A 70,867-nucleotide genomic window follows, 5' to 3' on the forward strand; every position below is an offset into this window, starting at 1 on the left:
ATGTTAAAGAAAAGAAGAAAAAAACAAAACAAAAACAAAACAAAAAAAAAAAAGGTTAAAAAAAATTATAAAATATATATATATGAAGTTTTTTTTTTTTTTTGCAAAGTAATAGGTTATAAAAGTGAAAATTAAAGGAACAATAGAGGACTTAAAAATTTTTTTAAAAAAAAAAGAAAGAATGATCGTAAAAATAATAAAAATATATCTAGGACTTTTTGTTTTTTTTGTGTGGGTGTTGTGGGTTCAGTTCATTTTGGCTAGTTCCTTGGTCAGATTTATATTTCTCAAGATCTATAGGCCCCTTCCTATGTAGTCCGTAGTAACCACAGGGTTTTGATCTATTGCCTGTAGCTTCCAAGGCTTTTCCCTCTGTTATATCTTCTTCTGTTTGCTAGTCTCTTCAGTATCTGGTTTCTGCCCTGACACAAAGGGGCACGGTGGAGGACTTTTTTTTTTTTTTTTTTTAAGGCTTACTTGTTCAGTCACGCTGTGGGGAGGGAGGGAGGGATGCTGCAAACAAATAACACTGGCGTGGGCTTGCAGTGCCTCAGCCACCCTGGGTCTCCCCCCGCTCACGGCGCGTGTAGCCTCCCTGTCCACACTGCTCAGACTCTAGGTTGTTCCGCCGTGAACAATCCGAGGCTGGCCCTGGGCTGCATGCACCTCCCAGGTCCAAGCCGCTCAGGTTCAGGCACTCGGGTAGTCCTCAGAGGCGCAGACTCAGTTGGGCCTGCGTTTTGTGCTCTTCCCAGGTCCGAGCAGCTCAGGTGATGAGGTGTTTGGCGAGTGCCAATGCTGCGACTTATCGCCTCCCCGCCACTCGGTTATCTGGGTGTAAAACCAGCGCACCTTCTCAGGCAGATGTTGACTGTCCAGACCCCCAAGAAGTTTTAGTTAGCAAAGAAGCCTGCTTACAGTTTTATAGATAATGTCTCTCTGGGGCTGCGATTGCCCCCTTCCGGCTCTGGCTGCCTGTCACCAGAGGGGGAAGATCTGCAGCTGGCTATCTCTGTTCAGTCCTTTGTTCCGTGCGCGGGCCTGGCGGTCTTAGGTTAGGGCTGGCTTTTCGTGTGGTAGATATCCCACAGTCTGGTTTGCTAGCCCAAATTATTTCGCTCAGATAGCGCTCAGGGTATTCAGGCCAGATTCTTACTGTCAGCGATGCAGCCCATGCCTCGCCTCCCTTCCCAGCCCCGGCTTGCTAATGGCGGATGCAGGCATCTGCGCTGCTTCTCCGCTGGGGGAGTTACCGTAGGGCTCGCAATCTGCGAGTTTTCATTGTTTATTTATTTTTTTCTCCCTGTTATGTTGCCCTCTGTGCTTCCAAAGCTCGGCACAGATTCGGCAGTGAGAAGGTTTCCTGGTGTTTGGAAACTTCTCTCTTTTTAAGATTCCCTTCCCAGGACGGAACTCCGTCCCTCCCTCTTTTGTCTCTTTTTTTTTGTTTTTAATATTTTTTCCTACCTCCTTTCGGAAGAGTTGGGTTGCTTTTCTGGGTGCCTGATGTCCTCTGCCGGCATTCAGAAGTTGTTTTGTGGAATTTACTCGACGTTTAAATGCTCTTTTGATGAATTTGTGGGGGAGAAAGTGTTCTCCCCGTCCTACTCCTCTGCCATCTTGGCTCCTCCCTCCAAGAGGGTGCTTGTTAACTGGCAGTGCAGAAAAGGTCTCCTCTCTTTCATTGTCTGTATAAAGTTACTTCTTTTCTGGGCAGTGGTTAATTTGTTGAAAATCTGAGGAAGAGTCTTCACAGTTGGGGTGGGGAAAAGTGCTAAATGGACCTTATGAACTCTTCTAAGGTTCATTCAAAGACACTTCTAACCTCTGCTGCTGCTGCTGCTGCTGCTAAGTCGCTTCAGTCATGTCCGACTCTGCTCCACCCCACAGACAGCAGCCCACCAGGCTCCCCCGTCCCTGGGATTCTCCAGGCAAGAACACTGGAGTGGGTTGCCATTTCCTTCTCCAATGCATGAAAGTGAAAAGTGAAAGTGAAGTCGCTCAGTTGTGTCTGACTCTTAGCGACCCCATGGACTGCAGCCCACTAAGCTCCTCTGTCCATGGGATTTTCCAGGCAAGAGTACTGGAGTGGGGTGCCATTGCCTTCTCCCTTCTACCCTCTAGTTTCATAGAAACCTCAGGCTCCTCTGTTGCTTTATTAGCACAGGTTTTATCCAGAAGGTGGCATCACAGAACCTGAATTTCATTCACCAAAGGTTAAAAGAAAATCCACATTTCTTTGTGATTGAAAACTAAAGTGTGTAGTCTTTAGAGGGCATGTTGACATTTTAAAGATGTTTTGTTTACCCTTGTAATTGGTGAAATTACTTTAAAGCTGTGAAAGATGGGGGTAATGATAGTTTCCTACTCAGTGAAAACATGAATGCTGAGATACTTAGAAAAACTTGTCCTAATTCCATGTTCCTTCACTAAGTGACATGATGATGATGATGAAAACTGGCTTATTTCCTAGTCAGAACAATTGTGTAACTTAAGAATAAACATGATGTCTTCTTCCCCTTCCATACCCACTTGCTTCCACTGCCCATCAAAGTCATCTTGGCTGACTTCATTGGAGGCAGGGGTCAAGATAACCTAAATGGATGGTTTAATAGATAAATCTACTGTGTATTGGCACTTAAAAATAAGTCACAAGGTTGAGGATTCCAAAAAGGTGACTCTCCAACTGGTGACAGTCTCACAAATCCGGGCTCTCATGGAAAGAGAAGGTAATCCTCCTCTGAATTTGAGATGGACTCTGGCTTGCTGGTTCTTTCCCAGGAATTCATTCTTAGGTGAGCCATGTCAATTAGGCTCGTGAGACAGTACCTCAGTGAATGTCTACTCACTCATGGGAATGTTAATGTTCTATAAATTCTCGGTGTGAGGTATTCCTTTGGATACATACCACAAATGGGATTGCTGGACTAGATGGTGGTTCTGTTTTTAATTTTGAGGGACTTTCATACTGTTTTCCATAGTAGCTCTACCAATTTAATCTTGAACTAAATGAGTTTCATGAGTGGTTCTCAGGCGACTTTTGATTGCCAGTTCTTTTCAGAAGAAATACAGTAGAGGTTAGAGGCCCAAAGTGGGAAGGATTTCCCTGATCAGGAAAGATGGAATGACTAACTGCGTACAGACCTTCACTGGGGTGCCTAAAGCCTAGAGGTGGGGAAGGGGCTGGGAAGAGCAGCTGGGAAGCTGCTGTCAGAGCACAGGAGAAAACTGGACAGGAGGACATAGGCCATCAATGTGAAAGGTGAATTGGACTTTCTGTGCTCAAAAGTGTCTCCTACCTATTTCTCAATCCCTGGTACTGCCTGTAATCACTGTAGCAAGGGGACTTAAAGGAATAGTGCACATTGCTGAGTGTGACATGAGAGTGGGTTACATTCTGGCAAAGGTAAGGATTTACCCTATGTTACAGCATTCCTCAGAATTTTCATCATGAAGGATTTACCCTATGTTACAGCATTCCTCAGAATTTTGGACTTGACTGTTGGGGATGTTCTTGTGTTCCTGCTTCAGTCTGTGCACTGCCTTAGGCTGTGAAAAGTGGCTCAGGAAAGTAGCCTTCCCCCTCCTATATTGTGCCCTAGAGTAATAATCTGAGGAAGTCTCCTGGGAGGCGCCCACTGATGTTGACTATGTTTGGTTGAGTAGACCACTCAACTCTTCCATGAAGACTACCTGTGGCCATAAAGAGGCACATGAAAGTGAGCTGTTGTTGCTGGTGTGTTCTACTGATATACCAGGCAGACACTTCATCCTTCAATACACAGACACCTCAGGTGCCTTGCTAAAGTCCTAAAGAAGGTGCATATTGGCAGTGGCAGCATGTGGGGCATGGGAAATGTTGAGTCTGGGGCAGCAGTTTGTGGTAGCCGGATGTCAGAATTCTGTGCCATTGTGCAGAGTGAGGGCATATTGGGAAACCTGAGGAGTCCCAACTCTGTTCGTAGGAATGTGGTTGGAACTTTTCACGTCCACTTTCTGCACTCTTCCACTGAGCACACTCTGCACATTGTTTGGAAGAAAGAGGTCCGATGGGTCTTGTCAATGGACTGTCCATGAATCTGGGGCCATTTGCTTCCTTCAGGGCATATGCCAATGACCCTGGGTGTACAGGAAACTCCAGAATCAGGTGCCCCAGCTGGAGGATGAAACCCTTGGTTTCCTCTTGCTGGAGAGGGATACATGCAAGGCTGTAGCTGTCTCTCGTCTCTGTGTATCTGCTAGAAAGCCTTTCTTCTTGGTGGTGGCTCCTCTTCCATTTGGTTTTTTCTGTTGGTGGGGGTGACATTACCTCAAGGGGACCTTCTCTGCACTCTCAAGGAAGAAGGTGTTGTTGGTACAAGAGTGGAAGGACAGTTATGAATTGTTTGTGGTGTTGTGTAATGAGTGGGGGAGAGGAAAGGGGAGCTCAATCTGGGGGTAGGGGGTAGGTCAAATGGTTGCCCCATTTCAGGCTTTTGCTTTCTTTTGATTAGGGAAATTTGGGCCCAGCAGGGCTTTGAGGAGGAGGCTCTGAGAGTATAAGGAAAGACTGACAGTGGGGAGGACAAGAGTCTTTGTTGTGATGATCGTGGTGGACATTGTGGGTTCAGCACTCTTTCTCCTGTCTCCTTTCTCCATTCTTGTGCCCTTCTTTTGGGTTAGCATAGCTGAGGGACAGAAGATAACAATGGACCCTGATGGATATCCTGTAAGAAAATATGGCTTTTTTTTTTTTTATAAACTAGGACATTTATTATGGGAACAGATTTATTTTCAATTTTCCCAAGTGAATTGTGATTTTGTCTGCAAGTGAAGGCTTTGCTGTGTCTTCCTTGTTCTGTTGTCTAGACCTGTGAAACATGGCTGTTGTGGAAAGGGAGCTCTTTGCCTTGCTATACTGTTGCACAGTGTATAATCTAAGGGAATTCTGAGAAGGGACTGCTGTTGCTTACACTATTTTTTTTCTCCAGAGATATTTTCCACCTTTTTCATATAGCTTTATGGGCCCTTTATCACTGCTTTTGCTGCCAGGCCCCTGAAGTAACACTCTTGGTTTGTCAAAATAAAAAGAGGCTTATTTAACTTACAGAAAAGATTTGCCTACATTGCAGAGAGTCAGAAATGGAAACCCACTCCTGTACTCTTGCCTGGAGAATCCCAGGGAAAGAGGAGCCTGATGGGCTTCCATCTATGGGGTCACACAGAGTCGGATATGACTGAAGTGACTGAACAGCAGCAGAGTCAGACAAATAACTGACACATATTCCAAAGTTTTTTGGGATAAGTTGAGAAAAAAGGTCTTTTCCCTTTTCAACATGAGCAATTTAATTTTCCGTATTTTAGTTTCCCTTACAATAGGCTCCCGTGAGATACCAGGTCCCCTGGGTATCTGCACCCTCCCTCCAAGTGCTGATTCTAAAGTAGTCCTGGCCATAGTCAGACCTGTGTAGAGAACTTCCTCATGAGGAACTTGTGGAAATAGCACCTGAAGGGAAAGTGAAAAATGTGAGTGACTTCTTATCCTCTATAGCTGCTTTTTAACCCATACATATGTCCTCAGTGGGGATTCTCTGTGATCAATAGGATCCCTTGAGATGAGGATTAAAACTACAAATCTTGTTTAGAGATGGTTTGAATTGCTCTGCTGATGTCAGCAATCTGTTGGCAAGAGGAGCTGAACTTCATCTCTCACCATCCCTTTCTCAAGTGCTCGGAAGGAGCAGAGATTTGATCTCCAGTTGGCAGAGGTACAATTTCTGTGTCTTGTGGTGCACAAGACCTGCTAGAATACTTGGTAGGTGGCAAGGACTCAGATCCTGCAGTTTTAGTTATGGAATTTTAGTGTGCAGCTCTGTCAAAAGAGTGGGCAAAATGAGCACAATATGTGCATTCCCATAAGATTTGAATGGTCTCTTCATCCCTCTGGATTTGAATTTGCCCTCCCAGTCCACTATGCTGACTCCAGCATGCACACAAAATGGGTTACTGAGCATCGCCAGCCAGGCCACCTCACAGTTTAGATTTGGCTTGGCTTTCTGAGCTTCCTTCGCCTCTCCTTATTCATGTGCAAGCCTACTGTACTACTTCTCATCAGCTTTGGAAAAAAAAAAAGCAGTGAACTCACTTCAGTGAATCCTAAGAATATTCACTGGTGTACTCAGCCTGTCCCCATCAGTCAGACAAAGAACCTTCCAGAATGCTGAAAGGCCTGTTGTAGATTTTCCTCTAGTAAGTTGTCAGAGTACTGAGCTACAGGATATAGGATATAGTTAAAGCCAGGAACCAAGCACCTCTGCATCTCCTCCAGATCCCAGAACTGAAAATGCTAAGAGGGTAGATCTTATTCTGTCATGTTTTACTACCAAATAATAATAATAATAAATTATGAAGGTGAAATGAAACTTCAGAATGGATGAATGTGTTTGTGGTATAGATTATGGAGATGCTTTATGGATGTATACTTATCTCCAGACTCATTAGATTGCATACATTAAATGTGCACATTTTTTTTATATGTGAGTCAGTCCTCATACCTCAATAAAGGGGTTTAAAAAAATAAAGAAGACCCTTCCATGATCACAAATGAATGCACACCCTCAAGTGTTTTTAGATTTTAGAACTGAGAGGGAAGACTGTTTCTCCTCGAGGAAATGGGTAATTCCATTTACAGCTTCTGTATTATGGTTTTGCCTTGGTTTTTCTATGTATAGGTAGTATTTTCATTGGTGGTGTATAAGGTTAACCTTTCTTCCATAGGATTTTGAATTTCATAGAATCACAGCAATTCTACAGAAGTCATCAAGTTCATGCAGAGGACTTCAGCTCAAGGAGTGACCCTGGGACATCAAGGAGTTGTCATTTGACCAGAAATTGACTTTGTGGTATTGTGCCTTTGGGGAGGGCTTGGATTTGGGGTTGTTTTCATGTTTTATAATATGTGCTTTTTTGCTTACTCAAGAAATCTTTAAAAATTTTGTACCCATGGGGACATGTCAAATTGTGTGTGTACTGTATTTATATTTCACAGGGTGAAAGGCACTGTCTCAGGCTCATTGGTCTCTCTAGCAGGCCTATTTTCTCTGAGACCTTCTCACAGCCTTCTATTTGCTGTGTCACTGAGTTTCCTGGCCATAGTTACTTGGTTTAGTATACTTTTCATCTTTTCCTAGTTGAGCCAGTAATACTTTTGTTATAGTTTGGGACTAGACCTGCCAGAATGAGTGAGAGCCTGTAAAGGTTCACTAGTAACCTTTTACTGCAGAGAATATAAAAAGACATACTATTGGGACTTCCCTGGGAGTCCAGTGGTTAAGGCTCCGTGCTTCTGATATAGGGGGGAGGGAGTTCAATCCCTGTTGGGGGAACTAAGATACCACACGCTTCATGGCATGGCCAAAAAAAAAAAAAGAAAAAAAAAGACATTGCTGAGTTTCCCTGAGTTAGCCTCATTTCTGTGTTTGTAAAATCTATTTGTTGCTTAAATTTCTTGTATTTTGTTAAATACTTACGTTCTTCCAATAAAATTCATTTGCTTCAGAAGATTTCACTCGTATGTTTTTTCTTATTCACAATGAACACCAGCATGATCAAAAACTGAGACTCTGTCATGTGCATTGTCACCTGAACCGGGGCGGAGCTGTAAGCTCTGAAGGCTGATGCATTAAGAACAGGAGCTGGTGGCAAGGGGATGGGGTCTCCAGGCCATGCTAAAAGTTCCCCTCTTTGTTAAAAAGTTCCCCTCTTTGTTAAGCCTGCTCGTTTGTTTAGGGAAGTATTCCCCTTAATGTTACTCAGTCGTGTCTGATTCTGTCCTACCCCATGGACTGTAACCTGCCAGGATCCTGTGTCCATGTTATTCTCCAGGCAAGAATACTGGAGTGGGTTGCAATTCCCTTCTCCAGGGTATCTTCCCAACCCAGGGATCAAACCCTGGTCTCTTGCATTGTAAGCAGATTCTTTACCATCTGAGCCACTTGGGAAGCCCAATCCCCTAAAGGTAGCAGGTAATTTAATAACCTCCCTATGAGAAGTGATACTTTTAGCCACTTCATGAAGGCCATGAATGCATATTTGGGGATCATGGAGAAATGTGATACTCCCAACGGCAAGGAGAGGTAGAGTGACCAGCATGGTTTTATAGAAGATTAGTTCAGAAGTCAGTAGGACCAAACTAGAAGCAGCAAACACACAATTAATTCCTGCTGAAGCCTGCATTAGATTCTTAGTCCCTTGTGCCTGAGACATCTTTTATTACACCACACCACTAAATCTTATAAAGACTTTGTAATAGCAGAATTAAATTAGCTAAGTGGGTACAATTTTTTGGCATTGTTTATTCTTTAAGAATATCAATACACTTTCCAGTTCTAACTGGAATTAGACATGCAATTAACTAAAATTGCATGTCTTACGTATAGTATACCATGGTTTAAACATTTCAGCATGGACTTACCCGGTGGTCCAGTGGCTGAGACTCCGTGCTTCCAATGCAGGGGGCCAAAGTTCGATCCCTGGTTGGGAAACTGCCGGGAGGCAGCACAGGTGTTCCCACTCATGACAAGGTCATGAGGGAGAGCCCTGATGGGCAAGGTGAATCAGGGCTTGAGGGCCCCCCACCCTGGATCTGCCTGAGCGTCTACCCCAAAACCAGAATCTGTCTACTATTTCACGACTTTCACCAACTCTTCTGACATTAATGGGGGGCTATCCCTGACCACCTTTCTCTGAAGAAAATGAACTTAAAACTCTAGTTAATAAGTCTCCTGGGCATAATAGGAGTGTTTCAATTCAAACCCCTCTGATGACTTTCTAGCTTGCCTGACAGGTTTGTTCGGACTCCTGCAGCTACACATGTGATTGTTCATAGCCTCCCAACCACGAGAGGCAAGGGAAGCTTAAGATATTCTAACAATGAAGGGCTTCTCAGAGAGTTAAAATTGTTAGAATAGAACTAGTAGAGGATTTCTTTGTTGAGCTAATGCTTGCTTCCAAGTTTCCATATCCCTTACCTACTGTGTCCCTGGGAGTGTATTGATTAATATAGTTGGTATATAGAAATGTAAGTAGTAGCTTTAATGTTTGTAACCTTGGACCCTTGAGTTAATTCTTTTCTTGTTATAGCCCACCACACTTTTTCCCTATAGGAAAGCAACTTTATCTAATGCTTTTAGAGGGTGGTGCCTGACTTTAGAATAATCACCTTTAGAGAAAAATAAGTTTTCTGAAGAAAGGGTCATAAAACGTTAACAGGCCTCCTGGCCAGAAGATGATGTAAATCACCTAAAGCTTTTGTATATGATAAGTTTGCAGACATCAAGGACTGCTGAATTGCATGACTCTACCCCCCACCCATTATCCTCTATGCACAACTTAAGGTATAAAAACTACTTTGGAAAATAAAGTGTGGGCCTTGCTCACTGAAGCTTGGTCTCCCCACTTTGCCCCCAAAGCCTCCCAAAGCGTTGCCTAAGCCTGAGGATGATAAAATTTTTTTGAACAAAGGAGCTTTTAAAGCAGATGCATGCACAAAATGCAGAGTGTGCTCCTTGGAGAAAACCCCCTCAGGGGGGCCTCACCCAGGCTAGGACAAAAGTGGAATGGTAAGGGGATTTAACAAAAATATTAACCCCAATTCCAATGGGAGTGGCTGGCCCCCTACCTAAGGGCATTGTAAGATTTGTGCTGAGGTGTAGCTCGCTTTCTTTTCAAAAAAAAAAAAAAAAAATTGGTGGTGCCTGGTGTAGTAGATTCTGATTATATTGAGAAATTAAAGTTTTGATCTCGCCGCCTACCAAAACTGTGCAAATTAATAAAGGTCAAAGAGTAACACAGCTTTTGATTTTACCTTATTGTCAGACAGGAAAAAACTTGACTTCTTAAGCTAGGGGCCACAAAACATTTGGATCTAGTGATCTAGCCTTTTGGGTGCAGGAAATTACAGCTCCAAGGCTTTTAAAAGATCTTTTAATTCAAAGGAATAAAATGTCAGGGCTGAGTTACGAGCAGTTATTTAGGCTCTTCAACATTTAAGAGACCACACCTTCAATCTTTTGACTGACTCCTGATATATTGTAGGGTTGTTTCCTCACATAGAGACTGCTAATATTCAAGAAAATAAAACTACTATTTTCTCCTTGTTATCTGATTTACAGAAAGAGATTAAACACAGAGATAAAAATATTTTGTGGGACATATTAAAGCCCATTCCGCTTGCCCGGCCCTTTACATGATGGAAATGCTTTGGCAGATGCATTGACTAAAGTAATTGCTTTAAACTTACATAAAAAGATTGATAAGGCCAAAAATTCTCACAAAATTCACCATCAAAATGCAGTTGGTTTAAGGTATAAATATCATATCCCGGCCAGATGTGTTGCTAACTTGTGGGAGAGGGTATATTTGTATTTTTCCTCAGGACAAAGATTCGCCAATTTGGATCCCAGACAGACTAATTCATCATGTCACAGTCCCCAGGCACTCGCTCACTCGCCGCCCCCCAGCCAGCTCTCACCTCCACGCCACCAGCCATGCCCTGCACCCTCCTCACTGCACCCCATGACCTAGAGCCAGGAAAGTTTGTGCAGCGAGTGAGGGCCAGAGAGGAAAGCACACCCAAGGAGTGCCGTCCAGACCAGCATGGCCCAGCAGGCGAGAGGGGAACGCCCCGATCCCAGGCGGCAGCTGCTAGCCCAAGTCCCTGAACCCTACCCCTCTGTCCGCCATGGGTGCCGCGGCCCACAGCCTGCCACTTGTGTTCTGCCTCCTTCTGCTGGGGACACTGCTCCCCGGGCCGACACCTGCAGCTGTTCCCCGGTGCACCCACAACAGGCATTTTGCAATGCAGACATAGTGATCAGGGCCAAAGAGGTCAGTAAGAAAGAGGTGGACCTAATATAGTAACTTGTGAACAATGTATGCTTTCATCTTGTTTGACCCCTCAATATAATGTTTGCTCTTTTATGGTGTTGCAATGCCCACCCTATCTTATGGTGCCTGCAACGGTAACCACTCAATAGTATGATAATTATGGTCTTGCTGTATTATAACAACTACAGGATTTAATGCGATCACAATGGTTTGTGGGCTTACTTATCTTGGGAAAAGCAGCTCTAATAACTGCAATTACTTCTGTTACTGTGGCAGCAATATCATTGACTCAACAAGTACATACTGCTCAATATGTTGATACTATGTCCAAAAATGTTTCTTTAACATTGGCACCACAGGAAACTATAGACAGGAAGCTAGAAATGAGGATAGATGCCCTAGAAGAAGCAATAATGCATATTGGAACTGAATTACAGGCTTTAAAAATAAAGTTGGCACTGTCCTGTCATGCTGACTACCGGTGGATATGTGTCACACCCCTGAAAGTAAACGAGGCAGATTATTACTTGGAGAAAATTAAAAATCATATTTCAGGTGTTTGGAACAGTTCCGAGATTAGTTTAGATTTAGGGAAACTTAATAATCAAATAACGACCATGGAACACTCCCGATTAGATTTTACTGCCACAGGAGTAGCAAGTGACCATTTCCATACATTCTCTAACTTTATTTCAGGAAAAAACATGCTTTCTACTATTTTTAGGTATGCTGCTGTAGCTGCTTTAATTCTGCTTCTCATAATTATTCTTCCTTGTATTGTCAGAACTCTTCGACAGAGCACTTAGAAGCTCGCAACTGAATTACATCTGGCTGTCTTAAGAAATAAAAAAGGGGGAGATGCCAGGAGCCAGCACGGGCTATCCCACTCATGACAAAGGTCATGCAGAGAGGACCTGAAGGCAAAGGTGAATCAGGACTCAAGGGACCCCCTGGACCTGCTTGAGCATCTACCCCAAAACCAGAATCTGTCTGTCTTACTATTTTATGACTTGCACCAACTCCTCTGACATTAATGGGGGGCTATCCCCGACCACCTTTCTCTGAAGAAAATGAACTTAAAACTCTAGTTAATAAGTCTCCTGGGCATAATAGGAGTGTTTCAATTCAAACCCCTCTGATGACTTTCTAGCTTGCCTGACAGGTTTGTTTGGACTCCTGCAGCTACGCATGTGATTGTTCACAGCCTCCCAACCGTGAGAGGCACGGGAAGCTTAAGATATTCTAACAATGCAGGGCTTCTCAGAGAGTTAAAATTGTTAGAATAGAACTAGTAGAGGATTTCTTTGTTGAGCTAGTGCTTGCTTCCAAGTTTCCATATCCCTTACCTACTGTGTCCCTGGGAGTGTATTGATTAATATAGTTGGTATATAGAAATGTAAGTAGTAGCTTTAATGTTTGTAACCTTGGACCCTTGAGTTAATTCTTTTCTTGTTATAGCCCACCACACTTTTTCCCTATAAGAAAGCAACTTTATCTAATGCTTTCAGAGGGTGGTGCCTGACCTTAGAATAATCACCTTTAGAGAAAAATAAGTTTTCTGAAGAAAGGGTCATAAAACGTTAACAGGCCTCCTGGCCAGAAGATGATGTAAATCACCTAAAGCTTTTGTATATGATAAGTTTGCAGACATCAAGGACTGCTGAATTGCATGACTCTACCCCTCCCCATTATCCTCTATGTACAACTTAAGGTATAAAAACTGCATTGGAAAATAAAGTATGGGCCATGCTCATCAGGCTTGGTCTCCCCGTGTCGTTCTTTCTCTTTCCTTTTCCTTTTCAGGCTGATTCCCTGGAGCACAGGGGCCCTCTGCATTCACTTTCCTGCCTGGGCTTCTAAGACCCACTCGAGAAGGTGCCTAAGGTGGGGCACCTTCAGCTATTCGAGAGGGCGCCTGTGGCCTACATGAACAGAGAAAGTCCTGTGCTGGGTTTTTATTGGCTTTCTGCATAAACCAAGGAATATCAGCCTCTTTTCTCTTCTCTATTTTCTTAACTGCAAAATTCTTTCCTTATCTATTTCTCTATTTCTCTCAGTCACTGACGCCGTCCTCCTGAGGGAATCCCTGGATCCAACCAGGGCTGGACCCCGGCAGGAAACTTGATTCCACATGCCACAACTAAGACCCATTGCAGCCAAATAAAAACATATTAAAAAACAAAAAACATTTCCCCAGAAAATGGCCCTATTGTGGTCAGTAACCCCATCCCTACCCCCACGGGAAAGGAGAGTAAGACTGGCAGTCTGTTCTGCCTGTAGCTCTTCAGGGTGGCTGGGTGCCTATCTCTTCCTGGGATTTCATAAAGATCTTGGGATGAAAGTGGCAGCAATTCTGTTCTTGCCATTCAGTCTAGAGGACCCTAAGCTTTAATGTCTCATTTCCTGCCTGAGAGGTTCATCAGGATGCAGAGCTCAGATCACTTCTTTTTTTGGCCAATTGCAGCTGGAACTTTATATCCCTTTTATTATCCTCTCCTGCTACAGAATGAGTCTCATATAAAATTATAAGCCATCTCTCGTTGGCCCTATTTCAGGTCAGTGGGTATGATTTTACCTGAGGCATTTGCATTTAGACTGCCAAACACCATGAAACCCCACTACCATTCTGATCTTAATTTACACCCCCAAGCCCCAACCAAAGCACTTTCCATGGAGGCAGGCCCAGGGCAGGGGTGCACAGGGCCGTGGGCATTACTGTCACCTGCACAGGCCCTGCCCTCAAGAGCAAATGGTTGCTAGTGCACAGGTGCAATGTGGAAGCAGAGCCAGGACTGGAGGGGCGGGAGAAGAGGGTTGGGGGAGGGGCGGAGCTAATGGCCATAAGGAGGCGGGATCAGAAATGAGGGGCAGGGCCTAGGTTTCCCCAGGCAGGCGGTGGGTGAGGGGCAGGGGCCAGGGCCCAGGGGGCGAGCCCAGAACTCTGTGTCTTACAAGATGGAGGTGAGGCCCGTTGCACTTGGAGCAGAGGAGTCAGCCAGGTGCCCACCCTCCCTGCCGAGTTCGCCACGCACTCGTCCTTCTGAATTCCTTGGTTTGCATGAGGTTCTGTGAACACATTTTCCTGCTTATTCATGCATCTCTCAGACAGATTATTGGCACCTACGCTGCAGATGTTGCCTGCAACATTAATGGGAAAGCCCCAAATACTAGCCAGCATAATCCAGAGCAGCATGTTCAAAGAGTGCACCATGACCAGGGAATGTAAGGAAGGTTTAATGCTAATAAATATCTTAACATTCTACATTAAAAGACTAAAATAAAATAATCATCTGGTCATCTGCATCAGCTGTGAAAAGATAAAAATGAAGAGTTATCTGATGTTACCAGAGGCATTTGCTTTTATTCTATAACCAATACCAGAAAATCAAAAGACCACTCAGATCATTAAGCTACCTTCTCTGACATCATCATCACATATATGCACATAATTCAGTGTTTACTTAGGGCAATGACACTCCAATTTCTTTCACAAATCATGTGTTTTCATGAGACAGTGCTACAAGTCAACCTTTCTAGATAGACCCAACAGCTCAACCCGAAGAGGATGTGACTCTTTCCAGAAGAAAATATGCAATTAACTAACCTGTTTGGAGTTTGGATTTTAGTTGAACTCTTACTTAATATATTGCATATATATCAGAACATTTAAAGGAATCTTAGTTTTACAGATTTTGTAAGTTTAGTTTTTAAAACAAATAGATTTAGTGTTCATGAACGTTTTACTCACTGACTGCTTTTTCCCCCTCCCAAATCTGTTTTTCTTCTGCATTCTTCCCCTTGATAAATGAAAGTTCTTTACTTCCTATTGCTTAGGCCAAGCACCCTGGCATCTTCCTTGACTCCTCTGTTTCTTTCGTGTCCTTCACGAAATCCATCAGCAAATCCTCAACTCCACCTTCAACATATAACAAAAGGGCTGCACATCCAGGGACAGGAGGAATTGCTGTGGCCTTTCTTTCAGTCCATTTACCACAGTCTGTATGTGGAAATAAGAGCCAATACCTAGAAGCAGAGTCCCATAAGCAGTATCAGATCAGATCAGGTCAGTTGCTCACTCGTGTCCGACTCTTCGCAACCCCACGAATCGCAGGACACCAGGCCTCCCTGTCCATCACCAACTCCCAGAGTTCACTCAGACTCACGTCCATTGAGTCAGTGATGCCATCCAGCCATCTCATCCTCTGTTGTTCCCTTCTCCTCCTGCCCCCAATCCCTCCCAGTGTCAGAGTCTTTTCCAATGAGTCAACTCTTCACATGAGGTGGCCAAAGTACTGGAGTTTCAGCTTTAGCTTCATTTCTTCCAAAGAAATCCCAGGGCTGATCTCCTTCAGAATGGACTGGTTGGATCTCCTTGCAGTCCAAGGGACTCTCAAGAGTCTTCTCCAACACCACAGTTCAAAAGCATCAATTCTTCGGCACTCAGCCTACTTCACAGTCCAACTCTCACATCCATACATGACCACTGGAAAAACCATAGCCTTGACTAGACAGACCTTTGTTGGCAAAGTAATGTCTCTGCTTTTCAATATGCTATCTAGGTTGATCATAACTTTCCTTCCAAGGAGTAAGCGTCTTTTAATTTCATGGCTGCAGTCACCATCTGCAGAGATTTTGGAGCCCAGAAAAATAAAGTCTGACACTGTTTCCTCTGTTTCCCCATCTATTTCCCATGAAGTAGTGGGACCGGATGCCATGACCTTCATTTTCTGAATGTTGAGCTTTAAGCCAACTTTTTCACTATCCTCTTTCACTTTCATCAAGAGGCTTTTGAGTTTCTCTTCACTTTCTGCCATAAGGGTGGTGTCATCTGCATATCTGAGGTTATTGATATTTCCCCCCGGCAATCTTGATTCCAGATTGTGCTTCTTCCAGCCTAGTGTTTCTCATGATGTAGTCTGCATATAAGGTAAATAAGCAGGGTGACAATATACAGCCTTGAGGTACTCCTTTTCCTATTTGGAACCAGTCTGTTGTTCCATATCCAGTTCTAACTGTTGCTTCCTGACCTGCATACAAATTTTTCAAGAGGCAGGTCAGGTGGTCTGGTATTCCCATCTCTTTCAGAATTTTCCTCAGTTTATTGTGATCGACACAGTCAAAGGCTTTGGCATAGTCAATAAAGCAGAAATAGATGTTTTTCTGGAACTCTCTTGCTTTTTCCATGATCTAGCAGACGTTGGCAATTTGATCTCTGGTTCCTCTGCCTTTCCTGAAACCAGCCTGCACATCTGGAAGTTCATGGTTCACGTATAGCTGAAGCCTGGCTTGGAGAATTTTGAGCATTAGTTTACTAGCATGACAGATGAGTGCAATTGTGAGATAGTTTGAGCATTCCTTGGCATTGCCTTCCTTTGGGATTGGAATGAAAACTGACCTTTTCCAGTCCTGTGGCCATTGCTGAGTTTACCAAATTTGCTGGCATATTGAGTGCAGCACTTTCACAGCATCATCTTTAAGGATTTGAAATAACTCAACTGCAACTACATCACCTCCACTAGCTTTGTTTGTAGTGATGCTTTCTAAGGCCCACTAGACTTTACATTTCAGGATGTCTGGCTTAAGGTGAGTGATCACACCATCATGATTATCTGGGTCGTGAAGATCTTTGTTGTACAGTTCTTCTGTGTATTTTTGCTACCTCTTCTTAATATCTTCTTCTTCTGTTAGGTCCATACCATTTCTGTCCTTTTTCGAGCCAATCTTTCCATGAAATGTTCCCTTGGTATCTCTAATTTTCTTATAGAGATCTCTAGTCTTCCCCATTCTGTTGTTTCCTCTATTTCTTTGCATTGATCACTGAGGAAGGCTTTTTTTTTTTTATCTCTCCTTGCTCTTCTTTGGAACTCTGCTTTCAAATGGGAATATTTTTCCTTTTCTTCTTTGCTTTTCACTTCTTTTCTTTTGACAGCTATGTGCAAGGCCTCGTCAGACAACCATTTTGCTTTTTTGCATTTCTTTTTTTGTGGGATGACCTTGACCCCTGTCTCCAGTACAGTGTCATGAACCTCCGTCCATAGTTCATCAGGTACTCTGTCTATCAGATCTAGTCCCTTAAATATATTTCTCACTTCCACTGTATAATCATAAGGGATTTGATTTAGGTCATACCTGAATGGTCTAGTGGTGTTCCTTACTTTCTTCAATTTAAGTCTGAATTTGGCCATAATAAGTTCATGATCTGAGCCACAGCCAGCTCCTGGTCTTGATTTTGCTGGCTGTATAGAGCTTCCCCATATTTGGCTGCAAAGAATATAATCAGTTTGATTTCGGTGTTGACCATCTGGTGATGTCCATGTGCAGAGTCTTCTCTTGTGTTGTTGGAAATGGGTGCTTGCTAGGACCAGTGTGTTCTCTTGGAAAAACTCTATTAGCCTTTGCCCTGCTTCTGGAAATTACATATTCCAAGCCAAATTTGCCTCTTACTCCAGGTGTTTCTTGACTTCCTCCTTTTGCATTTCAGTCCCCTATAATGAAAAGGAGATTTTTTTTTTGGGTGGGGGGTTAGTTCTAAAAGGTCTTATAGGTCTTCATAGAACCATTCAACTTCAGCTTCTTCAGCCTTACTGGTTGCGGCATAGGCTTGGATCACCGTGATACTGAATGGTTTGCCTTGGAAATGAACAGATATCATTCTGTTGTTTTTGAGATTGCATTCAAGTACTCTCTTGTTGACCATGATGGCTACTCCATTTCTTCTAAGGGATTTCTGCCCACAGTAGTTGATATAATGGTCATCTGAGTTAAATTCACCTATTCCAGTCCATTTTAGTTCACTGATTCCTAGAATGTGGACGTTCATTCTTGCCATCTCCTGTTTGACCACTTCCAATTTGCCTTGATTCATGGACCTCACATTCCAGGTTCCTATGCAATACTGCTCTTTACAGCATTGGACATTGCTTCTATCACCAGTCACATCCACAGCTGGGTATTGTTTTTGCTTTGGCTCCATCCCTTCATTCTTTCTGGAGTTATTTCTCCACTGATCTCCTGTAGCATATTGGGCACCTACCGACCTGGGGAGTTCCTCTTTCAGTATCCTATCATTTTGCCTTTTCATACTGTTCATGGGGTTCTCAAGGCAAGAATACTGAAGTGGTTTGCCATTCTCTTCTCCAGTGGACCACATTCTGTCAGACCTCTCCACCATGACCCGTCTGTCTTGGTGGCCCCACATGGCACGGCTTACTGTCATTGAGTTAGACAAGACTGTGGTCCGTGTGATCAGATTGGCTAGTTTTGTATGATTATGGTTTCAAAGTGTGTGCTCTCTGATGCCCTCTTGCAACACCTACCATCTTACTTGGGTTTCTCTTACCTTGAACGTGGGGTATTTCTTCACTGCTGCTCCAGCAAAGCACAGCTGCTGCTCCTTACCTTGGACGAGGTCACCCCTCCTGACCTTGAACATGGAGTAGCTCCTTTAGGCCCTCCTACACCCGCACACCCACCCCTCCTTGGATGTGGGGTTGCTCCTCTCGTCCACCACCCCTGACCTCGGACATGGGATAGCTCCTCTTGGCCTCTGCCCTTGAACTCAGGCATGGGGTAGCTCCTCTTGGTCACTCCTATGCCATTGCAGCCTGGCGCTCTCAGTTGCCACCCCTGACCTTGGGCGTGGGTTAGCCACTCTCAGACGTGCTTCTGCACAGTCTGTCAGAGCCAGCGCACTTCTGCACCACTCAAGGGGTATGAATCCCTTCTAATCCCCTAGTGTGAATACAGAATCAAAAATGGGTGTAAAGGAAACATCTGTGGATTTGCAAGGGGTTAGAATTTCAGCTCAGTGTTCTCTCTCCATATCCTAAGAGGAGCAGAAAATAAAAGGAATCTCCTTTCTACCTCCAGGAGAGTGGAGGACAAAATTAACATATAGCCCACAACTTGAATGTTGTACGAAGTTCAGATGCAGGATTAGAGTTTTAGACCACTGTTTGGGATCAGTGAAACTTTGTGATTGATGGAAGAAAATTTCACAATTGAGATATGGGGAAACAATTCTGGCTTATATGTGATTTAGCTTGAACTTTATGCTAACTAGAACAGCCTGTCTTACGACCTGTTTATCATGCGGTGTACATCTGCTTTAGCCATTAAGAAAATAATTCTTTATCCAGAAGTAAAGCATGTACACTTTGAAGGTGGGGATAAATGCTACCCTATTCTATGATGCTTATGCTAGTATTCCTTTAAATATAAGTTTTCCTTCCCAGATACCAAGGTCCTGATGATTCACTCTGTACGTGCTAATCTATTACTTTTGAAATCTTGAAGGAATGTACCCCTGCATGTTTCTGTTTGATGGTTCTTTATTCTGCAAAGATATAAAACTGTGATGAAAACCATGCTTCTCCAGCACAGCTTCTGAGAGTTACTGAGAAGTTGTTCCCTAGGCCATGGTCCTCAGTTTGGTTCAATAAAATTCTTTTCTATTTTGACTCCTGTTACATATCATTTATTGGTTATTTGTGTTGACATGATGATAAATAAGGCATGGCTTGTCACCATCTGAGTCTTCAGTGATCAATGAAAAGAAATAGAGGCAAACAACAGAATGGGAAAGACTAGAGATCTCTTCAAGAAAATTAGAGATACCAAGGGAATATTTCATGCAAAGATGGGCTCTATAAAGGACAGAAATGGTATTAAAAGGTCTTGTAGGTCATCATAGAACCGTTCAACTTCAGCTTCTTCAGCATTACTGGTCGGGGCATAGACTTGGATTACTGTGATATTGAATGGTTTGCCTTAGAAACGAACAGAGATCATTCTGTCATTTTTGAGATTGCATCTGAGTACTGCATTTCAGGCTCTTTTGTTGACCATGATGGCCACTCCATTTCTTCTGAGGGATTCCTGCCAGCGGTAGTAGATATAATGGTCATCTGAGTTAAATTCACCCATTCCAGTTCATTTCAGTTCACTGATTCCTAGAATGTCGACATTCACTCTTGCCATCTCTTGTTTGACCACTTCCAATTTGCCTTGATTCATGGACCTGACATTCCAGGTTCCTATGCAATATTGCTCTTTACAGCATCAGACCTTGCTTCTATCACCAGTCACATCCACAGCTGGGTATTGTTTTTGCTTTGGCTCCATCCCTTCATTCTTTCTGGAGTTATTTCTGCACTGATCTCCAGTAGCATATTGGGCATCTACTGACCTGGGGAGTTCCTCTTTCAGTATCTTATCATTTCGCTTTTTCATACTGTTCATGGGGTTCTTAAGGCAAGCATACTGAAGTGGTTTGCCATTCCCTTCTCCAGTGGACCACATTCAGTCTGATCTCTCCACCATGACCCACCCGTCTTGGGTTGCCCCACCGGCATGCCTTAGTTTCATTGATTTAGACAAGGCTGTGGTATAGACAGCACTATATATAAAATAGGTAGCCAAAAAGGACCTACTACAAAACCACAGGCAACTCTGCTAGACATTCTGTAACAACATAAATGGAAAAAGAATTTGTAAAGGAATAGATATATGTATGTGTGCCTGTGCAAGCTCAGTTGCTTCAGATGTGCCCTAGTCTTTGTAACCCTATGGACTGTAGCTTTCTAGGCTCCTCTGTCCATGAGATTTTCCAGGCAAGAATACTGGAGTGGCTTGTTATGACCCTCTGAGCATATCTTCCCAATGCAGGGATTGAACCCAAATCTCGTTCATTGATTCTTTAACAACTGAGCCAAGTGGGAAGTCCAAATACATGTATATGTAAAGCTGAATCACTTTGCTGTACACCTAAAACACAACATAGTAAATCAAATATACTCAAATTAAAAAAAAAAATACATCGACATGTAGAACAATTAGCTCAAAAAACTAATCGGAAAATGCAGAAAGATTCCTAAACCTACTCTCAAAGAAAGATCCACGGGTAATAGGGTAGGAAGGGAAAAGTATCATTCAAGTCCTGACCTGTGCCCATGGGAGAGGACTAAGAATATAAGGGAGATTACACGGTTGGAGATATGCCCTGGGTGTGAGTGGTTCGAGCCATATATTGCACACAAGTCCTGGGGTCTGACATAGGGAAGAGAAACACCCTTAGCTGGTTGCAGAGCCATGTGGACTAACAGGAGGTCTGTGGAAAGCCTGGACTTCCCTCTCCAGGAGCATGTGCTCAGGGGCTTGCTCCCAAGCCACAGTAAAGAGGACAGATTGAGACTGCATTTGTGGATGCCTGTTTTCCCCCCAAGTGCCCACCCCTACACATGCCAAGCTTACTTAGTGTGGCTTATCTGCATTGGAGCAGGGGCTGCCATGACGAAGCAGAGAGTTGGGATGTGGGAAACAGAGGTACATCTGGTCCAGGGCGGCATCTGGGTGGGAGAGACAGGGCCACGCTCATGGAGGGCACTTACATCAGGAGAAGTGCTGATCTCTGATGGAGGCCAGACTGCCACAGGAGATGATCCAGTATGTGCCCAGAGCCCATGAGGGCCTCACCTGCCCAATGGCACCCGTCTTCAACAGGGTAGGGATAGCAGAGGCTGGGGGAAGTGATCAGCTGTGAGGGACTAAGAGGTCTCAGATCAGAAGCTATGTTTAAGCAGGGCAGGAGACGCTACTGCCGGTGCTGGCACAGATGGCAAGTTGGAGGTAGCCTGGACCTGTGTAAGCAGCCAGCCTATAGATTTGCTCCTTTTTTTTCCTAACCAGAACATGCTCCTCTTGTCCCTCTGTGGCAAGCGTTGCAGTGCTGGGAGAGGGGAGCGTACATACTTGAGGGAACACAGCCAGATCTGGTCTGACATTCAGGGCTTCTTCTCCAGAAACTTGGGACCCCACCCTGCCCCCAATAGGACAGTGAAAGCCACTGAGAAAAAGGAAGTTTCTGCCTCACATCTGGCTTCAGACCTGGGACCGCCGAACTTCCCAGGTGATAGCTGCTTGCACACCCTAAGGAAAGATGTGACTTGTAGTCCATGAAATTCAGGCCCACCCCCACCTCCACCCCCACCCCCCACTGAATATGGTACAGGCTGTACAGTGATGCTCCCCCACAAGATCACCCCTTCAAGACCATAATAGATAATTGATGCAATTAAATTCAGAGAGGCAGAGAAAAATGGGAAGACAGAAGGACTGATCTCCATTGAAAGACTGAGAAAGTCAGTTCAGTCGGTCAGTCATGTCTGATTCTTTGTGACACCATGAACTGCAACACGCCAGGCCTCCCTGTCCATCATCAACTCGCGGAGTCCACCCAAACCCATGTCCATTGAGTTGGTGATGCCATCTAACCATCTCACCCTCTGTCATCCCCTTTTCCTCCTGCCCTCAATCTTTCGCAGCATCAGGGTCTTTTCCAATGAGTCAGCTCTTTGCATCAGGTGGCCAAATTATTGGAGTTTCAGTTTCAACATCAGTCTTTCCAATGAACACCCAGGACTGATATCCTTCAGGATGGACTGGTTGGATCTCTTTGCAGTCCAAGGGACTCTCAAGAGTCTTCTCCAACACCACAGTTCAAAAGCATCAATTATTTGGTGCTCAGCTTTCTTTATAGTCCAACTCTCACATCCATACATGACCGCTGGAAAAACCACAGCCTTGACTAGAAGGACCTTGGTTGGCAAAGTAATGTCTCTGCTTTTTATTTTTAATATAAATTTATTTATTTTAATTAGAGGCTAATTACTTTACAATATTGTATTGTTTTTGCCATACATCAACATGAATCTGCCATGGGTGTACACGTGTTCCCTATCCTGAACTCCCCTCCCACCTCCCGCCCCGTACCATCCCTCTGGGTCATCTCAGTGCACCAGCCCCAAGCATCCTGTATCATGCATCGAACCTGGACTGGCAATTCGTTTCATATATGATATTATACATGTTTCAATGCCATTCTCCCAAATCATCCCATCCTCTCCATCTCCCACAGAGTCTCGGCTTTTTAATACGCTATCTATGTTAGTCATAACTCTCCTTCCAAGGAGTAAGCTTCCTTTAATTCCATGGCTGCAATCACCATCTGCAGCGATTTTGGAGCCCAGAAAAATAAAGCCAGCCACTGTTTCCACTGTTTTCCCATCTATTTCCCATGAAGTGATGGGACCAGATGCCATGATCATAGTTTCCTGAATGCTGAGCTTTAAGCCAACTTTATCACTCTCTTCTTTCACTTTCATCAAGAGGCTCTTTAGTTCTTCTTCACTTTCTGCCATAAGGGTGGTGTCATCTGCCTATCTGAGGTTAATGATATTTCTCCTGGCAATCTTGATTCCAGCTTGTGCTTCCTCCAGCCCAGCATTTCTTATGATGTACTCTGCATATAAGTTAAATAAGTAGGGTGACAATATACAGCCTTTATGTACTCCTTTTCCTATTTGGAACCAGTCTGTTGTTCCATGTCCAGTTCTAACTGTTGCTTCCTGACTGCATACATGTTTCTCAAGAGGCAGGTCAGGTGGTCTGGTATTCCCATCTCTTGAAGAATTTTCCTCAGTTTATTGTGATCCACACATGCCGGGAACCAGCATGGGAGATCCCACCCATAACAAAGGTCATGCAGAGAGGACCTGAAGGCAAAGGCGAGTCAGGACTCAAGGGACCCCCTGGACCTGCTCGAGCATCTACCCCAAAACCAGAATCTGTCTGTCTTACTATTTTATGACTTGCACCAACTCCTCTGACATTAATGGGAGGCTATCCCCGACCACCTTTCTCTGAAGGACATCAACTTAGAGCTCTAGTTAATAAGTCTCCTGGGCACAATAGGAGTATTTCAATTCAAATCCCTCAGATAGCTTTCTAACTTGCCTGACAGGTTTATCCAGACTCCCACAGCTACGCATATGATTGTTTACATCCTCCCAACCGTGAGAGGCACGGGAAGCTTAAGATATTCAAACAATATAGAGCTTCTCAGGGAGTTAAAAATTATTAGAACAGAACTGATGGAGGATTTCATTCTTGAGCTAATGCTTGCTGCCAAGTTTCTATATCCCTTACCCATTGTGTCCTTGTGAGTATATTAATTAATATAGTTGGTATATAGAAATATAAGTAGTAACCTTGATGTTAACCTCCTTAGACCCTTGAGTTAATAAATTCTTTCCTTGTTATCCCCCACTGCACTTTGCCCTATAGGAATGCAACTTTATCTAGTGCTTTCAGAAAGTGTTGCCAAACTTTAAAGAAATCACCTTTGGAGAAAATAAGTTTTTCTGGTTGACTCAGCTTTATCAGAAGAAAAATGTTAACATGCCTCCTGGCCAGAAGATGATGTAAATCACCTAAAGCCTTTGTATATGGTAAGTTTGCAGAAAGAAACCTGGTCTCGATAAGGATCAAGGACTGCTGACCTTTCATGACTCTATACCCCCTATTATCCTCTATGTACAACTTGGGGTATAAAAGGTCCTTTTGAAAATAAAGCTATGGAGCTGGCTTCATCAGAGCTTGGTCTCCCCGTGTCATTCTTTTTCCCTTTTCTCTCCTTTTCTCTCTCTGTTCTTCTTTCAGGATGACTACTTGGAGCACAGGGGCTCTCTGAGTCCACTTATCTGCCCGGGTTTCTAAGACTCAATCTGGAAGGTGCCTAGCGTCTTCAGGGGAAGGGAGCCCTGCGTCTTCACCCCACCGAGAGGGCTCCTGTGGCCTCCGTAGACAGAGCAAGTCCAGTGTCACGGACTTTATTGGCTTTCTGTGTAAACCAAGGAAGATCAAGCCTCTTTCTCTCCCCTTTTACTTTCCCTATTCACTGATGCCATCCTCCTGAGGGATTCCCTGGATCCTACCGGAGCTGGACCCCAGTACACACAGTCAAAGGCTTTGGCATAGTCAATAAAACAGAAATAGATGTTTTTCTGAAGCTCTCTTGCTTTTTTGATGATCCAGCAGATATTGGCAATTTGATCTCTGATTCCTCTGCCTTTTATAAAACCAACTTGAACATCTGGAATTTCATGGTTCACATATTGCTGAAGCCTGGTTTGGAGAATTTTAAGAATTACTTTACTAGCATGTGAGATGAGTGCAATTGTGCTTTATTTTGAACCTATGACCAAACAACTAAATAACAGATAAAGAATTAACTAGGTAAAGTGTCCAAAGAAATAGTAATAATAATGCTAACTCAACTAGAAAAAAATAGGAAAACGCATTGAAAATTCTAACAAGGAACCAGAAAATATAAAAAAGAACCAGACAGAGCTGAGGAATACATTAACAGAAATAAAAAAAAAAAAAAAACAAGAAGAATTAACAGCAGAACTGACAATAACACAGGAGTGAATAATAATGGAAATTACCAATCAGAATAGCTAAAAGAAACCTTCCCCCCCCCCAAAGAAAATGAGAACAGTTTAAGAGACCTATGGATAACATTAAGCTTATCAGCATTCATATTATTGGTGTCTCAAAAGAATAAAAGAGAGAAAAGATGGTAAATTGTATTTGATGAAATTATGGCTGAAAACTTCCAAAACCAGAAGGTAGTACAGAAATCACACAGGGTACCAAACAAAATAAACCAAAACAAACCCACACTAAGATACAGTATAATTAAAATGGCAGGAGTTAAAAATAAAGAGAAGATTCTAAAGGCAGCAAGAGAAATCACAGAATCACATAAAAGGGAAGCACCATAAGGCTATCTGCTAAATTTTGTATAGAAACCTTGCAGGCCACAGTGAGTGGCATTATATATTTATATTTAAAATGTTGAAAGAGAAATACTTACAACCTGAATATCTACCCAGTAAGATTATCATTCAGACTTGAGAGACAAAGTGCTTCTCAGACAAGCAAAAATTAAGAGTTCATCAATACTAAACTAAACCTGAAATAAATGTTAGAGGATCCTCTCTAAAGAGAAAAGAAGAAAGAATTTGTGGGAGAGGGAGAATCCCACTAGTTAAGACACTAGCCAAGATATGAAAGCAAACCAAATGCTCAGCAACAGATAAATGAATAAAGAAGCAGTATTGTATACAGAGCTGCATGCACACACACACACACACACACACACACACACACAGGGATATTACTCAGTCACAAAAAAGAATGAAAATTTGCTATTTGCAACAATATGGATGGACTTGTGAGGAATTTTCCTTAGTAAAATAAGTCAAATTAGGGAAAGAGAAAGACAAGTACTCTGTAATATCATCTGTATGTGGAATCTAAAAATGCAACAAACTAGTGAATGTAACAAAGAAGAAGCTGGCTTAAAACTCAACAGTCAAAAAATGAAGATCATGGCATCTTGTCCAATCACTTCATGGCAAATAGACGGGGAAGCAATGGAAACAGTGACAGACTGTATTTTCTTAGGCTCAAAATTACTGAATATGGTGTCTGCAACCATGCTTCTTGGAAGAAAAAAATAGAACAAACTTAGACAGCATATTAAAAAGCAGAGACATTACTTTGCCAACAAAGCTCCATATAGTTAAAGTTATGGTTTTTCCAGTAGTCATGTATGGATGCAAGAGTTGCAGCATAAAGAAAGCTGAGCACCAAAGAATTGATGGTTTTGAGCTGTGGTGTTGAGAAAGACTCTTCAGAGTCCCTTGGACAGCAAGGAGACCCAACCAGTCCATCCTAAGGAAAATCAGTCCTGAATGTTCATTGGAAGGACCGAAGCTGAAGCTGAAGCTGTACTACTTTGGCCAACTGACTGAAAGAACTGACTGATTGGAAAAGACCCTGATGCTGAAAAGACTGAAGTCTGAGGAGAAGGGGACAACAGAGGATGAGATGTTTGATTGGCATCACTGATTGATGGACCTGAGTTTGAGCAATCTCTGGGAGTTGGTGATGGACAGGAAAGACTGACGTGCTGCAGTCCATGGGGATGCAAAGAGTCCAACACAACTGAGTGACTGAACTGAACTGATAGTGATAGACCAGTTAGACCTAACTGATATCTATAGGACATTTCACCCCAAAACAATGAATTTCACGTTTTTCTCAAGTGCACATGGAACCTTCCCCAGGATCGATCACATCCTGGGCTATAAATCTAGCCTTGGTAAAAAAAAAAAAAAAAAGGAATCATTCCAAGCATCTTTTCTGACTACAATGCAGTAAGATTAGATCTCAATTACGGGAGAAAAACTATTAAAAATCACAACATATGGAGGCTGAACAACACACTGCTGAATAACCAACAAATCACAGAAGAATTCAAAAAAGAAATCAAAATATGAATAGAAAGAAATGAAAATGAAAACACAACAGCCCAAAACCTGTGGGACACTGTAAAAGCAGTGCTAAGGGGAAAGTTCACAGCAATACAGGCATACCTCAAGAAAAAAGAAAAAAGTCAAGTAAATCACCTAACTCTACACCTAAAGCAACTAGAAAAGGAAGAAACGAAGAACCCCAGGATTAGTAGATGGAACGAAATCCTAAAAATTAGGGCAGAGATAAATGCAAAAGAAACAAAAGAGACCAGAGCAAAAATCAACAAAGCCAAAAGCTGGTTCTTTGAAAGGATAAATAAAATTGACAAACCATTAGCCAGACTCATCAAGAAACAAAGGGAGAAAAATCAAATCAATAAAATTAGAAATGAAAATGGAGAGATCACAACAGACAACACAGAAATACAAAGGATCATAAGAGACTACTATCAGCAATTATATGCCAATAAAATGGACAACTTGGAAGAAATGGACAAATTCTTAGAAAAGTACAACTTCCCAAAACTGGACCAGGAAGAAATAGAAAATCTTAACAGACCCATCAGAAGCACGAAAATTGAAAATGTAATCAGAAATCTTCCAGCAAACAAAAGCCCAGGTCCAGACAGCTTCACAGCTGAACTCTACCAAAAATTTAGAGAAGAGCTAACATCTATTCTACTCAAACTCTTCCAGAAAATTTCAGAGGAATGTACACTTCCAAACTCACTCTATGAGGCCACCATCACCCTAATACCAAAGCTTGACAAAGATGCCACACACAAAAATAAAACTACAGGCCAATATCTCTGATGAACATAGATGCAAAAATCTTTAACAAAATTCTAACAATCAGAATCCAACAACACATTGAAAAGATTATACATCTTGACCAAGTGGGCTTTATCCCAGGAATGCAAGGATTCTTCAATATCCACGTATCAGTCAATGTAATACACCACATTAACAAATTGAAAAATAAAAGCCATATAATTATCTCAATAGATGCAGAGAAAGCCTTTGACAAAATTCAACATCCATTTATGATAAAAACTCTCCAGAAAGCAGGAATAGAAGGAACGTACCTCAACATAATAAAAGCTATATATGAAAAACCCACAGCAAACATTATCCTCAATGGTGAAAAATTTAAAGCATTTCCCTTAAAGTCAGGAACAAGACAAGAGTCCCCAATTACACCACTACTATTCAACATAGGTTTGGAAGTTTTGGCCACAGCAATCAGAGCAGGAAAAGAAATAAAAGGAATCCAAATTGGAAAAGAAGTAAAACTCACTGTTTGCAGGTGACATGATCCTCTACATAGAAAACCCTAAAGACTCCACCAGAAAATTACTAGAACTAATCAATGACTATAGTAAAGTTGCAGGATATAAAATCAACACACAGAAATCCCTTGCATTCTTATACACTAATAATGAGAAAATAGAAAGAGAAATTAGGAAACAATTCCATTCACCACTGCAACAAAAAGAATGAAATACTTAGGAATATATCTACCTAAAGAAAGAAAATACCTATATACAGAAAACTATAAAGCATTGGTGAAAGAAATCAAAGAGGACACTAATAGATGGAGAAATATACCATGTTCATGGATCAGAAGAATCAATATAGTGAAAATGAGTATACTACCCAAAGCAATCTATAGATTCAATGCAATCCCTATCAAACTACCAACGGTATTTTTCACAGAGCTAGAACAAATAATTTCACAATTTGTATGGAAATACAAAAAACCTCGAATAGCCAAAGCAATCTTGAGAAAGAAGAATGGAACTGGAGGAATCAACCTGCCTGACTTCAGGCTCTACTACAAAGCCATAGTCATCAAGACAGTATGGTACTGGCACAAAGACAGAAATGTAGATCAATGGAACAAAGTAGAAAGCCCAGAGATAAGTCCATGCACCTATGGACAACTTATCTTTGAAAAAGGAGGCAAGAATATACAATGGAGAAAAGACAATCTCTTTAACAAGTGGTGCTGGGAAAACTGGTCAACCACTTGTAAAAAAATGAAACTAGAACACTTTTTAACACCATACACAAAAATAAACTCAAATGGATTAAAGATCTAAATGTAAGACCAGCAACTATAAAACTCCTAGAGGAGAACATAGGCAAAACACTCTCCGACATAAATCATAGCAGGATCCTCTATGACTCACCTCCCAGAATATTGGAAATAAAAGCAAAAATAAGCAAATGGGACCTAATTAAAATTAAAAGCTTCTGCACAACAAAGGAAACTATAAGCAAGGTGAAAAAACAGCCTTTACAATGGGAGAAAATAATAGCAAGTGAAGTAACAGACAAATAATTAATCTCAAAAATATACAAGCAACTCCTGCAGCTCAATTCCAGAAAATAAACGACCCAATAAAAAAATGGGCCAAAGAACTAAACAGACATTTCTCCAAAGAAGACATACAGATGGCTATCAAACACATGAAAAGATGCTCAACATCACTCATTACCAGAGAAATGCAAATCAAGACCACAATGAGGTACCATTTCACGCCAGTCAGAATGGTTGCTATGCAAAAGTCTACAAGCAGTAAATGCTGGAGAGGGTGTGGAGAACAGGGAACCCTCTTACACTGTTGGTGGGATTGCAAACTAGTACAGCCACTATGGAGAACAGTGTGGAGATTCCTTAAAAAACTGGAAATAGAACTGCCTTATGACCCAGCAGTCCCTCTGCTGGGCATACACACCGAGGAAACCAGAATTGAAAGAGACACGTATACCCCAGTGTTCATCACAGCACTGTTTATAATAGATAGGACATGGAAGCAACCTAGATGCCCATCAGCAGATGAATGGATAAGAAAGCTGTGGTACATATACACAATGGAGTATTACTCAGTCATTAAAAAGAATACATTTCAATCAGTTCTAATGAGGTCGATGAAACTGGAGCCTATTATACAGAGTGAAGTAAGCCAGAAAAAAAAAAAAAAAAAAACACCACTACAGTATACTAACACATATATATGGAATTTAGAAAGATGGTAATGATAACTCTGTATGCAAGACAGCAAAAGAGACACAAATGTATAGAACAGTCTTTTGGAGTCTGTGGGAGAGGTCTAGGGTGGGATGATTTGGGAGAATGGCACTGAAACATGTGTAATATCATATGTGAAATGAATCGCCAGTCCAGTTCCAATGCCTGATACAGGATGCTTGCGGTTGGTGCACTGGGATGACCCAAAGGAATGGTATGGGGAGGGAGTTATTAGGGGTGTTCAGGATGGGGAACACGTGTACACCATGGCGGACTCATGTTGATGTATCATAAAACCAATACAATATTGTAAAGTAATTAGCCTCCAATTAAAATAAATAAATTTATATTCAAAAAATTTTCAACATCAAAAAAAAAAAAAAAAAACCACACTCGACCCCAACTGAAATATCTGGGCATCCCGGTCTGGGCTGTCAGGCTGAGACTCCACACCTGCTCACTTCCTCAGTGAACTCAGGGAGTCATAGGCTTGGTCTGTGGGACACATTCTCTGGTGGGCAAAGGGAGGTGCCCATGTCCTGTGAAGACTCGAGATGAGGGTCTTTTCTAGGGTCCCCAGGGGATGCATGTGCCTCCCTCCTGAGAGCCCTGGGGGACCAGGGAGCATGGCATTCAAATTTAACCTCATTGATCCTGATGGGAGGGGAGAAGTGAGGGCCTGGGTCAGGTTCCCAGGTTAAGGTCAGCAGAGTAAAGGAACCCAGCTGTGTTAGGAGTCAAGGTAGAACCCTCAGAGGGTCTCTGTGACACCAGGATTTCCAAGTCATCAATTGTCTCAGCCCAGGGAGACCCTGGCAGAGTTGTAGGAATTAGCCCCTTACTCTCACTTGCCTCTCAGGAGTCCTGGCTGGGGAGGGCCTGGTTCTAAGGGGAACAAGGTCAGGGACAGAGGGTTGTGCTCAGACCTGCTGAGAGTCAAAGTGAAGAGCAGAAGGAGGGTTGAAGAATGTCCAAGGCATCATCTCAGCTCTGGGAATCCCTAAGCATGGAGCCCTGATGTCGTGTCTGCAGACTCCTCTGGCTGGGGGTCCCACTGAAGTGATGGCCTTGGTGTGAGGGTCCCGTCTCTGGTCAACACAAGGGGCATACCTGGACATGTCAGGGCTCAAGATGAGGACCTTGATGGAGGACACAAGGAATCCCACAGGTCCCAGAACCTGCTGTCATGCCAAGGGTGACTCTGGTGGGGACGTGAGTATCAGGTCTCAGAGACACTGGAGACTTGATATAAGGGGTGAGGCCTCAGAGATTGGAGGGGAGAGTCTTAGGTTCTGAAGCAGTTTAGGTGAGGACCCTGAGGGAGGACTGAGGGGATGCTGGACCCCAATCAGAGGAGACCAAGGGAAGCTGGTCCCTGCTGTCAGTCCTTGGTGGCCCTGGGTTACGATGAGCTCATTAGACATCCTGACATCCTGCCAGACTTCCTGGCATCCAGGTCTCAGACTGGGGACCTTACATATGTGGCAAGGCTTCAGGTGGGCCAATTCCCAGGTCTGGTGGGGTGTCAGGTTGAGGACCCTGAGAAGGAACTAGAGGACCCTGAACCCCAATCAGAGGACACCTCAGAGAAGCTCATCTCTGTCGTCAGTCCAGGGCAATTGTGGGGATAGGATGAGTGCAACAGGCATGGTCTGATTTCCTGACATCTGGGGAGAGGCGAGAATCCCAGGTCCTGCCCAGAGGTAAGGTGAGGTGCCTGAAAGAGGACAGAGGAGACCCTGAGTGAGGACCAATGGAACCCCGCAGGTCTCCACACCTATAGTTGGCCCTGGGAGAGCTTGGTGTGAGAAGAGCACATTAGGCCTGTCTGAATTCCTGACATGGGGGTCTCAGAGGATTGGGGGCCTCGTGAAAGCAGTGAGGTCTCAAAATGGCAGATGGGACAATCCTGGGCCCTGCTGGAGTCCAGGCTCCGTGCAAGGAATGACAGAGGTGGTTAGACCTTAAGACAGGGAGGTATCCTTGCCTTTGATGGGGATCTTGGAGGCCCCATAGCAGGATGAGCGTTTTCCTGACCTATGGCTTAGGGACCTCAGGATCTGAGGTGTTCGGGCAGAGGGGGCAGTGTTCAGGTCTGCAGAGGGTATACTCTACAGATCCGGAGGGATAACTGAGTAGACTCCTGTCCTGTCCCTGTGGTCAGTTTTTGGAGGCCAGGAAGGACATGAGGAGGAGCTGAGGACCGGGTATCTCCCCAACCTAGAACCCACAGGAAGCCCTGGGCAAGTGTGGCCACACATGGGGCCCATCAGCACTTTCTGCTCAGACTAGGGTTTTGTTCTGAGTTTCCCTGCAGGCCCCCAAAGGGGAGGGACAAGGTTGTGCCAGGGGAAAGGTGAGCACTACAAGGAAGCCCTGAGGGGACCTCACCCCACAACTGGGGGGACTTCACAGAGTCCACCCCACCCACAAGCATGGAAGGCCCAGAGATATGTCTCAGTCTACCCCTGAGGTGTCCCCTCCATGTCTCTCACAGGAGCTCCAGGAAACAGGAGGTGAAGCAGAGGTCTGAGGCCCGTGTTCTGAGGTCAGAGATCAGAGGAGATCCAGGCAGTGCCAGGAGTCAAGGTGAGGAGGGTGTCGTGAGTGTGCACCAGGGGCTCCCCTTCCCAGAACAGAGGGAAACCACAAAGCCCATATTCCCACACCCGGTCATCTCAGGAACTTCCAGCTGTTCTGACTGCACCCTGGGGAGACATTGCCCTTCCTCCTTCAGGTAGCCAGGTGTCTGGCCGTTCAGGAAGAGTACCCCTGTGAAGCTCGAGATCACCCCTCAAGAGGAGACCTGTAAGTGGCCTGTGTCAGACTGCCCAGGGTGCGTTTCTCAGGTCAGGCCGCTCACACCCCCTCTGTCCTTCAGGCACATGGTTTGCATCTATCCCTCTGCCTCACTCCTGTCTGTGGTTTGGTCCCAGGCATTGCGCTCAGGATCAAGATGAGTGAGCTGAGCAAACTTGAAGAAGACCTTCAAGACCCAGGGGAGGCCGAGGCCAGGTAGTGGGGCAGTCCCTGTGGTCTGAGGTGGGGGAAGGCTGCAGCCCCCTCAGCCTTCTCTCCCTCAGTCTCCTCCTCAGCCCTGTGGAGGCCTTGCCCCAAGAAGCTCTTAGGGAGATGATGGCTAACCTGTTTAAGTTCATGCTCCTCAAGTATTGTGCCAAGGAGCTGAACTCCAAGACCGAAATACTGAATATGATCCTCACGGATAACCAGGACCACATACCTGTGGTCTTCCATAAAGCCGCCCAGTGCTTGCAGTTGGTCTTTGGCATGGCAGTGAAGGAGGTGTACCCCAGGGAGCACATCTACATCTTGGTCCCCACCCTGGGCCTCACTGAGTGGTGGGCAGAGCCTGCCAAAGGCCGGGCTCCTGCTGCTGGTCCTCAGCCTGATCATCCAAAATGGAGACTTCACCCCTGAGGATGTGGTCTGGGAAACACTCAGCAGGATGGGGGTGTGTCCCAGGAGGGAGCACTCCATCTTTGGGGAGCCCAGGGAGCTGTTGACCCATGTGTGGGTGTGGGAGGGTTACCTGGAGTACCGGCAGGTGCCTGACAGCAACCTTGCTCGCTATGAGTTCCTGTGGCATCCCTGGGCCTATGCAGAGACCAGCAAGTGGTTAGTCACATAGTATCTGCTTAGGGACAATGAAAGGATTTCCAGGGTCTTCCCACCTCTATTTGCAGAGGCTGTGAGGGAAGAGGAAGAGGGTCCCTGGGCCAGAGCAGCAGCCAGGTGATCCTTCTGTCTGTGACTGAAGAGGGAGCAGTCAGCCTTCTCAGTAGTGAGGGCCCGGGTCAGTTGGGGTACCCAGTGTGTAGCACTTTTGGGTTCCTGTTCTCTACGATGACATGGAAATTCATCTCTGTTTTCTTTAGGAATTGTTCAAATTTTTTTTTTCAGCTGAAAACTTAATAAATTTCAATATCTAACTTTGTGAATGGCATTGATCACACTTGTATTTGTACGTACCCAGTTTAAGGGCCAGAGTTTTGCTGTTTTGTAAAAGAGATTGGAAACTCTCCCATTATTTTGTGAACCTGAGCAATGTAACATGGATTGGAATTACAATTAGTTTGCACAGGTGAACTTACTTAGCAGTATACTGTTGGTGGAAGAATCAGAAAAAAAAATATTGTAGTGATCTTTCTTCTTATACTTTTAGCCTGTTCTTTTCTACAGCTAAGCCATGTCTGTTTAGTTGGATTTTGCTGGATATTATTTAAGAATGCAGGAGAAAATTGATGAGATTAATAAGCCCCCATGATCCCTGGCTCATTTATTCCACAGACCTTTATGGAGCCTGTGTTCTGTGGAAGGTCTTATGTTAGCAGTGGGGACACTGGGAGAAGCAGGACACCCCCATACCTAGAGTGGGAGTCTAAAGTCACTCTGAGGGCCCAAGGCCATCTCCAGGCAGCTGAGTTCTTGCTAACTCACCTGCCACTCCTCACCCTCTTTGGCTAAAACAGCATCTTTTATACAAAAGTTTACAAAGTCTGGTGACTGAAGAGGGGCCCCCATGTGAAGGTGAGTGGTTTCCTGTGCTCCCCTATGGTCATGGGTGCAGCAGGCCCCATCCAGCATCTGTGCTGGGACTGCAGCCTTCTCTCAAGGGTTAAGGAGGCCCCCTACTGAGTGAGGATGAGAGGGTCCAGGCACGACAGAACAGAGGGTCCCAAAGAATACACTCCACTCCTACTGGGCATCCTGGGGGACCTAGTCTGGGTTGGCAGGCTGAGACCCCACGCCCCCTCACTTTCTCAGTGAACTCAGGGATTCAGAGGCTTGGAATTTGTGGTGCAGTCACAGATGGGCAGACAGAGGGGCCCACATCCTGCGGAGACTCGAGGAGACTGGGGGTCCCCAGGGGATGCATGTACTGCCCTCCTGACAGCCCTGGGGGACTGGGGTAATGGCGTCCAGATGTGACATCACTGATCCCAATGGGAGGGAAGAAGTGAGGGCCTGGGTCATGTGCCCAGGTTCAGGTCAGCAGAGTGAAGGAATCCAGCTGTGCTATGAGTCAAGGTAGAACCCTGAGGTGGGCTCTGGGACCCCAGGACATCCAGGATGTCAGTGCTATCGGACCCTGGGTCCCCAGCAGTGTTGTGGGAATAAGCCCCCTACTCCCGCTTGCCTCTAAGGGGTCCTGGCTGGGGAGGGCCTGGTTCTAAGGGGAACAATGTCAGGGTGAGAAGGTGGTGCCCAGACCTACTGAGAGTCAAAGTGAAGAGCAGGAGGTTTGAGGACGGCCGGGTACATCCTCCCAGCTCTGGGAAACCCTGGGCATGGAACCCTGATGTCATGTCCACAGACTGTCCTTAAGGGTCTCGGTGCAGTGGCGGCCTTGGTGTGAGGGTCCCACCTCTGATCAACACAAGGGGCATTCCTGGAAGTGCTAGGGCTCAAGATGAGGACCTTGAGAGAGGACACAGGGAACCCTGCAGGTCCCAGGACCTGCTGTCAGCCTAGGGCAATTCTGGTGGCTGCATAAGCACAAGGTCTCAGGGACATTGGAGAATTTACATAAGGGGCGGGACCTCATAGACTGGTGATGAGATTCTTGGGTTCTGAAAGAGTTTAGGTGAGGACCCTGAGGGAGAACTTAGGGGACCCCTCAAGAGGAGACTTAAGTTGCCTGTGTCAGACCATCCTGGGTGCGTTTCTCAGCCAAGGCCCATGGTCCCGATCTGTTCCCTGCATCACTCCTGTCTATGGTTTGATCCTAGGAATCATGCTTGTGGTCGAGATGAGTGACCTGAGTAAGCCAAGCAAGACCAAGGAAGATCTTCAGGACCCAGGAGAGGCTCAGGCCCCTGTGGAGGTGCAGCTCTTGGGGGCTGAGGTGGGGGAGGCTGAATCCCCCTTGGCCTCCTCTGAACCTGGGGAGGGCAGCCACTCTGCCTGCTATGAGTTCCTGTGGGGTCCGCAAGCCTAGGCGGAGACCAGCAAGTGGCAAGTCATGGTGTTTCTGTTCAGAGTCAACCAAAGACAGGGGGCCTTCCCACCCTTGTCTGCAGTGGTGGCAAGGAAGGAGGAAAAGGGGGCCTGAGTCAGAGCAGCAGCCAGGTGATCTTTCCCTCTGTGATTGAAGACGGAGCAGTCAGCCTTCAGAAGTGAGGGCCAGGGCCAGTTGAGGGAACCTCTGTGTAGCATCTTTGGGTTCCTGTTCTCTACGATGACATGGAGATTCATCTCTGTTTTCTTTAGAAAATTTCCAAACTTTGATAGTTTAAGAGAAGGCTGATACTGCTGCTGCTAAGTTGCTTCAGTCATGTCCAACTCTGTGCAACTCCATATATGGCAGCCTACCAGGCTCCCCATCCCTGGGATTCTCCAGGTAAGAATACCGGAATGGGTTGCCATTTCCTTCTCCAATGCATGAAAGTGAAAAGTAAAAGTGAAGTCCTTCAGTCGTGTTCAACTCCTAGCGACCCCATGGACTGCAGCCTACCAGGCTCCTCCATCCGTGGGATTTTCCAGGCAAGAGTACTGGAGTGGGTTGCCATTGCCTTCTCTGGACAGAAGGCTGCTGCTGCTACCGCTAAATCACTTCAGTCGTGTCCAACTCTGTGTGACCCCATAGACGGCAGCCCACTAGGCTCCCCCATCCCTGGGATTCTCTAGGCAAGAACACTGGAGTGGGTTTCCATTTCCTTCTCCAATGCATGAAAGTGAAAAGTGAAAGGGGAAGTCACTCAGTCGTGTCTGACTCTTCGCAACCCCATGGACTGCAGCCCACCAGGCTCCTCCATCCATGGGATTTTCCAGGCAAGAGTACTGGAGTGGGTTGTAAAAGAGATTGGACACTCTTCCATTTTGATTTGTGACCCTGAAAGGGATACATTGGAATTGGAATTAGAACTGTTTTGGAGATGTGAGCTTACTTAACAGCAATATTGATGGGTGAGATTTAGACAATAATAAAGGTGATCATAGTAAATTCATGTTTTTGTCCTTTTGAGGTATCATTTTCAAAAACTAAATTATCTCTTTTTACTTTGATTTGTCTGGGTTATTTAAGGAGGTAACAGGCAATTAATCTGAGCTCCTGCCCACTGGCTCATTGATTCCGAAGACCTTTACAGAGCCTCTGCTCCCTGAAAGGCCATGTTAGCAGTGAGGACACTAGGAGAAGCAGGACAACCCCCACTCCTAGAGCAATGGTCTAGGAGCCAGAGTCACAGAAGTAAGTTGAAGAGTCATCCTCTAGTCCCACAGAACAAGTCAACACGGGGCAGGGCAGTGGGGCTCCAGGAGGAGCAACCCGGGGTTAGTGTCTGAGCCAGGTCACTTTGGGGCTTTGGAAAGCTGGGTTCCTTCTGGGAGGGGTGATTTTGATGAGGCTGGATGGTGGCATCCCTCAGTATTGCATTGTGTCTTAGGGGTGATGGGAAAGTCTGAAAGGGATCATTGCTGTGAGGTGTCCTTTTGCATCTTGGATAAACCCCAGAGACATCTCCTTCTGGGGCAGGAAGGAAGGGGTCCTGGCTCTTGGCACATTGCTATTGACCACAGGGGTAAAGGATGTGTTTTCCACCCATATCTGCAAGGAATCCTGGAGAACTTTGGTCACACTCCCTTTGAAGTGATGCCCAAGCAATCCATGAACTACCCTCTCTTTCCTGGTACCAGGGATCCAGAACGTAAGGTGTTAATGAGCTTTAAATTATCTCATTTTTTAATTGGCCATTAATCAACGACCTGATCTTTGTTGGGGCTGCAATGAAGGAATATAATGGTTTGGATGGAAGACAGGCTGGGACAGAGACAAAGAGTGGTTCTTGCTTTTCCTGGAGCAGCTTTTTCCTGCTGGAACACTCCTCAACAACCAAATTTAACAGGCGCTCTAACTGGAAATGGGGCTTCTGGGGTACCTCAAAGGTTAAAAACCTGCTTGCATTGTGGGAGACCTGGGTTTTAGCCCTGGGTCAGGAAGATCGCCTGGAGAAGGGCATGGCAACCCACTCCAGTATTCCTGCCTGGAGAATCGCAAGGACAGAGGACACTGGTGGTTTACAGTCCATGGAATCTCAAAGAATTGAACACAACTGAGCTATTAACACTATGGTCCACTATGGTCTAACTGGAAAAGTTAACTAGTTTTATATATGAATCATCATGTTTGGCTGATTAGCTGTTCCACATCCTATTGAAGTGCATATTCTCGGACATGGCCTGGACCACAGACCAACCAACCCCTTCCCACAGTGGAGAGTGGAGGAGTGTCTGAAGGCAACAGTGTGAGAGATTCTTGCCCCACCATCACAGTGCCAACAGAGGCCAGGCCCTTCCAGATGCATCGCATCCCTCAGGTGCATCCTGCAGCCCAACACATGGGGCTCCTCACACTAGCCGCAGTGAGGGTGGGGAGTAGCTGGAGGGCCTCTGGGCTGGGGACTCCAATGTGGGGATGCCAAGGGCAGAGGCAGGAGAGTGAGGCTGAGAAAGGCAGGCCTTGGACATCATGAGTGCTTGTGTGTACACAACGCAAGTATCCTGAGCCACAGCTTAAAAAACTTGGTGCCACACAAACACACTGCCAGGGCCCACATGGTGCCTGAAGGAGGGGTACCAGAAAAGGCAGCTCCCTCAGAACACAGGGGGTGAGGAGGGGACCAGAGAGGGGGCAGGCAGGAATGGCCACCTAGCCAGGCTGCCACAAATACCACGGTCTTTAGTCCCCTTCAGAGGAGCCAACAGGGTCCCCCACTGATGATCACAGCCTTCAGGGTCGTGTCCCAGTCAGATGAACCTACCTAAAGGAATGTTTTGTCAACCTGTTTAACAGTGCAAAGGCAAGGGAGCAAACTCAGGTCGTGGCCTGCAAGCTCCATTCTAGCCTCCAGTCCTCAGGCTGAAAGGCCCCTGGGCAAGCCTCTTCCACACCCTCTTAGCTCTCCCCTTTCAGACACCAGGCAGTGGCCCTCACACAGGGCAAATGACTCCACTGAGTGGCAGAACTCCACTTTCTCTAGGGGGACAGTGCCCTAGGGTCCTCACACACTGGCCTCTCCAAGGTGCCAGTCTGTTCCCTACATGGTGATTTTGAAGAACAGTGGCCACAAAGGTCAGAGAAGAAACATCTCTAAACCCACTGCCCTATCACCCATGTGCACTGAAGACAGGTGACTTTCAATGGAGTTTTGTCCACTCCCACACATGGACACTCATCCATTTTCAAATACAGGTAGATGGGGGCTTCCTCTGGTGACATCTAGCTCAACAAGTCTGACATGTCTCTGGGAGTGAGCGTCTGTAAAGGAAGCCCCTTGAAAGGTGCCTAACCAGTGAGCCAACAAAATCATTTGATGTATCTGCCATCTAGGTAAGGGAGAACAAGTCCACAGTGGTGGTGGGGACAGGGGCAGGGGCGGAGAAGATCAGAGCTGGCCTCAGAGAGGACCAGTGAAATGTTTGTTTTCAATAGAACAGGCTGTACCTTGAGCCCCCAGTCAAGTCCTTCAAAGGGCAGGTACCCACAGACACCCAAGTTGGACATGGGAGGCCAGGATCAGGGGTAGCAGAAGCCCAATCAACCCATTTATGAAGGAAACAGTAATTTTGAGGCAGCCTCCGGGGAGGCTGAATTCGAGGCTCTGGGCAGGGGACAAGAAAAGCACACATACAGGTGTTCCAAAAGTGAGCACTCTAGGGCCAGGAGAGCAGTCTTTATGGGAAGAAATGGAAACTGAAGACAGCAGCCTATGATCTGCAGTGGGATGTTGTCTGGGGGTGGGCAGAGCTCGGGAGGCTGCAAACTCAGCAAAGCACATGGCTGTGCCCTCCCATGTGGCATCCTGGAGAGTCTTTGTCTCAGGTATTTGGGGAACAGTCAAGTGGAACTTGAGGCTGCTCACACTGTGCTCAAGCACAGCCCTACTCTGGGGAGAGCTCGACCTAGGGAGTGGAGGGGGCAGGACAACAGGACTCTGACTTTGGGGCCATCTGAGTAGGACAAACCCACCAGCAGCACCAGCCAGAAGACAACAAAGCCAGAAGAGGGGCACGGCCAAGGCCAGAGGGTGGGGAGGTGGGACCACCAACACAGGCTAGGCTAACCAGCCCACTAAGGATCCCATCTTCTGGGAGGGACAGTTGCCAGGGGCCCATCTGACCCCTGGGATCTCTCACAGTGGTAACTAAGCCAGGACTCGCCAGGGCCTGGCCCTTAAGCAAAAGCCAACCACAGGCCTGCCCGTTGGTAGGGAGGGGGTGAGGCCAGGGGCACATTTGTCAACCCATACAGGGCCTAGTCCCCTGAAACAAGGCACCTGGCAGCAGACGGGAGCCTTTGCAGGCAACCTGAAACATACTTTTCTGTACTTTCAGAAAAGAGACCAGCTGGGGATCCATCTCTGTCCCCAGACCCCTCCCCCACACTGAGCCAGGGCTGCCTCTCCACATCACCTTTGTGACATCATGAAACAGTTAAGGAAGCTGACCACTTAATTGGCTGCCTGGCCCATGACCCAGATTCTAGAATCTCCAGAGAGTATTTATGGGGCACCCCGACCCTGGCCTGAGGCCCTTCTGCCCTGAGCATTCACTGCTGGGGTAGAGAATGCTCCTGAGCTAGACTGGCTCTATGGCTAGTCAGAGCTCCCACAAGGCACACACAGCCCCGCTGGCCCCACTAACTTGTGGGGAGCCTGCAGCAGGGGACCCCCATGATTCCTCCCCAGATCTAAATGTTGATTCAGGAGAGACTTTGGAGAAGCAGGGTGACCAACCCAAGAGCCCAGATCTAGGTCTCCATGACAATCTGCCCCCACAGGGCCCGAAGCCAGAAATGGCCAGCAAGGAAGAGAACAACACCTTCCTTGGGCTGTCCTTCCCCAGGAAGCTCTGGAGAATCGTGGAGGATGAGGCCTTCACCTCTGTGCGCTGGAACGATGAGGGAGACATGGTGGTCATTGAGGCAGATCTCTTCCAGACAGAGGTCCTCCAGCGCAGAGGTGCAGACCAGATCTTTGAGACAGACAGCATCAAGAGCTTCATCCGTGAACTGAACCTGTATGGTTTCAGTAAAATCTCCCCTTCGGATCACTCTGCAGGGAAGAAGATGATGGTAATGTAGAAAGTCCTTTTGGGGAGGCTAGACTAGATAAGCTGAGTGCTGGACGGGTTTCATTTCCCAGGGGAACGTTGTTCTCATGAGAGGGTGGTTAAGGAAAGAGGAGAACACAAGGTCTGTCTTGTTTCACCACCCACCTTAGACAGGATCCACAGGGGTGACTCCAGACCCTGAGCGGCCACTGAATGTCAGGGACCGCCAGTAACACCTCAAGTGAGGATGGCCCCAGGGGCACTCTAGGGAGCAACATGCTAGGGCCTCATAACCTTCCACAATGAAGAGATCTTGTCTCTATACATAGGCATGGCTGGGACGGTGGTGGGGAGGAGGGTGGCTAGGAAGGCCTCTTCTCCCCCTTGCTGTCTAAAGTGATTCGTTTTCTTTCAGATCTATCGCAACTCCAATTTTCAGAGAGACAAGCCTCTCCTCCTGCAGAACATCCCAAAGAGAAAGAAGCGAGCGGTGGCGACCAGACACTCTCCTCGACTCCACCACAACCAGTGCACCCAAGAGGTGGGCAAGAAAGTCCACAAGGGAACCCCACCTGCTCGCAGAACCCCCAGCCGGCGATCATTTGTGCTCTCTCACCTTTGGTCTATGGGCAGTGTAGCCAGGCGGGCCGGGGCAAACCATCTCCCCAGGGAGCAGGGTGGCCCCAGTGGAAAGGGCACATCCAGCAATACCACGTCTGCACCCCCAGCTACTTCTGGAAGGGGGAGTACAGGGCAAATGCCCGAGAGCCTCCCAGAGTACCCAGATTATGATTCAGTGATGGCTTTGTACAACACCTGTTACTCCCTCCTGACGGCAGCCCTTTCCTTCACGGCCCCAAACGAGGCCCCTGAGGCAGAGGAGGAGCAGGGAGAGTCCTCAGATCACACATGTGTACTCTGTGAGCAGGTCAAGGACAAACCCAATCCCTGACCTCTCAGGTTATTAGGGACACTCAAAAGTACTCTTGTCATAAAAAATTGATTTTTGGCTCTAATAAAGTGGAGCAAAACTACACAGGAGTAAATAAAGAATTGAATGAAAACTGCGAGTCTGTGTTCTTTGTCTGTCCATGCTATTCACACGGCGCCGGGTGAGCCAGATGAGGCTGGAAGCCCACGCCTCATGCAGGCTTCTGTCTGGTCCCCGTGGTCCCTTTTCATTGGAAGCAGCAGCATTTCACATGCTTGGCCAAGGGTCTGGCTCACTAGCCGAGTGCTGAGGCCAGCCAGGACAGGCTGGTCACTGCTCAGCAGATGGCCCAGCCGGGCTCCTGACCTTGGGGTTGTCACCTTCCCTGAGTCATGCACCCTGAAGCAGAAGGGACTTCTCCTTGGTCCCCCAACAATGCCACAAGTTTCTGCTCAGCAGCTGAGCATCTCCAGCTGTTGATTCAGGGGCCACCCCTCAAGAGGCTGACCAGAAAGCAGGGTCACCCCACCGGCCAAGGGCCTTGCAAACACATGACATCAAACCCAAAGACAAGTACAAGGTTTCCACAAAGTGAACACCAGCCCTTGTCACTCTGCCCTCACAGGTGTATTTAGGAGCCTGTCTTTGGATGTGAGGCAGCCAGGCACCGCATCCAACACACATGCTTTATGAGCCAAGGGACACATTAGAGCAGGGCAAGGGTCACCTGCAAGGACAAACCACGGCCTGTTTCTGGGCCTGTGGGCCTCTCTGCCTGCCAGAGGCCTCACTGGCTGCTCACGCTCAGCCCCGCCCCTAGCCTTCCCCCATCACCCCCGGACACTGTTTCGACATCAGGGAGTTTGAACCAGAACAGAGAGGGAAAAACACTAACCAGTTTCATAACAACACATTTCTCTCAACCACCCAGACCCAGCAGGGCCAAAACGAGTGGCGATGCCATCTTATCATAAAGGTCAAAGTCCTGGAGACTCATGCTGAGTCCTGAGCTGCACCACATGAGGGGTATCCCAGACCCCCAACCCGCACCAAGTTGGCATCACACCCCAGGGTGGGGCTGATTGAGACAGAACCAGATGGGCATGTCCAGGAAGCAGTGGTGACTGGACAGTGTCACCATGTACAGGTGTCTTGGCCACCTTCCTCTCGAGAGCCCATCCTGGACAGGCCTCCTGCCCAAAGGGGATCAGGTGCTCGGGGATGTCCACCTGGAAGATGTCCTTCCCGCCCCTCCCAGGGACGGGCTGCAGCAGCTAGTGGGGCTTGGCGAGCACAGTCAGGTACTTCTGTCAAAGGTCGGGTAGCAGGGCTTGATTCTCCAGCTCCTCTACCTCATCGGCATCTAGGTTTTCTGGGCACAGCAAAGCGTCCCCAGTTTCCAGGAGACCTGTGTGCAAAGACAGGACACAGAAGGAGAACAAGGTGATTTAAAGTCATGCCTGCTAGAGACTAAGAGGAAACCCAAGGTGAAGCGGGTCCCCTGGATGAGCATTTTCAGATGGGCTCACCTTGGCGAAGGGAATTCGGTGCAAGGCCAAGCCAGGGAGGGAGTGAAATGAAAGGCAGAGGCCTGGTGCTCCATGAACCCACCTGGCCATGGCCAGTTCTCAGTCTGACCACTGCAGGCTGTAGGGACAGAGCAAGAGGGCTCCGGCAGGAGCCAGCAGGCATCAGGTCCCCAAGGGATTTACCAGCAGAGAGGTGTTGCTGTGGGGCCTCACCCCTGGGGAATCAGGGTACTTGCTCACGCCTGGCTGCTGGCAGTGTGGGTATTGAACCCAGGCTGGGTGCTTTACTGCCTCTCACGGTCTCTGCCAGGCACACAGACATACGTGAGGACACACACACACACACACACACACACACACACAAAGTGCATGTGCAGACCTAGACCCACCTCTGCTCAGAGCAGAAATGGAGACTGAGGCCAGGGAGGTGGTCAGGCACCTCGTGCCATTGTCTCCCAGCCAAGTTACCCTCGCTGTCCCTCTGAAGAAATCTTAGCCTCCCCACCCCCCACAAACTGGTTCAACAGAAAACAAATGGACACAACCCGGCTGAGATCCAGGGCAGCACCGGGGGCCATGCAGGCAGCATGGGGCAGGGCCTCACTTGCCCATGATCACTGAGGCTGAACTTGTCCCCATCCCGCAGCAAGGCCTGGATCTGGGCGAGGCTCATCCTCAGCCTCTGCCCCAGCAGCTCCCTCCAGGCCACATCCACCCAGTCCCAGTGTGCTATGTGGATGGCCAGGGTACAGTGCCAGTGGTCATGTAACACGGGCCGCCATTGCCTCTCCAGGGGCTTGACACCATTTAAGATGAAACCCACTTAAGGCTGTCAGGACAGACAGCTGAACTTCACCTCCCAGGGTTCCAAGGGCTTCACGTGGCTGTGGATACACAGAACCACAAAGGTCAGGAGCCTGACCCAGCAGCCTCCAAACTCACAGGCCTGGGCCGGACCTCCGCTCTACATGCCCGAGCATCCTCCAAGCCTGCTGACACAGAATGTGTGTGTGTGTGGGGGGGGGGGTCAGAGAGGTCTGGCTTTTTCCATCTGTCTCCATGGGGTCCACTGATGGGAGGGTTGTACCCCAGAATACCCGTCCTTCACATGCAGTCTGTGGGGAAGTCAGCAAGGAGGGCAGGACAGCAAGAGAGAGGCACATGGTGAGTTCCAAGACAGAGGGCACCAAAACCCTAGGAGCACTGAGGAGGGAGGCTTCACTGGCTTCACAGTGCAGTGGGCAGGTTTTGGTCCTCTCCAGCATAGATGGGCACTGTCCTGGGCTTAGCTTACACCACCCCCAGCCCCTACCCCACCCCTCAGCTCCTGGGCCCATCCCTGCCCATGCTCTGCAGATCTACCATCTTAGACCAGGGTTGATGAGGGCAGATCTGTGCTAACCAACCTGGCTTCTGTCCTGGGGCTGCCCTGGACCTCAGACAGCCTTGCCAGGTATCTTCCCCATGCCTTTGGGAGCCACCTTCCTTGCAGCCCTTCCCACACCACGGCCTCCACTGTTATCAGATGCCCTGGCCCCTGCCCAGAGCCTAGAGAAAGAACAAAGAGAAGGAACCTCTGGGATGGGTGTGCTCCCTGTACTTGCCAAAGTCTGGGACAGCACCATGCAGGGAAATACAGAATTCAAATAACCCGCTAGGTTACTGTCACCTCGTTTGACACCTGAGGAGGCACTGAAGGATAGAGAGATACCCCATAACTGCAAGGGACCTGACCACATGCACCTCTGTCCTCACTTCTTTCCTTATACCTGGAAGGGGGGTCCCTGCTCACTGGAGGGGGTTGGAGGCAGAGGAGCAGAGGCGCTGGCCTGAACCTGAGCAGGGTCTCAGCACCTGGCTGGAAGCCTCTGTTTCCATGTGGCTGTGAGGACGGGGACACGGTCCCGGAAGCACCCAGCCCAGAGCCTCCGGGCCATTTCCTTCCCCGAGCACAGCAGAGATGCAGTTCTCACAGGCCCACAAGGCCCCACATGATCTGGCTCCCACCCTGGTGGCCTGCTCTCCTCGACCCTGGATTTACCCCTGGTTGCCATGAAGGCCGTCCATCCTTGGAACATTCCATTGTGTTCCTTCCTGAGAGCCTTTGTAGGGTGTGAGGAATCATATTGTGTCCCCTCAGAGTCAGGTGCTGGAGTCTCAATCCCAAGTACCTCGGTGTGATGTTACATACAAAGAAAAAGTCTTCACAGAGCTGATGGGGGTCAAGTGAGCTCAATAGGATGGATCCTCCTCTAACAGGATGGCTGTCCCCATACAAAGGACATATTTAGAGACAGACTGGCACACAGGAGAACCGGGGTGAAGAGGAAGGTGGAGATCTTCAAGCCCAGACATGACCACCATGGCCAGCAATGCCCGGAAGTGAGGGGGGAAGAGATGTGACAGACTCTCTCCACAGCCCTCATGAGAGCCAACGTCAGCCAACACCTCAACCTCGGCTGCTGGCCTCCTGAACCAACAAGGTTCATACTTTGAGCCACCAGGTGCCATCCTGATGCGACTGCCGGCAAATGAAGCCAGACGATCAGCCTTGCCCTGACATCTCTCTGCCAGGGAAATTGGGGCATGGGGGGATGTCTTCTCCAGTCCCAGGACCTTAGGTACACTCCTCCTCTTCTGCACAACTTCATGTGCATGTTTTCACCTCACACGGTGTCTGTTTACATCTCCCAGTTTCAGGGATCCAACAAGTTACTGATGCTTCCCCCTGATGGAAGGGAAGGGAAAACTCATTCTGCCAATACAGCCACTCAAGATGACCACACACTCACTGAAGAAACCATGCAGGAGGAGGCCTGGGGCAAAGAACACACACCTGAGGTACTGACACACACCAGCAAATGGCCTTCTGCAAAGGCATCCCCCGTTTCCACTCCAGCAACAACAGGCAAGGGTGTTATGTCCTCACACCCTGGCTGGCCCTGAGCATCATCATTTGGTTGAAACTTTGCCCACCTGCTGAGTGACAAAGGGTCACATTTTTCACTGGGTCTGGCTTGGTTCCCAGGTAGCCTGGCTGGCCCCTGGGGCTTGGTCATTGCTATGTCTTCTACTAGGGTATGTGACTGGATCCCAGGCTTGCCAGTTTCCACCATTCAGTTTTTTAGCCAACTCATCCCCTCCTGGGTGCCTCCAAATCTCATCAGTGTGGGTGGAATCCCTGAGCAAAAAGGGGCTCAAGTACTTCTACCACTTGAAGCAGAGGGTGCCTGCTTGTTGGCCAGAGGAGAAAACACACTTCTGCCTGCTTGACTGGGCATCTTCACTTGCACGAGGACCAGAGGAACAGGAAGAAAATCATCAGTGACAATACACCAGTCTTGGACAAGCCACCACGGTCTTCTCCTCAGCAGAGGCCTCAGACCACAAGGACACAGTAGGGCCCAACTGATGAGAAACACATGTGCATGTTCCCTTAGGGTTGGTTCTGCTCATCACAGCAGCTGGCCTGTCCTTACGTGGCTGGGTAGGGACCCCACAATGCCTTAGTCAGCAGCACAGAAACCCATCCCGCAGGAGTGATGGTGATTTATAGTCCAGGAGACCCCCGCAAGGAACCAGAGAAAATGACTCCTCTCCTCACACTGCCACTCTGGAAGGATCCTGGGGTCACCATATTCAGTCGGCCGCCCTCCATGGACTTGTGGTTGGGTCCCACCAGGAGGGGAACCATGAACAAGCAGCTGAGCCCTGCAGGGTCAGGCCTGGGTGGGGGCTGCTCATAGGGGGAAGGTGGGGCTCGCTTGGGGTCACAGTCTGGGGGTGGAGTACGAGGCTGGAAGGAGGTCAAGGATGCCTTCACACGTGTCCCAGGGCATCACCAGGACACACACATGGAAAGAAAGCAGGTGGGGACTGTGGCCATGGAGGGGACCTGAATGTGCTGCTCGGCCGCATGGCAGGTGCTCCTAGTCCCAGAGCCTGGAAAGCCCTGTCTGGAGGTAACCTCCATGCATGAAGCAGGTCCCCCCTTCCTACAAACAGAGTGAGTCACGGGCACTTTGGGGTGGCTGGACTGTGGCCGCCAGGCAGGACAGTGGTGCACCACCAGGACCGAGACTGCTGAGAGTGCTGGCTGGCCTCAGTTGCATGGCACCCACAAACACTGACACCTGTCATTTCTGGTGTGTACGGCTGCCTGTACACATGCAGGCACACATTTACATAGACACGCCCATACGCAGACACGCACATATGAACAAAGGCGCATTCCTTCACTGGCCCTGTCTGCTAGGAGATGAAACAGAATCCACCACACTCTGAGGCACCTGGAAGATCAGGCCGGGAGGAACCTGCAGATCAGCGGCCTGGAGAAGGACCCAGAGGAGGACCAGGAAGTGAGTGGCTGGGAAGAAGAGAGGGGCAGAGGCAGGAGGAACAGGGCAAGGAGTCAGAGGCTGAAGTGTGGGAAAGACCTGGGTGAGAAGGAGCTTCTGGAGAAGGAGGCAGGGTGGGGTGAGGCTGGGCCTGGGTGGAGCCATCACAGGCGGGGTGAGGCTGACAGGATTGAAGTCCAGGGAACCCACGGAGAGTGGGTCTGTCCAGCTTCATGGCGGAGGCCAGACTGTGCCCTTTTGAGTCCTTGCCATAGGCGTCCAGTCTGTGAGACTCAGCCAGAGTCAAAGTGACTGCGACCCAGGGTCTTCAGCAACTGCATCTGAGCTTCAGAGTGGACCCCAAGGGCCAGGGAAGCAGGTAGAGGGGCAGCCTCTGGGCAGAGTTTCCCATCTCTGGGCTGAAAGCCCAGGCTGGCTCCCCTCCAAGCCAACCTGGGACTGGTGGCCAATGCTGAGCAACAGTCTATTTTTTTGGAAAAGGCAGAATAAAATCCTCACTGTGTTTCCTGCTGCCCCTGGGACCTGAGATGTCTCAGAGAAAGGCAGCTTCACCTTCAAAACTGTTTCCTGTCCTCTTCCTCTCGTCTGGGGGCTCAGCCCACCCAGGGCAGCCACCTGACTCTGCTCCTGACCGCCACCCTCCCTGCTGTGTCCCTGCCTCCCAAGTGACTGATCACAGTAAATACTCTTTTTCCTGTCCCCACTGCTACTAGCTGAGCTCAGGCCTCATGGCCTGGGGCTGGTGCTGTCAGCCTACAGCCCCCTATCAGTCTGGACCCCTCTTGTCTCTCCTCCTCCAGACAGCATTGCACACACCACTGATTCTGTGTAACACCACAAGCACATCTGTCCTCAACCCTGGAAGGAAAGCACAGTGGAGCCCTCTCCTATTTAAGCCCCAACCCATCTGTGGTACCTTGGGGGGCTTCCAGTAGTCCCAGGTCTCCTTCCTTGTCACCCAGCACTCTGTTAGCTGTGCTGGCCCTGGGCTCTGTGCAGAGCTCATCTGGGCCCCCACACTTTCTCATGCAGTTCTGCCCCTGGACCATTGGCCAATCTTGTCCTGCCCCTGGACCTCTGGCTCCTCTTGTCCTGACCACCTACTGTCTTCCCTCCAGGCACGACTGTAACACCCCTTTCTACATTTGCCCAAGTATCAGGCACTCTCATCTGGGAGTTCTGGGGCATCTTGCATCTTCCTGCTGCCCGCCTTTGTCCCCTACTTTCTCCCAGACTGTGGCAGTTGTGCACGAGTCTGGACCCCCACAGGGTCGCTGAGACCCAGGAAGGCAAGGCCAGGATCTCCTTGGTTCCTGTTAGCTGGGTACCCACACAACTGCTGCTGTGGGAATGTTGAGTCAGCAGGCAGCCTGCTCTCTCCTTGCAGAAGCCTCCTGACCACAAGTTGAAGGGCAGGGGCTGCCTCCTGAATTTGAGGCCTCAGCACTGTGGGGACCCAAGCAATCAACACAAACTCCCTCATGCTGGCGCCCCACTCCTCGCCCCAAGACTGGTTACCAGCTGCCTCCAGACACCCCAGACACATATGAAACCAGTAGTGGTTTCAGATCATGAGGGAGGGTCCTGTGAATAGTGGATGGGCTGCTGCTGTTCTTCCCACATCCTGGTTTTGAACTATACCTCGCCCAGCGAACTGGACACCTATGAAGTGTGGCTGCTGATGGGGGCAGCTGTGAGGCCCTGCTCCATGGCATTGCTCTGCACCTGTCCCTTCCCTGCTGCTGGCCCCAGCTCTCCTCACGTGCCCAGATGTGAGGACTGAGCCATGTGGATTGCTGCCTCCGAACCCCACCTGGATCTCTGAGGCTTGATGAGGGTTCCATTTTGTCCCTGCTGTATGTTTGTGGGCAGCACTGACCTGGGACAGGCTCAACCCAGATTCTCGGTTTCCCTTGTGTCCTCCTTGGCCGATGTGTTTTCCTCTCTGAAATGCCTGTTACCCATCTCTCCGCTGAGCTCTGTGTCCTATCTGTACTGAGTTGTGGGCACTTCTTTCAGGGTCTGGGTGCTCATCCCGCCCTGGTGTTTGTATTGCAGATTCGTCCTCTTCTGTTTGCAGGCTAGCAATGGACTCAGTATTTACCTAGTGTCTCGGAGCCATAGGTGCCCCACAGGTCAGCCTGTGTCTGTCAGGTCCTCCCACCGGGGCCACCATCCACCCCCAGGCTTGGCACCTGGAGTGAGCAGTCCCTGAGGAGACGCTGCCTTGGCATCCAGCACTCTGCCCGTGAGAGAGGGCTCCTTCACATCTGTTTCAGTCCCTTGGTACCTGCCTAGCTTTGGTTCTGGGCCTTAGACTCCCACATGCAGGACAAGCCCAGGGGCAGCCATGTAGCTTCAGGAGGTCAGCCAGACCTACTTCCCCTCTGTCCCCAGGGCAGCTCCTGTTGACTGCACCTCTCTCCATATGGCCCAGATGGAGGGGCCAGCCTGAGAACTGGATGCATTTCTGATTTAATCTCAGTTCTGATGCAGTTATTTGAGAAGATGTGGCACACATGGGACCTGTGGACATGGATGGCCACTCTGCTGCTGCTCCTCAGGGTGCTGACTGCCCAGGGGATGGGGCACCACCCAGGGGGGGCTGGGGGATCTTCTGTGACCCTCTGACGCTGCCCTGCTTGCATTCACATCACAGGCTTTTATATCACGTCTGACCAGGGGATGGGAGATGCTGGTTTCCACATGTCCATCACTCCCAAGCTCTGGGGTCTATGGGGGCTTCACTGTCCTCCATCTGGGCAGGTTGGCCATGACCTGGGTGCCACAACCCTCAGCACTGGAGGGGGCTTCTGGACACCAGGCTGCGGCCCACAGAATGGATCCAGCTGTTTAGTTTGTGAGAACGAGAAGCAGGGAGGGTGGACTGAAGTGTGCGTTGCCATCCCATACTCATGGTGAGAGGACTTCTCTGGGTGGGAGCCCCATCCAGCTACCTTTTGAATGCTGTGTGCCCACCATGGCGACTTGGCCAAGCACAGAGAGGGTGTGAGGAGTCAATAGCAGAGGATGCCCATAAAGTGTCACCATAAGTGAGAAGGTTATCCAGTTCGTGAGTGGGGCGTGTATCCCCCCTCTTTTTCTATGCGTTTCTCTTTTAATCGATGGAGTTCACACAGGGTTTCCATTCGGCCTTACCATCTTTTCCTCACATCACATGTTCCCCCAGGTTCTGAAGGACTCCTCGACAGATGTCTCACTAAGCCCTGCACCTGGCTGTGGGGGATACTGCATTCCAGGTCCCCCAGCTCAAGACCAACTGACAAATCCTCAGGACTGGGCCCATGTCCCTTGCCCCTTGACCCCCTTGTGCCCAGAAACCCCAGCCCAAGGGGTGGTCCAGAAGGGGTCGCAGAGTCAGAGTTAACAATGTCTCTCATGTTGTGTCACATTGACTGTGTGTCTGGCAACCTCCACCCCTCTGGTGGTCCCACCTCACTGTGTGGGTTCACCATCTCAGAGCCTGAGGTCCCTTTGGGAGGGGATGGGGTCATTCCCGTGTCTGTTTGCTGTGGTATGGCAGCATCCTTCTCCCGGGGTCCTGCCCCATTCCTGTTCCTCAGTTCCAGACCTGAGAACTAGCTCAGTGGCTGAACCTGGGCGAGGGATCTTGACCTGTTTACTGGGATGGCTGCCCTAGGCCTCAGTGTCATTTAGACTATACCTTGGTTGGTTACCCACCTATCTAGCTTCCAGGAGGCCGTGTTGTGTTGACTACTTGCCCTGCTCTGTGGGTCCGGCCTCCTGGGAGGCGGCAGCCTTCGTCATGGTCCCTGGCTCCTGGCAGCTCAGTGCAACCCCATGACCTCTGCTGCAGCCCCTGGGCAGCAGGTATGGGGGAAGGGGGGTGTTGTCCATCTCCTCCATCACCCAGCCCAGAATGCCCAGCCTGTGTTGCACAGTGATTTTGCTCTGCTTGGTGGCTGGGCAGTAGATGATCAGCTCTTCCCATGCTTCCTTGGTTTTTGTGCTGGTAGTGCCGTGGGTCCTGCTGCAGATCAGGGCAGCCAGCTCCCCTGATTTCTGGGACAGAGGGGCACCTATGGTGGAGGACTCTGGTCCAGTTTGCTCCCTGGTGGGGGAACCATATCTTTATGGGGTGGGGAGGTGGGCTGCTCCTGCAGGCTCAGAAGTTCAGAGATGTCTGGGATGTCCCGGTCTTCTAGGGCCTGCCTCCCAGTCTCCCTGGCCTTCATGTCAGGGATGCATGTTTTCCCAAGAGGACATCCAATGCCAGTGGGTCAGGCCTGCCTTGGTGGAACATTCAGTGTCTTTGAGATTCAGCCACTCCTATTGAATCTTGGGCCGATGTTTGTCCACTGCCTGAAGCTTTGTCAGCTTCCAGGGAGACCCTGGCCGCCATCCCACCTTGGTTCTCACTGTTCTTCATCCTGGGCTGGTCATCCGCCTGAAGACAGCAAAGATAAGAAGTCACTACCCTCTATTCACCCCACATTCCACATGCCTGGATCTTACTTGCTGGGAATTCCTCTCCCCTTGCCAGGCCAGAAAAGTTCTAGCAGCTGGACTGTGGTCTTGAGCCCAGGTCTGAGTGCACATAGACTACCCCCAGGATGGGTCCTCATAACCAGTGGGACAGGGATGTCAACCAAGTACCGGGCCCATCTTGCCACTTCTACTTGGACCACTCCAGGGCCAGCCTTCTTGGTATGGGTCCTTTGTGAGGCTGTTCACACGGGTGGGGAGGGTGGGGAGTTGGTGCTGGAGGCTGGCTGGGGACTCACCACCAAGGGGACAGGGAGCAGGCATGGTTGAACAGGGCATCCCTTCACCTGTGATGTTGACCTGACAGTTCCTGCCAGCCCATCAGGAGGTGCATAGCACAGACAGGCATTGGAGGTGTCCACAGTGGGCCCTGGTGTTCAGGACCTCACAGTGCCTGAGGCCTTGTGATTGCTATTGACCGAGCAGGAAAACAGAAACCAGGATTTGGTGCCCAAGCAGTGGCTGTGTGTACACACAGGACACCAAGTGCTTTTGCCCAGGTGGCACCACACTCTGCCCTGCATGCAGCCTGGTGGGAGGGGCTCTTGGCATCTTTTGCATCAGACAACTGCTGGGTTGGGCAAGAGAACTGCTTCCAGTGTGCTGGTCACAAGCCATCTGCTAGCCATGGTGTAAGCACAATCTGATGGGAGAGGGCAGTTTTGGGTGCCAAGAAAAAGTGCATTCAAGTCCAAGGACACCTGTCCTGTAAGAGGCTCCTCCACCGTGCAGGCCCTCAGGTATTCCCTCACACCTGCATCACTCAGGGCTCGGGGTGGAGAGGTTGGAGCACATCTTCCAGGCAGACCTGTAAAGTGCAGAGCTTGATACGAGGCAGAGGTTGGGGAGCATGAAATGTGGGGGACCAAACACTGACTCACATCAAGGGACCATGGAGGGCTTTTTAGACTGGAGGGCCATCTTGGCTGGGTCTTGTAGTGAAGAGGGTCTCCTTCGCTGGGAAATGGAGGAAGGCCCGCCAAGAGTTAGACCCATGGAGGGAACTGAGCCCAGGTGTGTAGCTGGAGCAGGCGAGCTTGTGGAGGGCCTGCAGCCTGACACCATCTGTATAGGTCCTCTGAGGGATTTTTAGCAAAGGATTTCTAGAGACTTTGATGTGCTGTGAAGTTTCATCCATTGCCTGCAGAGGCAAGTCTGCGAGCAGGTATGTGCAGCAGCCAGGAAGGCTGGGGAGGCTATGGTCCTCCACAGAGGTGGTGTGCAAGAAAGAAGACACTCTGTTCTGCCATCTCAAACCTGGATTGGTCCCCAGCACCACCACTTCTGGAGTGTGAGTCTCAGCAAATCACTCCCTCTCAGAGTCTCCATTTGTTTATCTGAAGGATGAGCACAGTGTGAAATGTGCCCATTACTAGTAATACTATTTATTTGTGTATCTGATGGGAGTGAGCCAGTCACTGGATGATTCACACAAAAGCAGTCTGTAAACCAGAAAGCACCTACTATGAATACTGGTTGAAGAGGCATCTCTTTTGCCAAGAAAGCTTTCCCCAGAATGAGTGGGAATGCAGGCATGTACCTTGAAGTCTGCAGCTGGGAGACAGGGAGACAGCAAGGATCCTCAGATTAGTAAAGGAGGAAGAGATGGACACCATTGGCCCCCAGTGTCAAAGGTTCTATAGGATGTGGCCTGGTTTGGGGCTTGAGAGCCACTGGTGGATTTTGAGCAAAGATGTATATAGTGGCCCCTGGAGACAGGCATTGTGAGCTGAGTCAAACTGCAAGGATTTGTGAACTGGGGGGAACCAGTGCTAGGACCACAAGTTCCTAGCAGGACTAGGAATCTATGAAGCTGTGAGCCTCTTCCCTGAACTGTGCAGGAGTCAACATCTGCCTGCTGCCTCAGGTCCATAATCTGCTGTCCACCATTCTATCACCCAGAACACTTCAGCAGCCAAGTGTTTTCACCAGATTGACCTAAACACTTTTGGCAGTAAAACAAAAAATGGATGATACCAAGAAGCTATTTATAGTATCCCGAATTTTCTCTATGTAGCCCACTTGGTATTAACAGTCATATGGTTCACTGCAGTCGTGTCAGTGTGTTTGCATGTGCCTGCCTGGGTGTTGATCTCTGTGTCACTATTAATGATTTCTAAATCCCTAAACTCTTGTGGCCCCCAAAGGTTTTGGACAAAGCATTAGGCACAAGTCATCTTAGCCCCAATAAGAGCCAACACTTTCAGAGACTGACGGAGGCCCAGGGGTACTGGTTCTGTTACCTTCCTCCAACCTTTGGCCTAGAGGGATACCCTTCCTGGGACAGGCAGGACCGAGGGCCAGCCCCAGGTCAACCTGGATGAGTATACACCACACCATCTGCCAAACAGCCTCAGGATGTGGAATCTTTTGGTACCAACCATGGTCTTCTGTGGTATAAATGGGTGGAACATAGAGCTAAAAAGAAGAAGGACACTTGGCAAACTCTTGTATTCACTAGTTTGTAATTCTGGACACCTGTCCACAATCTTGTTTCAGGACAAGAGCTGAAGGAGCCCTGTGTGGTCTCCCAGTACAGCCCAAAAAAACCTGGGTCCACCCACACAATTCTGGGGTGTTAATGTGATTCAGAAATCTCTGGTTTTGAGACATAGGCAATGACACCAGAAGCTCAGCAGCATTAGGCTCACCTTGTTGACTTGCTTTCATACCACACTTCTCAAGGGCCAATAGGCAATGCAAGTAGAGGAGATGAGGAGAAAGGTCATTGTGCTGCTGCTGGTGCTGCTTGCCTTGCTGGGAGCCCCCCTCTGTCTCAGAGAAGCCTGTGTGTTAGCTTTGGACAGGATGGAAAGCTGCCTTTAGGAAGTGGCACCCAGGCCTCACTTACTCCATGCTTGGTAGCTAATATTCTTAGGATTAATCTTGACCCTAAATTGCAAAGGCCATGTTTTCCCTGCGCAAAATTGTGGTTTCCAATCAGCCCAATATCTGGAGGCTGTCTCTTGTTTGCCCACCCCAGCTTCTGTGCCCTAGTGTCCCTCCAGGTACCCTGGTTACCCATGAAGGTGTATGACCATCAGCCTCACAGCGCAGGGCTGAGCAGCCCAGATCAGTGTCCTTGCCTGGGTTTGTCCTTGGCCTTGTGGTGTCATGGCTCATTGGCCAGGGTTTAAGATCTTGAGCCAGTGATGACCCTTTTCCAGCCTCAGGTTTCACATCTGTATGCTGGGTGTAGTAACAGTGCAAAGTCACTAGGTCAGCAAGGAGGGTTCCATGAGTTGAAAGGTTGGGATAAACTTGGTGCACAAAGATGATATTGGGAAGGGAACCAGGAAAATTATGCCGTGGTCTTTCATCTGCTTTTGGGACCTACCATTGGTTGACAAGGGCAGAAAAAAGTGCTCCAAGTCACCTTGTTGCCAGCCTGCTATTGTGTCCCTCTGGGGTTCTGGGGACTATCTTTAAGCAGCTTGCTGTTGGCATAGCAACATTGCTGGGAGAAATATCAATTACCTCAGATATGGAGATGACATCACCCTTATGACAGAAAGCAAAGAGGAACTGAAGCGTCTCTTGATGAAAGTTAAAGAGGAGAGTGAAACAGCTAGCTTAAAACTCAACATTCAAAAAAATAAGATCATGGCGTCCGGTCCCATCACTTCATGGCAAATAGATGGGGAAACAATGGAAACAGTGATAGATTTTATTTTCTTGGACTCCAAAATCACTGCAGACTGTGACTGCATTCATGAAATTAAAAGACACTTGCTGCTTGGAAGAAAAGCTATGATAAACGTAAACAGTATAGAAAAGGTCTGTGTAGTCAAAGTTATGGTTTTGCCAGTAGTCATGTATGGATATGAGAACTGGATCATAAAGAAGGCTGAAGGCTGAAGAATTGATGCTTTTGAACTATGGTGTTGGAGTAGACTGTTCAGAGTCCCTTGGACTGCAAGGAGATAAAACCAGTCAATACTAATGGAAGTCAGTCCTGAATATTCATTGGAGGGACTGATACTGAAGCTCAAGCTCCAATACTTTGGCACCTGATGCAAAGATCTGACTCATTGGAAAAAACCCTGATGATGGGAAAGATTGAAGGCAGGAGGAGAAGGGGGTGACAGAGGATGAGATGCTTGGATGGCATTACTGACTCAATAGACATGAGTTTGAGCAAGCCCTGGGAGTTGGTGATGGACAGGGAAGCCTGGCATTCTGCAGTCCATGGGGTCACAAAGAGTTGGACATGACTGAGCAACTGAACTGAACTGATGGGTCCAGATGCTATGCTAAGAAAATTACACATACTGAGTGGTTGCTATAGATTTGAGTATACTGTTATGCCCACTTAACAGATGAGGAAGCTAAGGTAGCATGTAGTAAAGTCGTAGTGACAAGATTTAAGCACAGAACCTGTTGACCTTTTTAGTCCTCTGACTCAGCATGAGACTGAGCCAAGTGACAGCGTCCATGTTGCTCCAGGGCCCTGGCAGGCAACTTGAAGAAGTGAGGTCAATGGGTACAAACCACAGGAAGCGAGGGGGCTGGAACACATGCAGAGAGCACGATCTAGCCCAGAAGGAGCTGCCACTCACAATAGGAGGGTGTGTGGGCCAGGTGCCAGGACTTTTGATTTATCTAGAATGGCCAAAAAAGCTGAAGTTCAGTAAGAGATCTCCCGCTTTTTGCATGTTGGATCCTCATTTTATAAAGGCACTCTCCACGCCAGCCGCCTATACCTGCCACTCATGCAGAGCCTACAAGTAGCCCTCTCCTTCCTCCACTGCACTGGATCTGCACAGTGTGCCCCTTGCCAGGGATTTGCTCTCAGACTTTGATCTTCTGTCTGAAAGTGCTCCCGCCTGGCTTAAATGGTCTGCTCAGCTTCATGAATGCATGCTGTTGAAGAATGGAGGGAGACTCGGGGAACCCGACTGCTTCCATGTCTCCTCCTGCAGTTTACTCAGCTCAGTATGAACTGCACCTCCAAGCTTTCCCACATCCTCTCTGTTGGGATCAGTGTCCTCTTGGCCAAAGTTCTCCTGAGGCGTTGCACTGCATCTGGATGTATCCTTTCTTCCTTTTACCTGGTCCATTTCTCCTCTCTCCCAGTTACAGAGTCAGCCTCTGGGGACAAGTCCAAAGTCTTACTAATTATCTCACTCTTCTGATCTTTCCCCAAGTCTGATCTCAGTGCTTAATAGGTTTACCTTTAAAATATTTGCTGAATTAAATATAAAAATTGCAGTAAATGTGAGGCTTGTCTTCATATTCTTATTAATGACAAGGCAGGTTCAGTTCCTTTAATAAAGAACTAAAAATAGAGTTACTTTGCATCTTGAATCCTGTTTTCTCATCTATTAAATATTATCAAACCTATAAGAATCACTTAATAGGTGTAAATTCCATAACACAGTGCCTGATGCATAGAAGGCACTCAGGAGAGGTCAATTCATCTTGTTGTTACAGCTTTCATGATTTAATGCAATTGTTGTTTAGACTCTGTTTGATCCCATGAACTGTAGCACTCCAGGCTTCCCTGTCCTTCACCATCTACCAGAGCTTGTTCAATCTCATGTCCATTAGTCGATGATGCCTTCCAAGCATCTCATCCTCTGTCGCCCCTTTCTCCTCTTACCCTCAGTCTTTTGCAGCATCCGGTTATTTTCCAATGTGTCAAATCTTGGCATCAGGTGGCCGGAGTATTGGAACTTCAGCTTCAGCATCAGTCCTTTTTATGAATATTCAGGGTCAATTTCCTTTAGGGTTGAGTGGATTGATGTACTTGCAGTTCGAGGATCACTCAAGAGTCTTCTCCAACATCACAGTTCAAAAGCATCAATTCTTTGGCACCCAGCCTTTTTTCTGGTCCAACTGTCACATGCATACATGACTACTGGAAAAAGCATAGCTTTGACTAGACAGACCTATGTCAGTAAAGTAATGTCATTGCTTTTTACTATGCTGTCTAGTTTGGTCATAACTTTTCTTCCAAGGAAGAAGTGTCTTTTAGTTTCATGGCTGCAGTCACCATCTGCAGTGATTTTGGAGTCCAAGAAAATAAAATCTGTCACTGTTTTCATGCTTCCCCCATCTATTTCCCATGAAGTGATGGGACCAGATGCCACGATCTTAGTTTTTTGAACGTTGAGTTTTAAGCCAACTTTTTCACTCTCCTCTTTCACTTTTATCAAGAGGCTCTTTAGTTGCTCTTCACTTTCTACCATAAGAGTGGTGTCATATCTGAGGTTATTGGTATTTCTCCCAGAAATCTTGATTTCAGCTCAGGCTTCATCAAGCCTGGCATTTCACATGATGTACTATGCATATAAGATAACCAGGGTGATAAAATACAGGCTTGATATACTCCTTTCCCAAATTTGAAACCAGTCTGTTCCATGTTGAGTTCTAACTGTTGCTTGTCTCTCAGAATATGTGTCTCTCAGTGTGTTTCTGTCTCTCTCTCAGTGTGTGTGTCTCGTTCAGTGTGAGTGTTTCTGGTTCTTAGCATGTGTGTGTGTGTGTGTGTGTGTGTGTCTCCCTCTCTGTGTATGTCTATCAGTGTGTCTGTATCTCCCTGTGACTGTCTCTCTCTTGTGTGTGTCTCTCAGTCTGCTTGTGTCTCTCTTGCAATGTGTGTGACTCTCAGTGTGTGTGTATATCTCTCTCTGTATGTATATGCCTCTAAGTGTGTGTGTGTGTCTCTGTGCCTGTGTCTCACAATGTCTGTGTCCCTTTCTCACTGTGTATGTCTCTCTCAGTGTGTGTGTGTCTCTCAGCGTGTGTGTGTTTGTATCTCTCTCAGTGTGCGTGGATAACTCTCAGTGTGTGTGTGTCTGTCTTTCAGGGTGTGTGTCTCTCTGTGTGTGTGTGTCTCTGTGTGACTCCCACAGTGTCTCTGTTTGTGTGTCTCCCATTGTGTCTCTCAATGTGTGTGTGTCTGTCTCACTGTGTGTCTGCCTCAGTGTTGTGTGTCTGTTTTTAGTGTTTGTGTGAGTCTCTCAGTGTGTCTGTCTCTCAGTGTGTTTGTGTCTCTCTCAGTGTCTGTGAGTCTCTCTCTCTGTATGTCTATGTCTCTAAGTGTGTGTGTGGGTGTCACAGTGTGTGTGTCTCACAATGTTTGTGTCTCTCTCTCAGTGTGTATGTCTCTCTCAGTGTGTGTGTTTCTCAGTTTGTTTTCCTCCTTCTCAGTGCAGATGTCTGTCTCTCTCAGTGTGTGTGTGTCTCTCAGTGTGTGTGTGTCTCTCTGTGTGTGTATGTGTCTCTGTGTGTTGTGTGTTCCCTCTTTCACAGTGTGTGTCTCTGTCAGTGTGTGTGTTTCTCTCTGTGTGTGTCTCTGTGTGACTCTCAGTGTCTCTGTTCTTGTGTCTTCCAGGTGTGTCTCTCTCTCAATGTGTGTGTGTCTGTCTCATTGTGTGTCTGCCTCAGTGTTGTGTGTCTATTTTTAGTGTCTGTGTGTGTCTCTCAGTATGTGTGTCTCTCCCTCCCAGGTGTGTAGGTGGGTCTCTCTCTCAGTGTTTGTGTGTCTCTCTTAGTGTGGGAGTTTTGTGTCTCTCTGTCTGTGTATATGTTTCTCTCCCTCAATGTGTGTGTGTGTCTCGCTCTCAGGAGTGTGTTTGTCTTCCTGGATGTGTGTGTCTCTGTCAGCGTGTGTGTCACTCTCAATTTGTGTGTCTCTGTCTGTGTCTCTCAGTATGTGTGTCTCTCAGTGTGTTTTTGTCTCTCTCTCAGTGTGTGTGTCCCTTTCAGTGTGAGTGTTTCTGGTTCTTAGCGTGTGTGTGTCTCTCAATATCTGTGTCTCTCTCTCACTGTGTATGTCTCTCTCAGTGTGTGTGTGTTTTTCTCTCTCTCACTGTGTGCGTGGCTAACTCTCAGTGTGTGTGTATCTTTCAGTGTGTGTGTGTGTGTCTGTGTGTGTGTCTCTCTGTGTGTCTCCACAGTGTCTCTGTTTGTGTGTCTCCCATTATGTCTCTCCCTCTAAGTGTGTGTGTCGGTCTCACTGTGTGTCTGCCTCAGTGTTGTGTGTCTCTTTTTAGTGTTTGTGTGAGTCTCTCAGTGTGTGTGACTCTCAGTGTGTTTGTGTCTCTCAGTCAGTGTTTAAGTCTCTCTTTGTGTGTGTGTCTCTGTGTGTGTTTCTCTCTCTCAGTGTGGATGTCTCTTTCTCACTCAGTGTGTGTGTGTATCTCTCTCTGATGTGTATGTCTCTAAGTGTATGTGTGTCTCTCTCAGCGTGTGTGTCAGTCTCAATTTGTGTGCCTCTGTGTGTCTCTCAGAATGTGTGTCTCTCAGTGTGTTTGTGTGTCTCTCTCAGTGTGTGTGTCTTGTTTAGTGTGAGTGTTTCTGGTTCTTAGCGTGTGTGTGTGTCTCTGTCTCTGTGTATGTCTCTCAATGTGTGTGTGTCTCCCTGTGAATGTGTGTGTCTCTCTCTTGTGTGTGACTCTCAGTGTGGTTTTGTCTCACTCTCAGTGTGTTTGACTCTCACAGTGTGTGTGTCTTGCTCTCTGATGGTGTGGGTCTCGGTGAGTGTCTGTGGGCATGTTCTCTCAGTGTGTGTGTGTCTGTTTCTCAGTGTGTGTCTGTGTGTGTGTGTCTCTCTCTCTGTGTATGTGTTTCAGTGTGTGTTTCTCAGTATGCATGTCTCTATGTTGTCTCTCTGTTTTTGTGTCTCTCTCTCAGTGTTTCAGTCTTTCTCTGTGTGTGTTTCTCTATCTCAGTGTGGATGTCTCTCTATCTCTCAGTGTGTGTGTGTGTCTCTCTGTATGTATATGTCTCTAAGTATGTGTGTGTGTGTCTCAGTGTGTGTCTCACAATGTCTCTGTCTCTCTCTCACTGTGTATGTCTATCTCAGTGTGTGTGTCTCTCTGTGTGTGTGTGTTTTTGTCTGTCTCAGTGTGCATGGATAACTCTCACTGTGTGTGTGTCTCTTTCAGGGTGTGTGTCTATGTGTGTGTGTGTGTCTCTGTGTGACTCCCACAGTGTCTCTGTTCCTGTGTCTCCCATTATGTCTCTCAATGTGTGTGTGTCTGTCTCACTGTGTGTCTGCCTCAGTGTTGTGTGTCTGTTTTTAGTGTTTGTGTGAGTTTCTCAGTGTGTCTGTATCTCAGTGTGTGTGTGTCTCTCTCTCTGTAAGTCTGTCTTTAAGTGTGTGTGTGGGTGTCACAGTGTGTGTCTCACAATGTTTGTGCCTCTCACTCAGTGCATATGTCTCTCTCAATATGTCAGTCTTTGTGTGTGTTTCTCTCAGTGTGATGTGTCTCTCAATGTTTGTGTCTCTCCTGTCTCTCAGTGAGTGGATGTCTGTCTCATTGTGTGTGTCTCTATCAGTGTGTGTGTGTTTGTGTCTCTGTGTGTGTGTGTCTCCACAGTGTCTCTGTTCGTGTGTCTCCCATTATGTCTCACTCTCTATGTGTGTGTGTCTGTCTCATTGTGTTTCTCCGCCTCAGCATTGTGTGTCTCTTTTTAGTGTCTGTGTGAGTCTCTCAGTGTGTGTGTCTCTCAGTCTGTGTGAGTCTCTCTCTCTGTATGTGTATGTCTCTAAACATGTGTGTGGGTGTCAGAATGTGTGTTTCACAATGTTTGTGCCTCTCAGTGTATATGTCTCTGTGTGTGTCGATCAGTGTGTGTTTCTTCTTGTCAGTGTGGATGTCTGTGTGTTTGTGTCTCTCTCATTGTGTGTGTGTCTGTCTTTGTGTCTCTGTGTGTGTCTCTCTCTCTGTATGTGTGTGTGTGTTTGTCTCTGTTTCAGTGTGTGTCTGTCCCTGTGTGTGTTCTGTGTCTCTAAGTGTGTGTATGTCTCTCTGTTGTGTGTCTCTCTCTCAGTGTGTGTCTTTCTCCATGTGTATTTCTCTCTCTCAGTGTGGATGTCTATTTCTCTGTCTGTGTGTGTGTGTGTTGTGTGTCTCTCTCTGTGTGTCTAGTGTGTGTTTTTTCTCTGTCTGTGTGTGTCTCTCTCAGTGTGTGTGTCTCCCTGTCAGTGTGTGTGTCTCATGTGTCTCTGTCCCTGTCTCACTGTGTATCTCTCTCTCTGTGTGTGTGTGTTCTCTGTCTGTTTGTGTTTCCTCCTTGTGTGTGTGTCTCACAGTGTTTGTGCCTCTCAGTGTGTGTGTCTCTCTGTGTGTGTGTGTCTCTCAGTGTGTGTTTCTCCTTCTCAGTGTGGATGTCTGTCTCAGTGTGTGTGTGTCTCTTTAAGTGTGTGTGTGTCTCTTTAAGTGTGTGTGTGTCTTTGTGTGTTGTGTGTTCCTCTATCACAGTGTGTGTCTCTGTCAGTATGTGTTTGTTTCTCTCTGTGCTTCTCTCTGTGTGACTCTCAGTGTCTCTGTTCTTGTGTCTCCCAGTGTGTCTGTCTCTCAATGTGTGTGTGTCTGTCTCATTGTGTGTCTGCCTCAGTGTTGTGTGTCTATTTTAGTGTGTGTGTGTGTCTCTCACTATGTGTGTCTCTCCCTCCCAGGTGTGTGGGTGGGTCTCTCTCTCAGTGTTCGTGTGTCTCTCTTAGTGTGGGAGTTTGTGTCTCTCTCTCTCTGTGTATGTTTCTCTCCCTCAATGTGTCTCGCTCTCAGGAGTGTGTTTGTCTTCCTGGATGTGGGTGTGTCTCTCTGTGTGTGTGTGTCTCCCATTGTGTGTCTCTCTCAATTTGTGTGTCTCTGTCTGTCTGTGTCTCTCAGTATGTGTGTCTCTCACTGTTTGTGTGTTTTTGTCTCTCTCTCAGTGTGTGTGTCCCTTTGTATATGTGTGTGTTGTCTGGTTCTTAGTGTGTGTGTGTCTCTCAATGTCTGTGTCTCTCTCTCATTGTGTATGTCTCTCTCAGTGTGTGTGTTTTTCTCTCTCTCTGTGTGTGTGTGTTAACTCTCTCTGTGTGTGTGTGTATCTTTCAGTGTGTGTGTGTCTGTGTGTGTGTCTCTCTGTGTGTCCCCACAGTGTCTCTGTTTGTGTGTCTCCCATTATGTCTCTCCCTCTAAGTGTGTGTGTCTGTCTCTGTGTGTGTCTGCCTCAGTGTGTGTGTGTCTCTTTTTAGTGTGTGTGTGAGTCTCTCAGTGTGTGTGTGACTCTCAGTGTGTTTGTGTCTCTCAGTCAGTGTTTAAGTCTCTCTTTGTGTGTGTGTGTGTGTGTGTGTTCTCTCTCTCAGTGTGTGGATGTCTCTGTGTCTGTCTCTCAGTGTGTGTGTGTGTATCTCTCTCTGTGTGTGTGTGTCTAAGTGTGTGTGTGTCTCTCTCTCAGTGTGTGTGTGTGTCTCTCATTTGTGTGTCTCTCTGTGTGTCTCTCAGAATGTGTGTCTCTTAGTGTTTTTGTGTGTCTCTCTCAGTGTGTGTGTGTGTTGTCTTTGTGTGTGAGTGTTTCTGGTGTGTATCTTAGTGTGTGTGTGTCTCTCTCTGTGTGTGTCTCTCAGTGTGTGTGTGTCTGTGTCCTGTGAATGTGTGTGTCTCTCTGTGTGTGTGTGACTGACTCTCAGTGTGGTTTTGTCTCTCTCTCAGTGTGTGTCTCTCTCACAGTGTGTGTGTCTCTCTCTGTGTGTGTCTCTGTGCTGTGGGTCATCTCAGTGAGTGTCTGTTGTCTTGTTCTCTCAGTGTGTGTGTGTCTGTTTCTCAGTGTGTGTCTGTGTCTGTGTGTGTGTCTCTCTCTGTATGTATGTGTTTCAGAGTGTGTCTCTCAGTATGTGTGTCTCTATGTTGTCTCTCTGTTTTTGTGTCTCTCTCTCAGTGTTTCAGTCTTTCTCCGTGTGTGTTTCTCTATCTCAGTGTGGATGTCTCTCCATCTCTCAGTGTGTGTGTGTCTCTCTGTATGTATATGTCTCTAAGTGTGTGTGTGTGTGTCTCAGTGTGTTTCTCACAATGTCTGTGTCTCTCTCTCACTGTGTATGTCTATCTCAGTGTGTGTGTCTCTCTGTGTGTGTGTTTGTCTGTCTCTCTCAGTGTGCATGGATAACTCTCACTGTGTGTGTGTCTCTTTCAGGGTGTGTGTCTGTGTGTGTGTGTGTGTCTCTGTGTGACTCCCACAGTGTCTCTGTTCCTGTGTCTCCCATTATGTCTCTCAATGTGTGTGTGTCTGGCTGTCACTGTGTGTCTCCCTCAGTGTGTGTGTTGTGTGTTGTGTGTCTGTGTGTGTGTTTGTGTGTGTCTCTCAGTGTGTTTGTGTCTCTCAGTGTGTGTGTCTGTCTCTCTCTGTAGTGTGTCTATGTCTCAGTGTGTGTGTGTGTGGGTCAGTGTGTGTGTGTCTCTCACTGTTTGTGCCTCTCACTCAGTGTGTATGTCTCTCTCAATGTGTGGGTCTCTCAGTGAGTGTTTTTCCTTCTCAGGGTGGATGTCTGTCTCATTGTGTGTGTCTCTGTGTGTGTGTGTGTGTCTGTGTGTGTGTGTGTCTCTGTGTGTATGTATCTGTGTGTCTCCACAGTGTCTCTGTTCATGTGTCTCCCATTATGTCTCTCCCTCTATGTGTGTGTGTCTGTGCTCACTGTGTGTCTGCCTCAGTGTTGTGTGTCTCTTTTTAGTGTCTGTGTGAGTCTCTCAGTGTGTGTGACTCTCTCAGTGTGTTTGTGTCTCTCTCTCAGTGTGTGTGTCTCTCTGTGTGTGTCTCTGTCTGTGTCTCTCTCTCAGTGTGTGTGTGTCTCTCTCAGTGTGTGTCCCTCTCTGTGTGTGTGTCTCTGTGTGTGTGTGTGTGTCTGTGTGTATCTCTGTGTTTGTGTGTCTCTCTCAGTGTGCATGTGTCTTTCAGTGTGTGTGTGTGTGTGTGTGTCAAGTGTGTGTGTCTCTCTTTGTGTGTGTCTCTCTGTGTGTGTGTGTCTCTCAGTGTGTGTGTTCCTCTGTGTGTCTCAGTGTGTGTGTCTCTCTCTCAGTGTGTGATGTCTATCTCTCAGTGTGTGTGTGTCTCTCTGTGTGTGTGTCTGTCTCAGTGTCTGTGTGTGTGTGTGTCTCTGTGTCTCTGTGTGTGTCTCTCAATGTGTGTGTGTGTGTCTCTCTGTGTGTGTGTGTCTCTCTCAGTGTGAGTGGATAACTCTCTGTGTGTGTGTGTGTGTGTCTGTCTACAGTGTGTGTGTCTCTGTGTGTTTGTGTGTCTCTGTGTAGTGTGTCTCTCTCTCCCTGTGTGTGTGTTTTGTCTATCTTTGTGTCTGTGTGTGTGTCTGTCTCAGTGTGTGTGTGTCTGTGTCTAGTGTGTGTGTGTGTCTCTCTTCCTGTGTGTGTGTGTCTCTGTGTCTCTCTCTCAGTGTGTGTCTCTCATGTGTGTGTGTCTTCATTGTCTCTCTCTCTCTGCATGTGTCTCTCTCTGTAGTGTGTGTCTCTCTCTCTGTGTGTGTGTCTGTGTGTGTCTGTGTGTCTCACTGTGTGTGTGTGTGTCTCAGTGTGTGTGTGTGTCTTCTGTGTGTGTGTGTGTGTGTGTCTCTCAGTGTGTGTGTCTCTCTCAGTGTGTGTTGTCTCATTTCAGTGTGTTGTGTCTGTCTTTGTGTGTGTGTGTCAGTGTTTGTGTGTGTGTCTCTGTTTGTGTCTGTGTGTGTCTGTGTGTGTGTGTGTCTCTTCTCAATGTGGATGTGTGTCTCTGTGTGTCTCTGTGTCATGTGTGTGTGTCTCAGTGTGTGTTTGTGTGTGTCTGTGTGATTCTGTCTCTCAGTGTGTGTCTCTTTCAGTGTGTGTGTGTCTCTGTGTGTGTGTCTCTCTCTGTGTGTGTGTGTGTGTGTCTGTATGTGTGTGTCTCTGTGTGTGTGTGTCTCTCTCAGTGTGTGTGTGTCTCTCTAGTGTGTGTGTGTGTGTCTCACAGTGTGTGTGTCTCTCTCTGTGTGTGTGTGTGTGTGTTTGTCTCTGTGTGTGTGTCTCTCTGTGTGTCTCTGTCTCTGTGTCCCACAGTGTCTCTGTGTGTGTGTGTCTGTCTCATCATGTGTCTTCCTCAGTGTTGTGTGTCTCTTAGTGTGTGTGTGTCTCTCTCAGTGTCTCAGTGTGTGTGCTCCTCAGGATGTTTGTGTGTCTCTCTCAATGTGTGTGACTCTCAGTCTGTTGGTGTCTCTCTCTCAGTGTGTGTATATCAATGTGTTTGTTTCTCTGTCTCAGGGTGTGGGACTCTCATTGTGTTTGTGTGTCTCTCTCAGTGTGTTTTTATTTCAGTGTGCATTTCTCCTTCTCTGTGTGGGTGTCTGTCTCAGTGTATGTGTCTCTCTCAGTGTTTTTGTCTCTCTGTTTGTTGTGTGTTCACTCTTTCACAGTGTGTCTCTCTCGTGTGTGTGTCTCTCTCAGTGAGTGTGTGTGTTTGTCTCTATCTCTCAGTGTGTGTGGCTATCATTGTGTGTCTGTCTCTATCAGTGTGTGTGTATCTTTCAGTGTGTGTGTATCTTTCAGTGTGTGTGTATCTGTGTGTGTGTGTCCCTGTGTGTCTACACAGTGTCTCTGTTCGTGTGTCTCCCATTGTGTCTCTCCCTCTATGTGTGTGTCTGTCTCACTGTGTGTCTGCCTCAGTGTTGTGTGTCTCTTTTTAGCGTCTGTGTGAGTTTCTCAGTGTGTGTGACTCTCAGTGTGTTTGTGTCTCTCTCTTAGTGTGTGTTACTCTCTCAGTTTTGTGTCTTGCTCTCTGAGTATGTGTGTCTCTGTGGATCTCTTTGTGTATCTCTCTCTCTCAGTGTGTGTATGTGTCTGTTTCTCAGTGTATATCTGTGTCTCTGTGTGTGTGTCTCTCTCTGTGCGTGTCTCTATGTGTCTTTGTGTTGCCCCTCTGTGTTTGTGCCTCTCTGTCAGTGTTTAAGTCTCTCCTTGTGTGTGTGTCTCTGTGTGTGTGTTTCTCTCTCTCAGAGTGGATGTCTCTCTTTCAGTGTGTGGTGTGTCTCTCTCAGTGTGTGTGTGTCTCATTGTGTGTTTCTCACAATGTTTTTGTATTTCTCTCAGAGTGTATGTCTCTCTCAATGTGTGTGTCTCTCAGTGTGTGTTTCTCCTTCTCAGTGTGGATATCTGTCTTTCTCAGTATGTGTGTGTCTCTCTCAGTGTGTGTGTGTCTCTGTATGTTTTGTGTTAACTCTTTCACAGTGTGTATCTCTCATTATTGTGTCTCTCTCAGTGTGTGTGTGTCTCTGTGTGTGTGTGTCTCTGTGTGACTCTCACAGTGTCTCTGTTTGTGTGTCTCCGGTTGTGTCTCTCTCTCAGTGTGTGTGTCTGTCTCATTTGTGTCTGCCTCTGTTTTGTGTCTATTTTTAGTGTCTCTCTATATTTTGTGTCTCTCAGTATATGTGTCTCTCCCTCCCAGTTGTGTGTGTGTGTCTCTCTCTCAGTGTTTGTGTGTCTCTCTCAGTGTGGGAGTGTGTGTCTCACTCTGTGTGTGTGTGTTTCTCTCCCTCAATGTGTGTGTGTGTCTTGCTGTCAAGAGTGTGTTTGTCTTCCTGGATGTGGGTGTCTCTCTTAGCATGTGTGTCACTCTCAAATTGTGTGTCTCTGTGTGTGTCTCTCTGTATGTGTGTCTCTCAGTGTGTTTTTGTCTCTCTCTCAGTGTGTGTGACTTTCTCAGTGTGTGTGTCTCGCTCTCTGAGTGTGTGTTTCTCTGTGCATCTGTGTGTTTGTGTCTCTCATTGTGTGTGTGTCTGTGTCTCTGTGTGTGTCTGTGTCTCTGTGTGTGTGTCTCACTCTCTGTATGTGTATGTGTCTCAGTGTGTGGCTTTCAGTGTGCATGTCTCTATTTGTCTCTGTGTTGTCTCTCGGTGTTTGAGTCTCTTTGTGTTTATGTCTCTCTCTCTCTCTGTGTCACTCTGTGTTTGTGTCTCACTCTCTGTGGATGTCTCAGTGTGTGTTTCTCCTTCTCAGTGTGGATGTCTCTCTGTGTGTGTCTCTGTGTTGCCTCTATGTGTTTGTCTCTCTCAGTGTTTAAGTCTCTCTTTGTGTGTGTCTCTCTGTGTGTGTGTCTTTCTCTCAGTGTGGATGTATCTATCTCTCTCAGTGTGTGTGTGTGTGTGTCTCTTTCTGTATGTGTATGTCTCTAAGTGTGTATGTGTCTCAGTGTGTCTCACAATATTTGTGTCTGTCTCTCAGTGTGTATGTCTCTCTCAGTGTGTGTTTCTCCTTTCAGTGTGGATGTCTCTCTCTGTCTCTCAGTGTATGTGTGTGTCTCTCTCTGTATGTGTATGTCTATAAGTGTGTGTGTGTGTGTGTGTGTCTGTATGTGCCTCACAATATTTGTGTGTCTCTATCAGTGTTCATGTCTCTCTCAGTGTGTGTGTGTCTCTGTATGATGTTTGTCCACTCTTTCAAGGTGTGTTTCTCTCATGTCTGTGTCTCTCTCGGTGTGTGTGTGTCTCTCTCTCTGTGTCTCTGTGTGACTCCACAGTGTCTCTGTTTGTGTGTCTCCCATTGTGTCTATCTCTCAATGTGTGTGTGTCTGTGTCTGCCTCAGTGTTGTGTTGGATTTTAGTGTCTAGGAGTCTTTCAGTGCGTGTGTCCCTCAGTGTGTTTGTGTCTCTCTCTCAGTGTGTGTGACTCTCAGTGTGTTTGTGTCTCTCAGTGTGTGTGTGCTGCTCTCTGACTGTGTGTCTCTGTGTGTCTCTTTGTGTATCTCTCTCAGTGTGTGTGTGTGTGTCTGTTTCTCAGTGTGTATCTGTGTCTCTGTGTGTGTGTGTCTCTCTCTGTATGTGTGTCTCAGTGTGTGTGTCTCTCACTGTGCATGTCTCTATGTGTCTTTGTGTTGCCCCTCTGTGTTTGTGTCTCTCTGTCAGTTTTTAAATCTCTCTTTGTGTGTGTGTCTATGTGTGTGTGTTTCTCTCCCTCGGTGTGAATGTCTCTCTCTCTCTCAGTGTGTGGTGTGTCTCTCTCTGTATGTGTATGTCTCTAAGTGTGTGTGTGTCTCATTGTGTGTCTCACAATGTTTGTGTCTCTCTCTCAGTTTGTATGTCTCTCTCACTGTGTGTGTATCTCAGTGTGTATTTCTCCTTCTCAGTGTGGATGTCTTTCTCAGTGTGTGTGTGTTTCTGTCAGTGTGTGTGTATGTCTCTGTATGTTGTGTGTTAACTCTTTCACAGTGTGTGTCTCTCTCATGTGTGTTTCTCTCTCAGTGTGTGTGTCTCTCTGTGTGTCTCTGTGTGACTCTCACAGTGTCTCTGTTGGTGTCTCCCGTTGTGTCTCTCTCAATGTGTGTGTGTCTGTCTCATTTTGTCTCTGCCTCAGTGTTTTGTGTCTATTTTTAGTGTCTGTCTATTTTTGTGTGTGTCTCTCAGTATGTGTGTCCCTCCCTCCCAGTTGTGTGTATGTCTCTGTGTGTTTGTGTGTCTCTCTCAGTGTTGGAGTGTGTGTCTTGCTCTCTGTATGTATGTTTCTCTCCCTCAATGTGTGTGTGTTGCTCTCAAGAGTGTGTTTCTCTTCCTGGATGTGGGTGTCTCTCTTAACATGTGTGTCACTCTCAAATTGTGTGTCTCTGTGTGTGTCTCTCAGTATGTGTGTCTCTCAGTGTTTTTGTGTCTCTCTCTGTGCATGTGAGTCTCTCCTTGTGTGTGTGTCTCTCTCAGAGTGTGTTTTTCTCTGTGCGTCTCTGTGTGTGTGTCTCTCTCATTGGGTATGTGTCTGTTTCTCTGTGTGTGTCTGTGTCTCTGTGTGTGTGTCTCACTCTCTGTATGTGTATGTGTCTCAGTGTGTGTGGCTTTCAGTGTGCATGTCTCTATGTGTCTCTGGCCCTGAGTTCCCTACTTTTTCTCATTTTACCTTCATGCCACCAAGGTATTGTTCTCAATGGAGCTGTGTTATTTCAGGGTGCAAAGTAAGCAATCCTTGGTTTTAGGCTTTCATTGTATTTTATGAAAACCACGTTTTTCCAAAGCCAGTACTTCATAACCCACTTAAGTAAGCAGCTAACAGTTCTTCTTTCACTATTCATTCTTAAGTATTAGCATATAGCATAGTCAAAATCTCCTTTCCCTTCAAGGGTGAGTGGCACTGTAAGATTGTCTTGTCACTCTGCTGACTCCGCTGAAGACAGCCTTAGGGTCCATTGTGGCTGCCAGCAAGAGGGAAGATTTGCTTCTCCTACCAGTTTGATAAGAATTTCCTAACCAAATTCAGCCGTATATCTGACCTATGTTTGTTTAAAAGGCCTTCCTATGAATTTGCTTGAAGATTAAGCAATTTTGCAAAGCACAGCTTAACTGTCTATTAAAGACTTAAAAGGTGAGGTTGAAGATCTGATCACAATGTGTTGACAAAGAAGCTGAATTAAGTTGCTGTGGTAGAACCAGAATTATGGCTGATAGATTATACCAGGATATATAGTAAACTTTACCCATACAGTATAATCTTGGAAGGCTTATCACCCTTTGAAAACACTTCCCATGTAATTCAACATATCAAAAGAAACTAATTCAATAATCCTCCTTCAGATGCCTTAAGGGCTCCCTAAAGAACCTTAAAGTCAGCTGGAAGTCAAAAGAAATTTAATTAAAATTTGACATTTGGGAAGTTTGTCAAAAAGTCTCAAAACACTTGGTC

The 70,867-nt window shown here is 47.3% G+C and overlaps 1 protein-coding gene and 1 pseudogene across 1 annotated transcript; both read left to right on the plus strand.

Moving 5' to 3' along the window:
* Positions 1 to 33,019: 33,019 nt before the first annotated feature.
* Positions 33,020 to 33,820, plus strand: LOC106700608 (melanoma-associated antigen 10-like; annotated as a pseudogene).
* A 1,176-nt stretch (positions 33,821 to 34,996) lies between these two features.
* Positions 34,997 to 42,085, plus strand: LOC102273290 (heat shock transcription factor, X-linked member 3). The gene is made up of 4 exons (XM_005890650.2): positions 34,997 to 35,072; positions 35,814 to 35,929; positions 40,862 to 41,155; positions 41,549 to 42,085. Exons 1-4 carry the CDS (start codon positions 34,997 to 34,999, stop codon positions 42,083 to 42,085), a joined length of 1,023 nt encoding a protein of 340 aa, XP_005890712.2.
* The last annotated feature ends 28,782 nt before the right edge of the window (positions 42,086 to 70,867 follow it).

This window comes from Bos mutus, unplaced genomic scaffold (genome assembly GCF_027580195.1).
Source record: "Bos mutus isolate GX-2022 unplaced genomic scaffold, NWIPB_WYAK_1.1 CTG212, whole genome shotgun sequence".
In the NCBI taxonomy this organism is placed as follows: Eukaryota; Metazoa; Chordata; class Mammalia; order Artiodactyla; family Bovidae; genus Bos; species Bos mutus.

Excerpts from the sequence above, each read along its gene's own strand:
- LOC102273290 (XM_005890650.2), top strand. The coding sequence starts at position 34,997 with ATGGCGTCCAGATGTGACATCACTGATCCCAATGGGAGGGAAGAAGTG. Across the intron at positions 35,930-40,861 it reads TGCAGCTCTTGGGGGCTGAG|GGCCCGAAGCCAGAAATGGC; the intron begins GTGGGGGAGGCT and ends CTGCCCCCACAG. Across the intron at positions 41,156-41,548 it reads CTGCAGGGAAGAAGATGATG|ATCTATCGCAACTCCAATTT; the intron begins GTAATGTAGAAA and ends GTTTTCTTTCAG.